Here is a 71,003-nt window from a genome sequence, read left to right as displayed (position 1 = left end):
GAAAAAGTTTTGCTCATGGTAAATGAGGTAGAAACATGCCCATGTTATCTTCATGAGCAGCCAAATAATGTGGTGGTTGTCAGTACCTACCATACTTAAATATCACAAAATTACACTGAAATCAGTGAATCACTCGCATTCTTCACTCTTCTTTACTGTGAGTTCTGACGACACAAATCGACTACCGAATTACTCAGACGTCGCAGCTACTGTGAAAGGAAAAGAAAATGACAGAGAGAGACAAAGCGAGATCCACCGTGGTGGGTGCAGGTTGCAATTTGGACACTTGTCATACAGTGAGTGATACCAAGTTGCATTCCGACAAACCCTGAGGCTTGTGAAATTTTTGGGTAGACTAATTCTACCACCACGTAGAACGGTCAATTAAATGTAACCAAATCAATAATATTAGTCATATCAGATGAAGAATTAATAGTTTTAATTAACATCAGAAGATTTTTAACTTTAGTTAGCATGAATTATTAAAAAATAATAAAAATTAATGATCCCCACTTACCCACTTACTCTCTCTCTCCCTCTTTTCGTACACACATGCTTTCTCCCTCCTCCAGCCATAACCATCCAACTTCTCCTCCCTATTATTTCATGAACAACTCTACTATATCATGTGAAAAGCAAACCAATTAAAAGTCAACCATCAAGACATCTAAAGCAAACAAGGAATTGTTAATCAATTATTGAAGCACCATCGGTAAGTTTTTTTTCTTATTTATTTGGTCTTGTCTTTTCTTTTTTTTAATTAGAGTAAAACTAGCTACTATTAGTAATTTTTTTTAGTCCAACTTTAAAGCACCATTGATAATATTTTCTATCACATCAACATCATTTATATAATCTTTATCATGTCAACTGTCAATATTGTTCAAGTTACAGTAAACAATAAAACCATAAAAATATATTATTCCTTTGAAATATTCATTATCCTAGCTATTTAAAAAAACTACTACAATTATTAATCATTGATCTTTTTTTGTTTATATCTATATATAATTACTCATGGCTCACTTATCTTAATTTTTTTTTAAATATTACAAAAATGAAAAACTCTGAATCTAAAATTAGAAGTGATGAAGCTGTGTCTCTTAATGATGAAAATGATGATAACAAAGTGGATCAAAAAAAAAAAAGGATACAAAAAAAAAATTATATGTTAAGCCATAAAATTGAAGTGAGGTGTAAATTAGGATAAGTTGTACATAGTGAAAGAGGCATATGAGCTATACCGCAACTATATGCATTCCATGGGATTTAGTGTGAGAAAAAAAAAAAACAAACATATATTGTTGGGATAAAAAAAATTTGTACAAAAGATTATTATTGTTCAAAGGAAAGGTTTAAAGAATGATGAGCGTCCAAGTGAAGCATCTTTTAATAGGTCAGAGACAAGAACTGGATGCAAGGCAATGATCCACTTCACAGTAGATGAACAAAACCAGTGGGAAGTAACTCGATTTATTAAAGAGCATAATCATGATTTTGCAGCAATAGGAGAGAGACATCTTTTAAGATCAGTACGATCAATTTCTTTAGGTAAGGCCCATGTATTAAATTCAATGGCTAGCGTTGGAATACCAACAATAAATGCATATTCTTATATGGTTGAGGAATGCGGTGGTGTTGAAAATTTGAAATTTATAGAAAATGATGCTTACAATTATATTTATACATAAAAATGCAATCGATTGAGGTAAGAGATTCACAAAGTTTGGTTAATTATTTTAAGTGAAAAACCAATGAAGCAGGTGGAATGTTTTATTGGGATGTTCAATTGGATCAAAGAGGAAAAATGATAAATTTTTTTTGGCGAGATGGTAGGTCTATGAGAGGAGGAGGAGAACAGGCTCTTCGATATTTCAATTTAGTTTGTATTTCACATGGTACAGTAGAGTTGTTCATGGAGTAATAGAGAGGAGAAAATGGATGTGTGTGTGTACAGAAAGACAAGGGGAGAGAGAGTGAGTAGATAAGTGGGGGCTTTTTTAATAACCCATATTAACTAGAGTCAAGAAATTTCTGATATTAACTAAGACTATTAATGCTTCAACTGACATGACTAACTTTATTGATGTGGTTACATTTAATTGGTTGTTCTATAGTACAGGATGGTAGAATGATTCTATCCAAGAATTTCTCTCGAGGCTCGGCCTTTCTATACCCAACCAGCCAATCGCACCCCAAAACGTGTGGACTCCCCATGGGTCCATGTCATCGACTTCCTCATGCAATGTGTCCTATGTGGCATTTTAAAAGTTGGAGGACTATATCTGTCACTTTTTCTTATGGGAAAAAATATACCTTTCATTTGGTTATCACACTTGGGCCTTTAGCACAACTTTGCTGGCCTAAACCCCTAGGTTGGTACCCTCCAACCTTTCATGACCATGTATCCAATATCCATCCAAAGCTCATGTAAACTAATAAAGAAGATAAGAGAGAGAGAGAGAGAGAGATGAACAGGCCAAATTGGAGCTGGGATAAATAAGAAAGGAGGGATAGCTTCTCAAGCTCCGTAGCTGCTTGGTGGTCTGGAGCATTGGAAGGTGGGTTGTGCAGGATGGAGAAGCAGGGCACGTGCATTACTATTTAACACCTCTCTTTCAACAAGTTGAAAGAGTTATCTAGTTCTTCATGTGCCCATCTTCTCCACCATGCCCAACCTACCTAATTTTCTGCTAACAGTTGATATTGAAGACTAGCAAGACTAGATTGTTCGCCGACATCAGCAGTAACCAGGATTTGGTAAGCGTGCATCAAGCTTGTGATCTGAAAAAGCAGTCCATCATGAGGGTAAATTAGCAGTTCATTACCATGAGAAGACCACAATCCGCAGAATTCATTTCCTTCATGATTCTTTACAGAATTTTGACTGCTAATAGCTTATTAAATTGCATTATGTAGTTCTCCACTTTTTATTTGTTGATGTATTTCTGTAGAGGATATTTTTCTGGTATTATATATGCATAGAGTAGCTTAAATTGAAGACATCATGATATTGTTTTTTTGTTTGAAGAAGACATCATGATATTGTTATGCTTTGATTCTTTTCTTGTTTCTTTCTTTTTCTTTTGAGCAGATAAATGGAAGATCCCTTCTTTTGCTTCATGGAAGGTGAAAATTAACAGATCAGCAGAAGATTCAATGTGTTTCACAAGGAAAATTATATTTTGAAGAACAACTAGCATCATCCTATGAATTCAAGTTATTTAGTTATTTCATATCCATAAACTGGTTGATAAGTCTTTGTTTTAAGCTTTGAATCGAGAAAAACTTATGAACTCATTCAGGTAGGTGTTTTTTTTTTTTTTTTTTTTTACATCTTTTGCTTATTTATGTAGAACTACTACCATGTTAAGATCTTATATCATATGCAGAAATGGGTCTTGCACTGTTGTCTTCTACTACTGTCACTTGGCAATATTTGTTAGCAAAACCAAAGCTTGCACTTGTAGTACTGTATGCTCATATTTGCATTTAGAGAATATATCAAGAACTTTTACTTTCTATTTTTTTCTTCAAAAAGAAAAAAAGAAATGAAGAATTATAATTTGATGCATGACAGATAGCTCAGATCTACAGAGTGAAAAAGTTTCTATTTTTACAAGGACTAAAACCCTGTGGCCTATCTGAAAATGGGCCCTCTGAAGAAAATGATTTTGTACCATAGACCTGCCACGCCCTCCTTCCTCAACCAATATCTCAGTCTCCTTTTATGATTCTTGTCTGGCATTTGGTGGCCAACCATTTTATGATTCATTACCCCAGCCCAGCTAGACTCCACTAATACCTTTCAGGCCAATTCTTACAATCTGGTGCCACTATGAACTTCCTTCGTTTTCTGAATGCAGAAGTTCATTTTGGCACAGAAGTGCTCAGAAATGGACGAGTACAAGAAGTTCATCCTTGGCACCAAATTGCTTATTTGTAGAAACTGGAACTAGTCCATTTTTTTTTATTAACACCTAGGCTGCTAAAATTTTTTGGCTTGTGCTTCAAGTTTCTAAAGACCTCGCAATTTATGAGGATCTGATCCTCTACATAACTTCAATGTTTGAACTGAGATCCATTATGATTACAAATGGTTTATCTATAGAGCTAGTTTAAGACTGGTTTAAACAAATGAAAAGTTGTTTTCTGATTTGGAAAGCAATTTACTGGCCAAGTACATGGAGCAACTGCAGAATTTGATGAAGACGAAGTTGATAGAGAACTGCTATATCATTAATATAATGTTTCCATAAGAAACTACAATAATTTTAATTCAGTTCTTAACCTTGTTGACAAGATTACAGTTTTAAAAAACTGATGACACATGGTCCATTGTTGCCAAAAGTGCTCCTCTGCACTGGCAGGAACCCTTGCAACCTTTTTCGTGCCTCTCCTTTTCCTGATTTATGTATAGGTGGGCGCACTTCTGAACGCATGCATTAATTCGTGCATGCTCCTGATTTACTAATGGATGCCATCTAGTACAATATTTAGCTTCTAAAAGTCTTGAAATATTGGTGCAAAACTGTAGATGAAGTTTGTTTGGGTAAACTATAGTACTTTAAAATATGGAGGGCTTTTTTGGATGTATTAAAATTAGTAAGAGAATTTGAGACTTTAGTCAGATATTAAAAATGAATATTATGATTTCATCAAAATCAAGTGCTTAAATGTGCTTTGAGAATTATCTTTGCACTGAAGTTCTTTATAATATACATATATATATAACAGTGCTAAGATTAGTGACAATCCATCACAAGTAATCCTATTTTCATAAATATTCTCCAAGAAGTTTGTCAGGAAAAGGTAGCTAGCTTCATTTCTGGAGAAAGTTGACTTAAAGAGCAGTTCATCTTCAAATAGTTAATAGAGTAGGAGAGATGATTATGTAGTAACACAAAGCTGATAAGAAAAATAGAACAGCTGATGTGTAATTGTTTAATGTGGCTGGATATTTTTGATTCTAAGATAAAGAGGAAAAAAAGGCCAATTTGCATGCTTGGCATATTTTCTAGTTATCGGCAACTGTCTCCCTTTCCATGATGTTAAATTTTAATCTGCAAGCCTCCATACTGAAAATGTGAAGCATCAAATTTCAGCCAAGGAAGAATGGGATACAGGTTCTAGCCATCAATGCATGATCGATGAAATATTTAGTCAGGTTTGAATTTTACTGAAGTGTTCATCCTCCAAACTGGAAAATGACTATTCAGATGGCGGCATGGCATAGAAGCAGAAAAACTATCTTAAGTAAATGGATTGTTTATGTACCAAAAAAAATGGGATTGTTTATTTTGAGAAAATTAGATAGAAGGCTTATTTGTTTAGCTGGATTCTACAAATAAATTTTAGAAGCAGGATCTCTGCTATAATTTCAGAATCCTTTTTCAAATCATACACTCTTCTCTAGCCTTCCCTTTCTGATGCAAAGGTGCACTGTGAAAAACATAGACTACTTATTGACTTTGATGCACTACTAATTTCCTATAAATAATAAACAAAAATAATGAAAAAAAAATGATTCTTGAAGTTGTACGAGATTATATGTAAAGCAGTTGACAAAAAAAAATGTTATTCTTCCAACACAAAAACTTCAGTTGCTAAATTTTTAAAATTGATCTAAAGTTATCTCCATGTCCAAACTACCCTTTACCTGCAAGCCTGAAGCCTGCGACTTAAAATCCTGGACATAATGTAACTTTGCAGATCCAATAGTTTTCATCTTATGGTTAGATGTTGAATGCAAACAGTATGCAATCTTCTAGTATGATCAGGTGATGAATCTTTAGGTCACAAGATTAGTTGATGAACTTTGATAATGATTAAGAAATATTTTTCCTTCTTTTAGACTGAAATATCATTTGGTTGAAATACAAATACCACAATGCTTAGCCCAAATACTACAAAGCCAAACTAATTATTATTATTATTGTTGTTGTTGTTATTTTGCTGATGAAAAAGAGAGGATGACCCATCTGCATTTTATTGTAAAATAGATTTAATATTTACAAATGGCTCATTTTTTGTCCCAACATTAATAACGATGAGGGCCCATCAGCGTTCAGCAAAACCTTTGGCCCTAAATGTTGGTGTAGCAACTGATGTTGCATGGTTACAAGGGCAAGGGATTTCACAAATTATTATTAAACACCACATTCTCATAAGTAACTAGGCTTTATATATATATATATATATATATATATATATATATAGGCTGGGTCACTTTTAAACCTTGTGAACTTGGTCTTTTCTGTTCGCCTTCCTCCTCTAGCTTGGCTAAGGATTCAAGGAGGTGTCTTTTATATTCTGATTTTGACTTTGCACCAGCAAGCTTAGCGCTGGTTGTAGATTTTTGTTGAAGAAATCTTGTTGTGATTGGATCGATCGCAGCCGGTGCTTGAAGGAAACTGCGGAAGATCATGACTTTTGATTTGGTGGTTTTTTCAGGATTGAATTTCTGTCACTATTTAACTTTATATTTCCTAGCAAGAGGGTAGGAAAGAGGTGGATTTTGAATAAATATGTACTCTCAACTAGGAATTCAAGACAGTGCGAATTGGAAAAAAAGAAATTGAGAAGAATAGGAAACTTTTGCCGTCTTGGTGGGAGTATGGATTTTTCTTGGAAGGTTTCAAAACCTTCCAAAGTAACTGGTGGGAGGATTTCTGTCACAGGGCCAAAGTATTCCCACCAATGGCTAAACCAATAGGGGAATTGGAAAATAGCATCAATTTTGAAGTAAAAGAACCAAGAGTGTTTATGTGCTTGGTTTTGGAAATGGAATGCCAAATACCCTTGCCACAGAATCTGTGTGTGGTCTAATAGGATTTAGTTCTCATCGCTTCACTCTAATAGGATTTAGGCAATTTGGTATGAAAGAATATACACCAATTCCTTTTACAAATAGTTTGATTTGTTCTCTCAACAACTCTATTACGTTGAAGTATTTTAGGAATAGTTTTCTTAAGTCTAATGCCATAATCTCTGCAATATTTTTTAAATAGATATATGTATTCACCATATATCAAAAAGTGCATATCCAAATCTATAAGATTTCTATCCGAATCAAGTTAGATACTAGATATAAATAGAGATTCTGCCAACTTACTTTCGGTCCTAATTTGCAACAAAATATAACAAATATTTTTATTTTGTCACATGTTCCTTGTTATTTTTTGAGTTATTTATTGATAAGTTTTCAATCTTTTATGACCTCAAAAATCATCACAAATATTGGTCTTTAATGATCATTTCAATTTCATTACTAATTGTATCACGACGGTCATTAATTTCTTATCAAATCATCTTTAATAATTTTTTTTTGCTATAAATAAAATTTTCACTAATGTTTACCTTCAATGATCTTCTGCAACTCATCATCAAGTATAGTAATTTTTTTGACAACTTTATTTTTAATCACTAAAACTTTTAACTATGATATCTTTAGTGGCTATCTGTGATGAAATATGTTTAGCCACTTAAAATTTTTAATAGCAAAAATAAATATTCTGTGACTAAATTTTTCATCTCTAAAATTCTAAATTTTTGCAGTGCATAGAAAGTTCGGACTGTGATTATTGTGCTTCCCGGTTCTGTTTGCAAAGTCTACAAAATGAATGAAGTACTGTTTATTCTTTGTTGTTTTTCTTGGAGACAACACTTGCTGCTGTCCTGAGACAGTTCTTGCTGCTGTCCTAATCTATAATTTTTTCATCTTCCTAATAAAATTTGGGGGAACTCTTGTTTCCTCCTCCTTGCACTCAAGAAAAAAGAAAGAGAATCCCAAAGATGGCCGACATAATACGAGACATCAAAAAATAACAACAATCAGAATTAAGAAGCCGATCTTAACTTCTTCCCAGGAGGAATAAAAGAAAAAAATATAACCTTCAGCAACCTTTTTTGCTATAGAGGAGTTTATTTCATATCCTTGAGAGTGGAAGACCCAAGGGCTTGTGGCACCATGCATGCCAGCGCCTTGCCCTGGGCCACCATTTACCTACCCTTTCGATAGCTCACTATCAGAACCCTTTGGACAGCTAGCTCACTATCAGAAAAATGGAGAGAAGTGGCTTTCATCCTTGATCAGAAATTGCTTGCTTTGACACGCTTCTAATTGATCAGGAATCCCATGTTGAAAGTGATATTTTTTTTAAAAAAAATAGCTTCAGCATCGATAATAATATCTATATTTAATGATTTAAATATACCTATACACATGTATGCATAGCACCATTCATGAGAACCATCAATTCTTGCTTTCTTGTGACAAACAGTAAAGGATCACCTGTCAATTGACAGATATAAGAAGACCTAATAAAGATGTAATGTGACGAATACGTACTCTCATTTATTGTCCACTTGGTACCAAATTGATTAGACCAGAAAGAACTCAACCTTGGATGCCTGCTACATGACAATTTGCAAAAAAGATTGGTTATTGTAAACTAGAGTTTGTCCCAGTGATCACACTCTCATATTTAACATTCAGTGGTTCAGGAATTGATTCTTGGATGATATATTCCTTATAATTAAGACTTAGGTAATTATAGCGCGGGCGGCCTTCCTTTCTCTGTCTAGAAAAGAAAAATGATTTGTTCTCTCAGACAAGACGTCCAGATACCAATAGCTATTACTGGAGCCAGGCCCCTCTTATCATTTTCTTTCTCTGGGGGTGGAAATACATCAGATCAGATCAGACTTTAGCTTAAATAAGCCAAATCTATATCGTAAAATACTAATTTGAGCCTGAACAGTTTAAATAGGTCAGATCTATATTACAAAATACTAATCTGAGTCTGACATATTGGATTGATTCAGACTTAGAATGAAACTTAATTTGATCTATTTTATAAAATAAAAAAATTAGACCTAATCTGAAAGTCTATTTAAAGACCTATAAACATTAAGACCTAGGCCAACAGACCTAAGCCTTCGAGGCCTCAACACAAATCTAAAAGTCTATCAAATATAATAATTTTCTGTCTCTAAAAAATCTCAAATTACAGAAAATATAACTTGAACCAATTGAAAAGCAGAAAATAGTGTCTCAATAATTAATTAATTATACATATTAATAAAATTATAATTTTTTATTAAATTATATATATATATATAGTAAATTTTTACAGACCGGCCTGCAGGTTTTCAGGTCAAGCTTTGAAATTATAGACCTGACCTATTTATTTAAATAATTTTTTTTAAAAGTCTATGCCTAGCTTATTTAGATAAACATTTTAGATCAAACCAGGCCGACTGGCCTATTTCCACCCCTACCTTCCTCTCCTTGGAGATTTAGACCCAAAGGAAACTTAGATGTTTGACATCATCACCCCTGCCTAACAAGTCATCCAACAATTTTTTTTTTGTTTTCTCAACTAAAAAAAAATCTCAAAATTGCGTCCATCAATTGCATGATATTTCATCGCCAGTCTACAGAAGGAAAGGCCTACTTTAATTTTTTTATTTTTTTTGGTATAGACAGACGGTCACACCAATCTAGTACGAAAGCAGTCCAAAAGATCAAGATATACAAAATTCTGTAAAACCAACGAGCAGTCATCACCCTGTATCTAAACCCAGTCACCGATATGATATGTAATAAAAGCCGCCACCTAATCTGCCGCAGTGTTCGCCTCTTGATAATCATGCCAAATACAAATTGTATGAGCTCGACAGAAGAAGATCGAGATATTTCGAATAAGCAGATGAACCTCAAGCTGCTCTCCATCAAGGCCCACTTTACTTTGCCGGCCATCATATGTTAAGGGCCAAGTCAGGGTGTCAAAATCCACGCTGAGATCACTACGCTCAGCCTCCAAAGGTATTTTCTCAAAAAATCTGCTAATTATGTACTCTAAATATGATCAGTAAAAAACAATAATGTAAGCTAAATTCTAAGCTTTCAATCATGGAAACAACTATTTGATCACATGACATTACTAGAATCTAATCCTTTTCCGGATACATCTTGGTAACCTTGGCCTTTTCCTTTGAAGATCATGATCAACTGGGATCCTCTACGATATGCACGTGACACCATAAAGAGTGGTGCAACCCTGAATGCCCACCATCAGAGGATGGACAATCATCAAACAATGCATACTGTTTATGGCACGGCCAATCTCGTGGACATCTTGTTTGATGGCTGTTCGTCCATCGATGGCGGCCATCTACGGCTGCATCACACTATGTGACGCCGCATGTGCAACACAGAAGATCCATGCTCAAAAATCATTAGCTATTGGTACTCCATAGAGCTTTGGTCATCATTGCTTGAACCAAGTGTGTGCGGTGCAAGAGTTACAAACCTATCACATGCTCCAAGGGATTGTGGTGTGCCGGCTCACTCTTTTAGAATTCGTTTGGTTCGTAAGAAGTAGACGGGGGAAGAGATAATTTTTGAGATGCGAAGCAGAATTTTTTTATTTAATTAAATTAAAAAAAAAATTTCATTAAAAAATATTTTTATATTTCATAAAATATGAAAATTCATAGAAGAGATATATTTTAAAATTTTTTATGAGATAAAAATTGATGGTATTCTTTTTTCTAAAAATATCTTTTTAAGATCTATGATTAAAATTTTGTAAAATATCAATAAACGGTTAAGATAAAATATTAAACAATAATATTATATTAATATTATCTTAATATTTATATGAATATTATATTAATATTAATATTATAATATTTATTATATTTTCATATTATTTTAATATTTATACTAATATTATATTTAATATTATATTTATATCTATTTTAATAAATTTATTATATTAAAATATCAATATTATATTAATATAATATTATAATATATTAGTATTATATTAATATAATAAATTATTATGATCTAATGTATATTATAATATATTAATATTATATTTATGTTGATATAAATATAATAATATTATTTATATGAGATTTAGAAATAAAAAAATATGTGATCTTATATCTATTAAAGAAATAATAGGTATTCTACGTAGTTTTCTTAGGAAAATGGATGCTTAATCAAACAGAAGCCATTCCATAATAAGTCACTTTTTTATGGTTAATCAAATATACCAAAATCCTATTTTCAAAAAATAACTTTCTACAAAATAACTTTCTACAAAATAACTTTTTAGAAAATTGCTTCATGGAAAGAAAAGTTCTTCCAAGCCCTTAAGGTTGCATTTGGTAGATGGTAATTTATCCAAATTGCCAGTAACTTAAAGTGGGCCTACTGAATTACTGTGTTTGGTATGCCTTTTAGGTGGCAATTCAAATTGCCTTGGCAATCTATATTGCTTCTCATAAAACAATCTAGATAATCTTGAAGAGGGATGGCTATCCAGATTACTATTTTTTTAATAATATTGTAAAAAAAAATTGAACAAAATTACCCTTCAAAAAATCATAGAGCACCGGTGCTAGTGCTCTTCTTTCTCCCTCTGCCCATGACTTCTCTGCCCCCAACCCTCCCTCGTCATCCCCTCCCCCAGTGCCACCTGCGGCTCCTCCCCCCCCATCCATCCTCGCCCCCCAGCCTGTCTATGGCTCCTTCACCCTCGTCCCCATCCCCTATCTATAGCTCCTCCATACTTGTCCCCACCACCCCCTTGGCTTTTCTGTGCATGCTCGCCTCCTCCCCCCCAGCTCACGACCTGCGGCTCCTCTGCTCTCGTCCCCCACCACCCCCCCAATGGCTCCTTGTGCTCATCCCCACCAACCCCATGGCTCCTCCGCACGTGCCCCCCCTCAGTCTCCCCCTCGCGATCCGTGGCTCCTTCACCCCCTGTGACTCCTCCGCATTCATCCCCACTACCCCTACAGTTTCTCTATGCATGCCCATCCCCTCCCCCCTGACCCACGACTCCTCCACCCCCCTGTTTGTCTGTGGCTCCTCCACCCTTGTCCCCTACCACCCCCCCCTTCGTGGCTCCTCCACGCTCCTCCCCACCACCCCAATGGCTCTTCTATGCCTGCCCGCCCGCCCCTCCCTCTTCGTGCTCATGATTCCTTGTACCCCCAGTCCGTCGCTTCTCCGTGCCACCACCACACTTACACCACCAAGGAGAAAGAAGAGCACCGGACAAAAATGGATTTTGGGAATTTTGATTTCATATTACCAATAATTTAATTGTTATATAAAATATGTCAATTAAGAGTTTTTATGATTTTACTATGATATTATCTGCATATACCAAATACAATAATCATTATTACTATAATTTAATTGGTGATAATCTATCTTAAAGGTAATGTGAATTATCTTCTAAGATTGTCCGATGATGCACCAAACACAACCAAGAGGTAATGACAAAACCATGCCATGCTCAAAGAATGCAACTAATGCTTTTGTTTGGTGCTAATAAAGTGCCTAGTACTCCTCCAACAAAGCATTCATATTGAGATTTGATGCCTCGAAATTTGGTTCATAAAAAATTCACAGTGAGGTCCAGGATGACGAATGGAGTCCAACGAGCCCAAGAACAATCCGAATGGAGTTTAGACAGAGAAGATACGTGCAAGAGAAACTCGAAAATAGGTGGCACAGTCCATAGGACGGCGGAGGCTGGCGGCGGTGCAGCCAGGCCCGGCAGTGCAGCTCAACGCATGGACATGCAGGCATGGCACTGGCCCAAGCATGTGCGAATCGGCACATGCGCAAGCCAGCCCAACGAGTGCGTGGGCGCACGACCCGCAGCACGCGATGTACCATGATCCACTGCGGACCGTGGTCCATGGAGAGGCGCATGGACTGTGCACCCATTTTTCTAGCATTTCATGCTGTCCATGGTGGATCGGTGGCATGCCAGAGGGCATTTCTTGTGGTCTTTGGAGGTTTTCATGGATTGCGTGACCATATGTGCGATCGGACAGTGGCTGCTTGCGGGTGCGATCCGACGATTCAAGAGGTTTTGGGGTGCTACCAGGAGTCCTGTTACGTCTTGAACCCAGGATTGAATATGGATTTTGGTCTTTAAGAAGCCTATGATGAAATAGAGAGTACCTGTGGCCTGTGGTGAGTTCGGTGGAGATCTATGTGGAGCAGCCAAGAGACAGAGAGTCAGGCAGCAAACCCTGAAAAGGCACCAAATGAGAGCAGGAGCAAGGAGCTTCATGCAGATTGTCAGGCTGTGGACCATGATCGTTTCAGAGGTTCAGGGGATCTTCTTCAGAGAGAGAGAGCTTTTATGAGGGAGAGCTTCTTGTGAGAGAGAGATTGAGTTACGAAGGTTAAAGGTGTGATCTCCTCTTGTAATTTTTTTTCATAGTGAAGCTTGCATGCCCCATAGAGATGACCCTTTTGGTTGATCCATATATTTGATTGTATTTTCTGTTTTTATTTCTTCTTTCTTCCTACTGCACCAAGCATTATCGAAAAGATTCTATGGTGGTGGTATCATGACCAGACATCTCTAATAAGTGGTATCAGAGTGAGGTGGTACCAGGGCACAGATTACGATGGTGGTGACCAAGATTGAGAATGAAAAAGATAGGCTCAATCAAAGTGGAGATCAACAGATGTCATAGAAAGAGTAATTTCTCCTCGTGGCAAGCGAGGGTGAAGCACATACTCATCGGGTTGATCGACGCTCTCTTGTACGAGAAGAAGTCAGACACCATGAAAAAAAAATCTGGGAGCGGCTACAGATGCAGATGGTGAGTACCATCCACATGTACTTGACAGATGAGGTGGTAATATATGTACTTGGCGAGACTTTCCTGACGATGCTGTGGTCGAAGCTCGAGGAGTTGTACATGATGAAGTCTCTCATCAATACTCTCTTTCTCTGAAGGTAGTTCTACTAGCTATGGATGACTGAGGGATAGAGCATGCAAGAGCATCTCAGCCGCTTCCGAAAGATCCTCACCGATCTCCTCAGCGTTGATGAAAAAAGTTGAGGATAAGAACAGGATGTTGGTCCTGCTAGCATCGTTTCTCTTTTCGTAAGAGTCCTTGGTGAATGCTCTTCTAGTGAAAAAGAGCACATCAAGATAGACGAGGTCACCATGGCAATTCTTCAGAATGAGATTCTTAGATGGGAGAACCCGACTTCAAACTCCAGCAGCAGCTTAGCTTTGGCAGTTTTTGGAGGAGTAGGAAGTGACAGACGAAGTGACAGAAAATCACGATGAGGGTGGTCCAAGTCCAAGATGAGAGATTTGAGTAAGATCAGATGTTACCGATGTGACGAGTTGGAGCATCTAGTCAGAGATTGTCCTCAACTCAGGAATCGGATGAGGGCCACTGCAGCGACGGCCAGTAGCGAGTTAGAGGATAATGTCTTAGAGACATCTGATGAGGTATCTACTTCTTCCTAGCAATGGATTTTAGATTCTGCATGCATCTATCATGTATGTTGCAGAGAGAAGCAGTTTGACTCCTTGGAGAGCAGTAAGGGCACTGTTCATGTATCGGATGGATCGAGCTGTGTGATTAGAGGCATCGGGATGGTCAGCTAGAGGACATGTGATGATGCAATGAGGAGATTGGGGGAGGTCCGATATATATTCGATTTCAAGTAGAATTTTATTTCACTGAGTAGACTGAATTCGAGAGGCTACAAAACGGTAGCTGCTAGAGAAATCTTGAAGATTTTGTGCAGTGATAGGATGATATTGGAGAGGAAGAAGAGGACGAGAGGACATTACTACCTGACGGAGAGCTCAGTGCGAGGTGAAACTTTAGGAGCCAAGAGGAGTCTAGAGCGAGGTGGAGCTCCAGATGGAGGTGAATCGGGCATGAGATGTGAGACTCGAAAGGATGAGAGACAATTTCACAGGGTGAGATTCCTATTGCCGTAGGAGGATATTCCGAGTAGATCTCATGTCAGGAGGAGCACAGCATACGATAGAGATGTGATTGAGCGGTCTGGCTCGACTCCCATATTTGCCCATCCATAATCAGCAAGCGATCACCCCAGGGCATGGGGGTAAGGAGATCCAGAAGCTCTCATAGTTAAGAGGAGATCGAATGTCGAGTCGATATGGAGATTATTAAAATCTGATGTCTCGAGATTCAACCCATAAGAAATCCACAGCAAGGTCCAAGATGATGAACGGAGTCCAAGAACAACCCAAATGAAGTTCAGATGGAGGAAATACGCACGAGAGAAGCTCGAAAATAGGTGGTATGATCCATGAGGCGGTGGAGGTCGACGGTGGTGCAACTAGACCTGGTACGGCCTAGCACACGAACGTGCGGGCGCGGCCCGGGCCCAGGCGTGTGTGCATGCGGGCTAGCCCAGCGAATGCACAGGCGTCCGGCCCGCAGCACGCGACAGCGCGTAGTGTTCCACTGTCCACCACGAACCGCAGTCCGTGGAGAGGTATGTGGACTGCGCACTCATTTCCCCAGTGTTTCGCATGGTCCACGGTGGCCAGCTGCATTTCAGAGGGCATTTCTCGTGGTCTTTGGGGATCTTTGTGGACTGGGTGACCAAACGCGCGATCGAACAACGGCTGGGGACTTATGGGTGTGATCCGATGGTTCAGGAGGTTTTGGAGTGCTACCAAGAGTCCTGTTACACTTTGAACTTGGGATTGAACATGGATTTTGGCCTTTAAGAGGCTTGTGGCGAAATAGAGAGCACCTGTGGCCTGTGGTGAGTTCAATGGAGACTTATGTGCAGTAGCCAAGAGACAAGAGTCAGGCAGCAGATCCTGAAAAGGCGCCGATAGAGAATAGGAGCAAAGAACTTTAGGCAGACTGTCAGGCAACGGACAGCGATCGTTTTAGGCGTTCAAAGAGTCTCCTTGAGAGAGTGAGCTTTTGTAAAAGAGAGTTTCTTGTGAGAGAAAGATTGGGTGTAAGAGGATTAAGGGTGTGATTTTCTCTTGTAATTTTTTTTTTCAGAGTGAAGCTTACATGCCCTGTGGAGATGAGTATTTTGACTGATCCATATATTTGATTGTGTTTCTATTTTTTTTTTTTTTTTACTGCATTAAGTGGTATCAAAAAGATCTTATAATGATGATGTTCTAAGCAGACATCCCAACATTCACTTACCCTTTTTACCCATCCATTTAGGCATGAACAGGCGACGCAAAGCTTGTTCCAGCCAAAGGCTTCAAATGCCACGGATAATGTCATAATGCTCTGAAAATTTATCGGTCCGGTGAACCGAGGCCAGATCTCCTTTGCTATAACTTTGCCCGGACCATCTCTAGCCCGGACCATCTCTGGCCACAAAAAAAAGCCCATATTAATGTTTTCTGGAAACTCAAATCCATGATCAAATCATCAAGCTTGGTTTTTTCAAAGAAATCTCTCAGACTAACTTGATAGCAACGTGTTCTAAATGCGCAATTTTATGCCGTGCACTCAAGATGTTTGATGAAATGGCTGATAAGAATCTTATCTTGGAGACTTCCATGATCTCTGGATTGGTTCAAAGCAATGAATACCAAATGGGTCTAGAGCTGTATATGGAGGTGATAAGGTCCTAATTTTATGTCAATGAATTCACCGTCACCAATGTCTTGAGTGCATGCGTATGGATCCGGGCCATTAAATTGGTCATTGCGTTCACTCAGTTGCTTTTTACTTTGGTTTGAGGAAACGATTTTGTTGATGATTCACTTCTATTGATGCGTGCCAGGTTTTGGAAAACATTGAAGCTGCAGAGCTTGTGTTTGAGTGTATAGACTATAGAGGTTTGGCTTGTTTTAATGCAATGGCAGAGGGGCATGCACTAAATGGTTGTGGCTATGTTGCAATGAGAACTATAATTATCATGCACCATCAAGGATTAATTGCAGACTCGTTCACGTTAGTGCTCTGAAAAGGTGTTTGACGATGGTAAGTTTTGGGTGACAAAATATGCTTCTTGATCATTCAGAATGAGTTTGAATCGAATACTTGAGTGATGAATTATCTTGCTGATATGTATTTTTGGATAGTTATGCAGGAGTCTGCAGTGAAGGCCTTCAGTAAAACACCAGAAAAGGATACAGTATCACGGAATACTGTTATAGGGGGCTTTGCAAATTCATTTTCTAATATATTATGAACTAGTTTGAAGCCAAACCAAGTTATCTTCTTTGTTATATTCATATTATGTGGTGTTAAAGATGATCTTTCACTAGGACTTCAGTTGTTTTGCTTTGCTTATCTCGGATACTTGAACGATATCCTTGTCATCACTCGCTTATAGATATGTTCTCTAAGTGTGCTGTGGTGGCTAATGTATATTTCTTGTTCGGTAACACCTTGCTGCTAGAAATCTCATCACATGGAAATGAGATGATTCAAGGTTATAACCTTAATGGGTATGGCTTGGTGGCATTACAACTTTTCCATAGTGTGGTTGAGTTGGGCATTGAAGCAGATGAATTCACATATGTAAATGTCCTGGATCCTTGTCAAGGAATTCAAGATCAGAAAAGTGGTGAACAGATCCATGACCAAGTCATCAAGTCTGGCTTTGATTCTTTCATCTTTGTTTGCAATTCATTAAAAAAGCTCACGCAAGTTTTTGACTGGTTGAAAATTCTTTTAAAATTCTCCAAGAAATCAGGACTCTGGAGTTGGTGTCTTGGGGGCTTTTATTTCAAGACAAGGCTTTCACAATGAAGCCCTTTCACTTCTAAATAGCTCGAGAGAAACAGGTGAGAAGCCTGATGAGTTCAGCTTAGGCAGTGCCATGAATGCATGTACTAATGTTGCTCTGATTGACCAAAGTAAATGTATCCATTCACATGTAATCGATACAGGATATGAAAAGCATTTCAGTGTAGCAAGTGCTGTTAAAGATGGCAGTGCTAACGGTGGAGAAAGCAGTAGCTCTAAGCAGGCTTTTGATAGTGTTTCAAGAGATGATGATGCCAGTTCTCTTTAATACCATGATAACAGCTTGTTCACATCATGGCCTAATCACACAGGCTGTTGAGCTCTTTGGGAAGATGGTGTGCTAGCTTATGTCCTACTCGTGCGACACACGTGGCTGTTATATCAGCTTGTAGTCATCTAGATCTAGTGGAGTGAGGGCAATATTTCATCGACTCAATAAGCTCAGTTTACGGGATGCATGCTTCCAAGGATAATTTGCTTGGTTCATTGATCTTCTTGCACTTATTGAGAAGGCCAAAGATGTGATTACAAACATGATATCTGAAACTTGGCCTGCAATTGGAGATCTTTATTAAATGGTTGTTGGATTTATGGGAATAGAGAGAGATGTACTGGCTGCTTAGCAGACCCTTAAGTTGATGCCGAAGAATGATGATCCCTATGTGCTGTTGTCTAATGTTTATGCTGAAGTTGCAAGACCGGAGGACGAAGAGAACATGAGGATGAAAATGGAAGAAAAGGAAGTTTAGAAGGCATGCAGACACAGTAAATGGCAAAATAAAAGTCAGGCCTGCAAAATGTTGGTAGATGAAAATGCAAAATCAAACTATTATAAGAAACTAAAGAATGAAGGCTTCCAATATTCTGGAGATGAAGGTACTTCAAGTCCCATCCTTTTCCCCTTCCTCAACCAACAAAGAACAAAACCAAAGGATGCTTGGGAGCTGTTGCTACAATTATGTAATTATGGGTTGCAGCAAATCAAGAATACTTCGTTTTGCGCATCTACTGCCACCACTGTGCTGCTTAAGAAGGCTAATTTTAAACAAAACATATCGGTGTTTAAACCTCGGTGTACCATTTGGAGATCAACCATTTTGCAAGCGTGTGATTTGCTGAAGCAAACATGTCAGAATTGGCTGTCTGCTGGATAGCTGAATAGCTTAATGCCATCAGACTGGGGGGAAATGAGGATGGATATGGAAGAACCGTGTAGAAGGTATGGGCTTTCAGATTCTTTAGGTTAAAATATAGGATGAGCCCTAAAACTTTCTTTCTGAAAGCCCCATTATACTACTAGCTGGACTCTAGGATGTAAATGAAGATGCCCAGAGGATGATAATATGTAACCAACCAGTGTTTTCTTAGACCCTCAAGGAGAGAAGATTCTTATCAAATAATGGAGATCAGCAGGAAATCGGGAATCTTTCTATGGTCAGAATTTGCATGTACAAGTTTGGATCCAGATTTTTATAACCTTTTTTTTCCTTTTTCCTTTTCTACAGAAGGGTTGTAGGTGCCGAGGTTTGGAAAGAAAGGATTTGTATGATGATCATCACTGTGAACATACTTCTGCTGGCACCAATGTTTGCTTTGCATGTAGAACGTAGGAATTCCACCATATTGGTTAATCTTATGAATCTTTTGCCAACTGAGATCTGTAACTTTTTCTTTTTCGTTTTCCAAAATCAGCCTCTAGAATCAAAACAAGGCCAAATGTACTTCTCAGTGGCTAATGAAGCGCTGAAAAGCATGAAGTTATTCATATTTCATGTATGAGCTTGTAGTGGAGGATCTAATGTCAGAGCATTGATAACAATCAATATAATACAAAAGCAACCAATCTGAAGGTTCATCTTTTTCATGATTCATGAGATGCCAACATTTTTTTTTCTTTTCAAATCTTTCTTCTGAGCTATACAGCTACAAAAATAGTCTTCCTAATGACATTTAAAACCAACAAGCACTATTATTTTAGTTCAAATCCAATACATTGGAATATCTATTGATTGGTCAATTCAGATTGAAACACAGTTACATACATAATTAAAATATACATACCAAGCCATTCACCTAATTTTCAGACTGAAGCAGAAATAACCACTGGACTGAACAGGTTCTGGGTCTAGAAGGAATGTTTTCCTTTCATTCACATGACAAGGAATGCCCGACAGACCTAATTCTTCTCTCAAATCACAGAATTGTCTCATTATTGTCCGCATAATACCAGAGTTCTGATCTTCGATGCTATAATATGGACCAAATTACAAGAAGATTAGATGTCAATCTGCCACAATCAATTCACAAGCACAAGAAATCAACCAGCACAGAAGATTGCACCCCAATGTATCTGAACTATATACAGATGGCAGTACAAACTACTGTCAGTCAAGCAAATATCAAGCCATAGCATAATCTGGCCCACATAACCTTCTATTTCATCTTTCTAAAAATAATCACTGGATATTGTTAAAAATAATACTGAAGCATCTTCAAAGACAGATTCAGTTTACACAGTTTGTTAGCAGTTGGATTTTAAAAGTGATGATCAGAAACCCCATCCTAGCCTTGAATATCAAAGACTGGCTTGCCATTCCACTGTACATGAAAAGAATTCTCCCATGCGTCAAATGCATTATTTATGAAGAGAATTTCTGATTTTGTCAAGGTAATTATTTTTAATGTCCATCAGAATATTGCACCACCCCATACATCTAAACATTGAAATGCTGAAGGGGATTAGAAGCCTATGATAATTGCTGATAAATTATTCAAGATCAGTTTAGGTTTGTACAACTTAATTTGAACCTTTCATGCTCTAGGTCCAAGACAACCAGTTGGCTGGCAGAGTACTTCGTTGAACATCGATGATAGTTACCAAATATGGCTGCCATTATTATGTAATCACAAATAATCACAACCAAAAGAGATTCAGAGGCTTCAGCAAGATGATGGTTCCAAACTGATGTCCTCCAAATCAACTGAAACTTCCGGGCAACTCAACTTGAACCCTACCAGGAGAGCTTCCCATGACCTAGCATCGGGAATTATGGACCGGCTAGTCATTTCTTTGTGCACTTGCATTGCTTCATACAGCAGGTCTTTCTCACATAAGCCACATACCAAAGCATTAAAAGTTGAAGGCCCTGGTGCAAGCCCCTTGCATATCATCTCTGTTGCCAACTGATATGCTTCAGCCACTCCACCTTCATCAAGCAATCCTTCAATTAAAATTGTATGAGTATCTGAGTCCCACTGGTAGCCCTTCTTGAGAATTTCACTCATCAAGTCTCTTGCTTTCCCCATCTTTCCAGCTTTAATGTGTCCAGCCATGAGTGTGTTGAAGGTCTCCAGATCAGGTTTGCATCCTGCTCTTTCCATGCAACTGACCATTTTACAAGCTTGTTCAAGATTGACCTGCTTACAAAGGCCCTTTATATACGTGTTGTAAGTAAAAGCATCAGGGACAAGACCCATCAAAAGCATTTCATCAAACAATTCATCTGCCATGTGAAAATTATTTCCTGAGATAAATCCATCTAGAATACTATTATAGCTGACAATATCTGGCCTTTTGCCCTCTGACTTGATCTGCCTGAAAACATAGTAAGCATCGTCTACTTTCCCTTCCCTAACAAGTACATCAATTACACACTTATATTCAATTGCGGTTGGCAAGAAACCAGCATTTCGCATTTCCTCCAAGAAGTCCATTACCTCCAAAGAACCTGCTTGTTTACAAAGCGAACAAAGCACCAATGAGTAAAAATTTCCATCTGGAGTGCACTCGTGAAGCGGCATCATGTTAAGAAGTTCAACTGCAGAGCGGACTTTTCCATTCCTGCAAAGAGCTCTGATTAGTATGCGAAAGGTGGAGACCTCGAGCCGAAGGTTCATCTCTGGAGTCTTCATCAGGACCTCTCCGACTAAAAGAAGGCCCTCCTTCTTCTTGCACAGAATAGAGAGCAAGGAGTTTAAAGAGATCACAGAAGGAGTGCATCGAAACTTTGGAATTCTAAAGAAGATGTCGACAGCATCCTGAAGCATGTCAACTCTGCCATACTCTCGCATGACATTGACAAAGATTCTCTCAGGAACATCAAATCTTTCAACTTTCTCAAGATGATCAAGAATCAGAGGTACATGCACTAAAAGACGTCTGTTGAATAGATATTTGATGATGAAGGAGTATGCAGAGGGGCTTGGATCGGAGTCATAGCTGCGAAAGCAATCAGTCAGAATGGAGATGAAATTGGTTGGGGTGTTCTTTTCTTCCGATACCTTCTTCTTCAGTGTTTCCATTGCTTGCAGCTCAGTGAAGGTTTGTTGCCACTTGCCTTTGTATGGGGAGAGAGGCCACTTCCAACTTTTCATACTGCTGCTGCTTACAAGACAACTAGGCATTGCCATCTTCCATTCCTAATATATTACAATATTGAAATCAGATTCTCAAAAGACTTATCTATTGTAACATAAAAAGACAATTATGGAAAATGAACTAAATGATCCAAATCCGCCACAGCATTTCTTTCATTATTAAATTCTCTTCCGAAATTTTTCATAGCAGAAAAAGAGAATTATTTGGAACATAATTGCGAATATGTATAGGCTACTGGGATTCAATGCAAGGCTGTTCTATTTCAGCTTAGTTGAAAAAAGGAAGATATAAAGAAAAAGTGCCACTAGATACTAAGGAAAAAGATAATTTAAATCAAAATCTCAGCGAGAGAAGCATTGACAAAACAAGGGGTTACACCTCCAGATTCTACACAAACCATGAAGAGGAATCGACACATTAGAACATAACGGAAATTAACGAAAGTGTACAGGGAACCACGCTTTAGGAAAGGAATTGTTGAGAACCAATCTAAACTCCCAGCGCAAAACCCTAAAATTCGTACCTTCGTAGTCTAGGAAAAGGACACACTCCGTCCGATTCCTCTTCCCAATCTCCGAACACGGCGTTGGGCGGCCCATAGAGGGCCTACGGCGGCCGCTACGGCGGCGTCGTGCGGCGGCGGCGTCGGAGGGCTGGGAGGTGGCGGCCGTGTGGGGGGAAAGCACGCAATAAAAACTCGAGACAGGCGTCTACAGTCCATCGTACTCGCACAGCCTCGTCGAGTGCCACGTCATTGCCTTCGCCAATCTCAAAGCATGCTTGATCGGCGAAGCTAGGGGCCAAAATGAAGTCCCATCAACGGGATCCTATCCGACCCATCATGAAAAAATATATTTTTTAAATTACATAAAAAAATTTATCAAAATTAAAATTTATAATTTATTTTTTGAATTAAAATTTTTATCGATCCAAAATTCAAATTTTTTGATTAAAAAAAAAATAATAAAAAAAAAATCTATATAGCTATCTTTTCTGGACATGATCATTAAAGATCTTCATTTTTTTAAAAAATATTTGATACAGAACGACGCCAAAAATAATCCAATCTCACTCCCCATGCGATCACCATATCGAATCAGTACATCACCCCACACCCTTCAAGCATTAAAATGATCGGATATCATCCTTAAACTCTCTCATTCGTGCATCAGATGAAATCCTCGTTTAATCGACTCTAGCCGTCGCCCAAACCCAAAACTCGAGTTTCACTGGGACTAGAAAAAGAAGACCAGCGGATCGAGTTTATCATCGAGTCACAGTTCGAGTCATTTTCGTCGGACCGAAATTTTTCTCGGTCCACTTCCGTGTCACTAGAATGTGTACCCTAAATCTATAAAAGCCCAAGCTTAAACCCTCCCTACCCTTCACGCTCGTCGCTTCCCCATACTCCTCTTCCTCTCTCTACGACGCTAAGGTTGAATCTTTCTTCGATTGCTGTAAGTTTTAGTGTTTTCTTATTGATGATCTCCTTTTTCTTTCTTCTAATACTATCTTACAAAGATGATATTCGTTGAATGATGGATCGAATAATTTTTTTTTCTTTTCCCAATCGTACGTAAATAACTTTGGAATAAACAGATTTTTAGATTTTGAATATTGAAAAAATTTCATCCTTTTTTTAGAACTCTCGTTAATTTATTTTTGTTTTGGTATTCATCTAGCTTTTCTTGGGAGAAAATACAATGAAGAACGAATCAAGTAACGCTCCAAACGTCCCTGTTCGAAAGGTTTGCTTTATTTAATCTTAAACATTTTCATCCTTTTTTTTTCATATTTTTGTTAAAGGATTAGATTTTATCTCTCTTTCTTTGCATGCTTCCACGTTGTGCAAATGAAATTTGTGTCAAAAATACCACCTCGCAAGCCATCAAATCCTGCCGTAGTCAAAACATCTCTAGCTATCGCAATGCAATTTTTGATGTTGTTTCTAATTTTGGCCCCTCCTTTTCTTTTGATTGAACTTATATATAAACTGCATGTAGGGAACCACCTGAGACCAAGGATGAAGTTATTGATAAGGAGCTTTTGGCGAAGCTTAATCGTGCAAAGATACTTTTAGTTTTGTCATTGTCTTTGTGTAATGGTTTATGAGCACTGGATTATTTTATGGTGGGCTTCCTTAACTAGAGCTATTAATCAGCAGGCTAATGATACTTTTGGGAGGAAAACACCTAAGAACGAGAGGAAAGGTAGAGACCAATCGTTCACACTATGTTATTACAAATCAGTCAATTATGTCCTTGCATAAGATTATGTCATATATCATATTGCTTGTCTTATTATCATTCTTGTCAGTAACGTTTTATGTGTAAAAGCAAGTCTGTGGGTATAGATTTTTTTTTTCCACCCTGATTTTGTTGCCTAAAAGGTAGACATGTGTCTGGAATCCATACAAAAATCATCGATAGAAGATCTATTTTGATTCCTCTGTGAAAAGATATTTAGTTTTTTAGCATAGAAATTGTCGTTAAAGGATTAACCTAGTTGATGCTATGGTGCAAGCAAGGATGGTAATTTTCAAATTGATATTAGATTTCTTTGACAAATATTATACTTATTAATAATTTTCATAGTTTTTCCCCAATACATATATTGTAATTTTAAACTCAAAATGTATGTCATCTTTTGAGGATATCCAAGCATTTATGAAACTTAAAATACTCAAACTGTGAGTGTTCCTCATTTCTTGTATCTCAATATTTGCATCGGTCATCCAAAAAAGTAGTTTCTCTATGAGGAAGAAGAAGGAGCACATGCACAATGACATTAATATTATAGGGTTCCAATCTTGAATACAGTGCATCTACTTGTTTAACATTGAGAAGACATCTTCAAAATTAAAGATAAGTTCTTTCCCTCATATTTGCCACATTCTAATGAAGGCTATTTCATGATTACATTCTAACTTTTGTGAGTTTAGTTTTTTAAAGAACTGATATCATGGAAGAACTCTCCAAAAGTCTTTGGAGTTGTGATTCTCTGCATTAACCAGATTCTTGTGCCCTTCTCCCATTTTTCTTGGTTAGTGGTCTTGGATTCTTCCCCTTTCTTGTACAATATATGCATTATGTTCAGGTTGGGATTGGGGGTTGGTGAATGGAGGGAAAGTGTGGTGAAATGCAAGTTACTTGCTATGGTAATTATGATGGTTATTGTCTTGGTTTTTGGATATATGAGATATCTTTTAGAAGAAAGGCACACTATTGGATTTGGGTTGAATTGTGATGGTAAAAGACTACTTGAAATGAAAGGAAAAATTGAATAAGTTAGTTGGGCTATCAAGAGGATATGTCAGAAGATAGAAAGCTAATTATGGAATGGTCGAATTGTTTATATTTGTATGATTGTGGTTACGAAACCTTATCACATTGCTTTCTGAGTAGATGACTGCTGTATTGATGGAAGAAAGTGGGAATATGAGTGTTTTGGATGTTGTAGGGGCAGTAAAGGTGGTGGCATTTGGGACCGATAATAAGTTTCTTTAGCTTAATGATTCTATGAGGTTTTCAAAGTGCTCTTATGTGATAAGCTTACACTAAGGTTTCAAGTGTCATGTACTGGTACCATGCTGTTCGGCACTGGCAAGCATCATACTAGTGCTTGACATGAACTAGAGCATGGGCACAATAAGGAAACATGCACTGAAATGGAGCTGTGTCCTTTGCTGATAAGGTACCGGCATCACTTATGTTGCTCTATGTCGACTGGCATGAATAACACTTTAGACTACATGCCAAATAATGTTAGGCCATAGTGTGAAGTTGGGAAGGAGTTGGGTCAAAGCTTGATGGGTGGAGATTAGGTGGCTAGTGAGTGAGTTTGCTGAACATCTACACCAAATAAATTTAGATATTTTCATATTTACAGAAGACTTCGAAAGTAGATTTTCACTCTTTTTTTTTTTTGGAGATGCAACTTGGACCAAATTTGAGCTTCATGGCTCCACTTGGCAATCTAACTCAGACAGTTTATTGAGTGATGCAAGAAGGTTAGAAAGTTCCCACCCACTAATATGCATGATATGGGTCTCTATTGATCCGTATCAGTTTATGCAGATATATGTCAACCACCAATGTGCACGACAAATCAGTTGGTTTTTGTGTACCTACCATGCTTGTACCTGACCAAGGTGGTATAGACCAATATGTATCAGCACCTAAATTTTTGTTTTTGGTGTCTTAAGTTTTGTCAATATTTTTAAGGAATTAAAATGAAATAGGATATTTTTTTAGAAAAATATGGAGTGTCTGCTCAGGGGCTATTCAAAGAGGATGTGAGACTCTTCTGAGGATCTATCTATTGTCAAATCTTTATTTTAATTTTCTTTTTAAGATATCATGGTCTTGAATTGGGAAAATAGATGGTTACTAAAGAATAGGAGTTGGCCAACATTAACATTGAATCAATATGCATCTTGCAAGCTAACTTCTTTAATGTTTTCAAGATATAGTGATGATTTATCTTCTTTTTCTGTAGATTTGCTTGGAATATTTAGATTATTTTTTTATCAAGATTTTGATATCTTTTTGGTAACATTTATATATCAGTTCTGCTGGTGACTGATTGGCATTTCATGTCATGGTCATGAGAAGGTGGAGTTTTTTTTTTTTTTTTTTGTAAATATTTTACAGCATTGCAATGCTTAGGATCTTGCAGAAAATCAACTCTGTATACTGCCATATTTTGTGGGATTTAGAAGGAATACTAGGATATACGTGCTGAGCAAAAATTTATGACTTTTCTTTTGACATTCCTTACAGAATGACTTGACATTCTTTCAACTACTCTATGTGGAAGCTATGTTGTTTGAGTCAAGTAGAGTTTGCACCCCTGCCCCCTCATCATCATCATCATCTTCTTCTTCTTCTCTTCCTCCTTGCCTTATTTGGTTAGATTATAAGGGACACTAGGAGATATGTGCTGAGAAAAATTTTTAGTTGTTCTAAGTGAAGGCTGTGCTGTTTGGGTCTGATTAGAGTATGCCCTGCACCAGTACTTTTTCTTCTTTTTCTTGCCTTATTTTGTTAGATTAGAAGGGATACTAGGAGATATGTGCTGAGCAAAAATGTGTGACTTTTCTTTTGACATTCCTTGCAAAATGACTTGACATTCTTTTAGTTGTTCTATTTGGAGGCTATGCATGGTCAAGTAGAATTTGCTAACCACACCGGTCCCCACCGCCCACCCCACCTCAAGTCTTGCATTTTTTTTCTAGGTAGGATGATAGCTTCAGTTTGTCATATTTCATCATGTTCTAACTGTTGTGGTTGGGCTTCGAGTAGTGGTAATGATGCCATTATCCTTTTGTTTGTTACATTAAATAACTCTCTTCAGTTCTGAAATGCTGATTTTTCTTTTTTCTTTTTGAAACCGGGGTACATCCAACTATTTTATGCTCTTTTTCTTCCTTTTGCCTAGACATGTTCTTTTGTTTACACATTAAATAAATTTCTCTTCTAGTTTGAGGGGGGAGTGGATGGACGAAATCCAACGTGATGTGATGATGGCCAGTTATGTTATACTAAACTGCTATGATGTAAGCAAATAACATTTTTAGTTTATGCACTGTTCAGTAGGTATTTAGAAATTTAGATTCTTCAAGATCTCAATCCTCTGTGGTCAGGTTATTTTATAACAGAACTATTGGCCTATATTTCTAGTGAGTTCACAGTATTGGAACTTCTGGTAGCCAAGATAGCAGTAAGTGCAGGGTTTTCTAAAATTTAACAACTGGTTTTCCTGCAACTAGACCCTCTATCAGTCTATCCTGCAAGTCTTAAAGAATAACCCCTGAAGGATCACATGTAGCAGCCAAAGGATTGACCAGGTGAAGTCATGGTGTAGAATTTAATCTGCCACCAGTTAAGGATTTGTAAGAGGACAAAGCTGAAAGGATAGAATCTGGATTCTTGCTTGTCTGTAAGCAATGCTAAAACCCTTGCTGGAGACTAGCAAGTTGCATAGAGTTGCCTTCGTGGCTGGTTATATTTTTCTGCAGAAGATAGATACATTAACTCTCCACAATGGTCATGTCAATTGTAAGTTAGTTGATTCCTTATATTTATCTCATCATTGCAAGTGCTTCATCAAAAATCGCATTTGGAAGTGGAAGTTCCTCACTAGCACGGTCATTTCTCAGAGGTCCTTTTTCTGGAAACCAATATCAGGGTCTCATTTTCAACTACCATCTTCTATTCTCATTCTCTTTCCAAACCTGGAACTTTGGGCAGCATAAACGGTCTGACCCTTTTTGATTTTTTTTTATTAACTATAATAGATGGTTTTGAAGCATCAGCCCCGAAGATAGAAAAAGAATATGCTGAACCTTGGGTGAGTGATCGGAGCACCATTTCCACTTCTCTTTCCTTGGTATCCCCTCTGACATTTTTCATCTCTCTGGTTCTGATTGCAAGATTACAGTCACTCGTATTATCCCGTTGCTCTTCCTCTCAGGAGGCCCTACTCCAGAAACCCAGGTAAAATTTGATTCAATGGTGCTTATATTAGAATGCTCTATCATTCTCACTTTAATGCCACCTATTTCATTTCAGAAATTCTTGATGAAGAGGAATTTGGAGAGGCTTCTGCAAGCTCAAGTCTAGATGAAGCTTAGATCAATCCAGCTGAGGAGCTTGGACTGCTGGTTTGTATTTCTGAACCTGATAGCATCTATTATATTTGTTGCTTGCACTTTTTCACACTAGAGCAATGGCAGAAAAAGAGCAAAAAACCACAAATGCTCTTTTTCTAAATGCCTTCAACTCTTCCAATGATGAAGCAGCCTGCTGCAGAAGCAGACACCAAAAATAATATTCGTAAAGTTGACCGTGTATTGAAGGGATACAAATTAGAAGAGCTTCCAGGAGGCTATATGGGAAAACTAATGGTGTACAAGAGTGAAAAAATTAAGATGAAGATAGGAGATGCACTGTTTGATGTGAGTTTGCAGGAGTCCATTATTTATCAAGCTTGTTTCTCTTTCACTCTGTTTTTCAACGGCATTCTGTAGGATTGAATCTTTATTTTTCTCAGGTTTCTCCTGGCATGAAATGTGTATTTGCCCAAGATGCTGTAGCGATTAACACTAAAGAGAAACACTGCTGCATCCTAGGTGAGATTAACCAGCATGCTGTGGTAACCCCAGATGTGGATGCTCTGTTAGATCAGATAAATGATGTGGGCTCATCATAGAGGTTTGTTTCAGTTTAAATAATTTCAATCAATATTTAATTAAATTTTAAAATAAACTAGACAATATTTGGGTATCAATGATGGCAAAAAAGCTTTGCAATAAGTGAATGTTCTATGATGGAGTACTGCTATGTAGCCCAAGTTTTTATAATGATGATGCTAGTGTTTCCAAAACAAACGCTGGTATAGAAAAGTTATATTTGTTTTCATTAAAACATTCTGAAGTTTAACATAGGGAAAAAGTAAAGACATTTTAAGAACCTTTCATGCTTGAGTTGAAACCAAGATCAAATATTGTATTGTCTAATGACCTCATTTGTTGAACGTCTGAGTTGCTAAATTACTTTTTTAGGTGAGATGGGTTCTTTTATCAAGCTAATTTTATAAAAATGCTTCACATTTTATGTTGGAGTTGTCAATTAGTGCCTCAAAAGATTGAGTAGCAAAGCAGCTTGCCTTTTCGTTCTTTTTCCTATTCTTCTTTTTTTTGCTTTTGATAGCCATTTTGCTGTCCTCTGAAATTTATTTAGAGTTTACTGACTTTAACTGAGAAAAATATAACGTGGTATTGATTTAGCTATTGTTATACTTGAATATGCCATGCTCCAGTTTAGCTTTTTTTGTAGGGAAGAATATTCAGTTATTATTTTAGCTTATTAGCGAGATGGCTATAATAGCAAATGTAAAACATGTTGTTCCTATGTTTCAGTTGAACAAAATCAATATCCATTGGTTGAATATCCTTTAAAACATACTTAAGAAAACTAACCATATCGACCGCTATTTCACAGGATGCAGTATTGTTATAATGAAGAATGATTAAATCTGAAAGGATATTCCTCTACAAATTCGAGGGCACATGAATATGGAAGAAAATAACTCGATGATAAAATGTTATATATACTGCATTGTTGGATGGATGTCTGGCCAGGACACCACCTCCCAAGATCCTTTCAGTACCACGCGATGCAGCAGGAAGAAAGAAGAAACAAAACAAAAGGAAAAACAATCAAAATACGTGGATCAGCCACAAAAGGGCTCGCCTCCACGGGGCATGCAAACTTCACTATGAAAAAGAAATTTTACAAGAGGAGACCTCACCCTCAACCCTTGTACACCCAATTCTCTCTCACATAAAGTTCCCCTCACAAAAGCTCTCTCTCTCTTGGAGACCCCCCTGAACCCCTGAAGAGCCTGGCGATCGCTGTCCAGGAGCCTCCTGCTCTTTCTCTCATAGCACGCCCACCTCTCTCTCTTCAATCGGACTCGTACGGACTTCGTACGGCGCAAAAAACCGAATCCACACCCTCTCTGTTTCATCACAGGGTTTTATAGACCTTAATCACGACTTAGATCGTGATTAGAACTCCTTAATCAATCCAAATCACGTCTCAGACCGTCTGATCAAGACCGGGAGCCTCCTGGGCCGTTGGATCGCGCTCCGGTCCACAGAATAGTGCCGTGGATCGCGAGAAACGCGTGGGAAACGCCCACGTGGTCCACAGGCCGCGCCGTGGACCACCCGGTCCACGGTGGACCGGGGCAAGGGGCCAGCAGGCCTGGGTCGCGCGTCCCGCGCGGGCCTGGGCCTGGGTCGCGCATCCCGCGCGGGCCTGGGTCGCGCGTCCCGCGCGGGCCTGGGTCCCACGTCCCGCGCGGGCCTGGGTCCCGCATCCCGCGCGGGCCTGGGACGCGCGCCGCCGCCTGCGGCCGCGCCGCTGCCGCCCGCCGTCGGTCGCCGGCGGTCCTCCGCCGCCTCGATTCTCGTGCCAACTTCAAAAGCTCGTATCTCCTCCATCCGAGCTCCGATTCAGGTGATCTTGGTCTCGTTGGACTCCATTTTTTGCCGCGAACCTCGCTGTGGGCTCAATATGGGCTGAATCTCGAGGCGTCAAATCCTAACAATCTCCACCTCGACTCGATATTCGGCCTCCTCCAAACTCCGAGAGCTTCTGGATCTCCTCGCCCCCATGCCCTGGGGCAATCGCCTGCCCATCATAGATGGGCAAACATGGGAGTCGAGCCAGGCTGCTCGATCCCATCTCCGTCGTATGCTGTGCTCCTCCTGACCTGAGACCTGCTCGGGGCATCATCCTGCGACAATAGGAATCTCACCTTGCGACGTCGCCTCTCGTCCTCCCGAGTCTCCTGTCTCGTGCCCGATCCGCCTCCTGGAGCTCCACCTCGCTCTGGGCTCCACCTGGCTCCCGATGCTCCACCTCGCACTGGGCTCCCTGTCAGGTAATAATGTCCTCTGCTCCCCTTCTTCCCCTCCAGCACAATCCTATCGCCGCGTAGCACCCTCAGGATTCCTCCACCAGCTACCATCCTGTAGCCTCTCGAATCCAATCTGCTAAGTGAGATAAGATTCTGCCTGAAATTGGGTATGTATCGGACCTCCCCCAATCTCTTCACTGCACCGTCATGTATCCTCCAGCTGACCGTCCCAATGCCTCTGATCGCACAGCTCGATCCATCCGGCAGATATACAGTGCCCTCACTGTTCTCCAGGGAGTCAAACTGCTCCTCTCTGCAACACACATGATAGGGGCATGCAGAATCTAATATCCACTGCTGGGAAGAAGTAGATACCTCGTCAGATATCTCCAGGACATCTCCATCTGAATCGCTGCCGGCCGTCGCTACAGCAGCCACCGTCCGATTTTTCAGTTGAGGACAATCTCTGGCTAGATGCCCCAACTCCTCACACCGGTAACACCTGGTTTTGCTCAAGTCCCTCCTGGACTTAGACCGCCCTCGTTGCGATCTCCTGTCGCTCCGTCTACCGCCTCCTGTACCTCCAGAAGCCACCAAAGCTGAGCTATCGCCACCTGAGCTCGAAGCTGGGTTCTCCCTCCTGAGAACCTCGTTCTGGAGTATCGCCGCGGTGACCTCGTCCATCTTGATAGTGCTCTTCCCCACTAGAAGAGCAGTCACCAAGGACTCGTACGAAGAAGGAAGCGACGCCAGCAAAACCAGCGCCCTGGTCTTCTCCTCAACGTTCTCACCAACGCTGAGAAGGTCGGTGAAGATCTTCTGGAAGTAGCTCAAATGCTCCTGCACGCTCTGTCCCTCAGTCATCCGCAGTTGGTAAAACTGCCTCCAGAGAAAAAGAGTGTTGGTGAGAGACTTCACCATGTACAACTCCTCGAGCTTCGACCACAGCACCGTCGGGGAAGTCTCGCTCAGCACATGGATCACCACCTCATTCGCCAGGTACATGCGGATGGTACTCACCGCCTACATCTGTAGCCGTTTCCAATCCCGCACCTCCATGGTGGTCGGCTTCTCATCGCACAAGAGAGCATCGATCAACCCCTGTTGGATGAGCACATCTTTCACCCTTGCCTGCCACAAGGAGAAATTGCTCTTACCATCGAACTTGTTGATCTCCATCTTGATTGTTCCTGTTTTCTCCATCTTCAGTCTTGCTCACCACCACTGCAATCTGCGTCTTTGTACCGCTTTGCTCTGATACCACTTGTTGGGTGGATGTCTGGCCAGGACACCACCTCCCAAGATCCTTTCAGTACCATGCGATGCAGCAGGAAGAAAGAAGAAACAAAACAAAAGGAAAAACAATCAAAATACGTGGATCAGCCACAAAAGGGCTCGCCTCCACGGGGCATGCAAACTTCACTATGAAAAAAAAATTTTACAAGAGGAGACCTCACCCTCAACCCTTGTACACCCAATTCTCTCTCACATAAAGTTCCCCTCACAAAAGCTCTCTCTCTCTTGGAGACCCCCCTGAACCCCTGAAGAGCCTGGCGACCGCTGTCCAGGAGCCTCCTGCTCCTTCTCTCATAGCACGCCCGCCTCTCTCTCTTCAATCGGACTCGTACGGACTTCGTACGGCACAAAAAACCGAATCCACACCCTCTCTGTTTCATCACAGGGTTTTATAGATCTTAATCACGACTTAGATCGTAATTAGAACTCCTTAATCAACCCAAATCACGTCCCAGACCGTCCGATCAAGATCGGGAGCCTCCTGGGCCGTTGGATCGCGCTCCGGTCCACAGAATAGTGCCGTGGACCGTGAGAAATGCGTGGGAAACGCCCACGCGATCCACAGGCCGCGCCGTGGACCACCCGGTCCACGGTGGACCGGGGCAAGGGGCCAGCAGGCCTGGGTCGCGCGTCCCGTGCGGGCCTGGGCCTGGGTCGCGCATCCCGCGCGGGCCTGGGTCCCGCATCCCGCGCGGGCCTGGGACGCGCGTCCCGCGCGCCGCCACCTGCGGCCGCGCCGCTGCCGTCCGCCGCCGATCGCCGGCGGTCCTCCGCCGCCTCGATTCTCGTGCCAACTTTAAAAGCTCGTATCTCCTCCATCCGAGCTCCGATTCAGGTGATCTTGGTCTCATTGGACTCCGTTTTTCGCCGCGAACCTCGCTGTGGGTTCAATGTGGGCTGAATCTCGAGGCGTCAAATCCTAACATGCATTGACACCAAAAGATCAATGAGAATTAGATACAATCTGTGTTGCTATATTTCGTGAATTGTATCTCCATGTGAACTGAGATTGCTGAGATATGTCACCTAAAATTTGGCTAATTTTAGAAGAAAATGTATCTATTGTTGGAGTTGACACTGCATCCATCCTTGAATAATTATTGTATGTATGGGCAAGCAATGAGATTCAAGAAGATTTATAGTATAGTTTCTTATTTGATTGATGGATGCTCGCAAAGGGTCATGCATTTCGAGGAAAAGTTGAGCCTAGTCTGTTCCCCTCTCATTGAGATAATGAAGGGACAAGTATCAGTCTACGCTGCTAAGAAAAGTTAGGAGACTCAGAATACAAAGAGAGAGTGAAAAGAAAGACGATGACTCCACCAAGATTCTCATAATTTGATTGTATATTTTCCAGTGGTCATCTTCATCAATTAATGAGCCATATTAATCGCATCTCAACCCCAGAGCCAAGCCAACCTCTTCAAATACAACAACGAGCCCCACAACCCCATCAAATAGGATTTATGGTGACTTCTTTTGGTATACAAAAAAAAAAAAAAAAAAAGTTTGCGGTACCAAAATACGTTGCATATGTCCATCTAATATGGCCCCGTGAGTTCCTCTCATTCCACCATTTGCCATGCACGAGAAACAGAGCTGTGGCACGTGTTGTACACAGCGTCTAAACCGGTTTTTTTTCAGGCATGTTGTTTTGCGGTTGGAAGGAGTTTGCCATCTTTTCCTCTCTTTCCTCCTTTTTCCGGCCTTCAATCCGCCGTTCGAAGTTTAACGCGCTAAGGTTAGAATCATGGCCGTCTACCAGCCTCCCGCACCGAGCTACGCACAGTTAAACAGCCCCGTGGTGGTGGTGAGCCCGCAGTTCTGCGTGCAGTACCCCGTGGATTTCACGGTGGTAGAGAAGGCCCTCCACATAACGGATGGCAACTTCGCCATAACGGACGTGAACGGCGACGTGGCGTTCAAGGTGAAGGGCAAAATGCTTAGCCTCCGGGACCGGCGAATCCTCCTCGACAACGCCGGCAATCCCATTCTTTCCATGCAACAAAAGGTCAGGTTGCTTTTCTTTTCTTTTCTTTTCCTTTTTTTCAAATAGTAGTAATGCAGACATGCATTTTCGTATATGCATATCGTCTAATTTCTCACATTTTGCAAGAAGATAATAGATAAAGAATTTTTTTTGGATTAAGAAGTTCAAGATAATCTTTTTGACTTGTTGTCATTTTTCCTTTGTTTTCAGAAGAATGTCTAAATTAGAATATTGGTAAAAAATTAGCGGGCAGAATTTTGAGCATCTCAAACAGTTATCTAGGGATCGCAAAAATAATATCTCAAATAACATTGGCATCGTAATTAGTAATATAAGAAGCAATCCAATCAGCTGCACTATTCTCATTGAAGTATTTCAGAGGTTAACAATATTGAAGTAACTTTTCATAAATCTACAAGAAGAGGATAAGTCATGTCCGCATAGCCAACCAGATTGTTTATCTAATGAATGAGAGGTCTGAAGTCACCATGATCCAATTTGCCTCTAAGATAATGAGGGCATCAACAATACCATCTCACTGTCTCATGCACCTCTCAATCCAAATAGAGGAATTGTGGTTTCATAAAAGTTGAACACCTCTGGCTGCCACCAAAATTGTAACTGAAATTGCAAATAATGAAAACCAGTCCACTATTTGCTCCACCATGCATCCAGCATACTTCTTGATCTAGAAAAAATTTAGGAGTGGGGAGTCCTAGGTAAGCTAGGTCATAATGGGCATCATCTTTTATTAAGCACCTTATTTTAACTTATAATTGGTATTAAAACCTTGGTGGGGGCAACCCGAAGGTTTTTCTTAAAAATTCTTTGAATTGATCTTTTCCATGTAAATAATAAAGGCCTTATAAAGCAATCTCAAGACATCTAGCTGTTGCGGCCAATCCCCCATCGTCCGATCGTCAGCGTCGTGCACCTGCAAAAAAAATCCTCACAGATCGGAGATGCCTCCGGCGGGGACCCTCCGACGGTCAAGTCAAAGAGGAGACTAGGCAACAGCGAAAAATCAGGGGCTCAGCGAGAGAGAGAAAGAGCTCAAGAGCTTTTTAGGCGCTTCTCCCAACTTGGGACTTAGAACTCTCTAATACTGTTGCCTTATCCCGTTTTTATAGTGGAATACGGTATGGTCCCATCATTAATGGTGCAGACAACTGAAGAGTTGTCAAATCGTCGTGGGCCGTCAAATCATTGAGATCAATCTATGTCCTTGGCAGGACAATACCTCAGGGCGGCCATGCCGCATGTCCTTGACAGGACAACTGTCCATAGCGGTCGTACGGCATCTGGGTGGGCTGGCCGATTATATGTCGGTATCCAACTGTGACAACTGCCCGGAGACACCGTTGGCTGGTCTGGTGCCTAGTGAAAGTCGGACGTCGGCTGCCACCCCCGACAGTGAGTCGGTGATTTGGTCTCGGCCACTTGGTCGGTCGAAAACGGTATGGGCCTGTTCGACCGACACACCTTCACAGGACACTGTCGGTAGCCATTGTCGGCATCCATCATCGGAGTCGTCGGTCGGCAAAGTCGGGCGTCGATCGAACAGGTCCAAGGGTAAGTCAGCGGAGAGGGGTCAGTCGGTATATCCCAACAGTTGCCCCCCCACTCCTGAGTCGGATGTCGTGTTGGCCAGTGTTTCCACGTGGACGACAGTTTCGGACGAAAGGAATGGTTATCCATCACGTCATGCTCTGACTCTGACGACTGTACCAGCAAACGATCCGGTGTCAGGTGTCCCATTGGGAACGTGAACGGCCGTCTCCTTGGGAACATGAACCGCCATCTCCTTGGGAACATGAATCGCCGTCTCCTTGGGAATATGAACCGCCGTCTCCATGGGGAACATGAACTGCCGTCGGTTAGCGAATTTCGAGATGCGATTTTTTCCACCACGTGTCAGTGTGCTATTAGGCTGGGATTGTTCACGCGGATGGAGGCGACGTGGCTTGATCTGGAGGCAAGTGCGTCGAACCATCGGATCGAGGAAGGGCCCAGGCGCTGCCACGTGTCGACATCTGGGAAACCCTCATTCGACGCACTTTCATCTCGACCGTCAAAGGGCCCTATATATATGCGGCCACTTGCATCCAAAACTTCACTTTCTGCTGCAAATCTTTTCCTGGCGCTGAGGCTCTGTCGAGTTGTCCTTCAGTTCTAGGTAGTTGTCTTCGTGCTCTCCCCCTGAAAGCTCTTCTTAAAGTTTTGCCTATCCTTATCTTCTTGTGCCTTTTCTCCTCTATCATTTTCTTTTTGTTCTCCTTTCTGGGACTAGCGTTATGGCTAGAACTTCTCCTCGAGAGAGTCAGTCGGGTTCTCCGACTGACAACTCCAGGTCGACCCCGAAGGTGGAGGTTTCTTCACTTTCGGGGGCAAATGTCGAACGGCTCAGGGAGCAGTACAGTATCTCAGAGCAGTTCGAGCTCTTCGCCCTTGGGGCTGAGGGTCGGGTTAACAACCCGCCTCCGGGCTAAGTGGCCTTCTATGTTAAGCACCTTCGGGCAGGTATTCGTTTTTCGATTCCGGAGTTCGTCCGGAACATCTTGGATTACTATGGGCTTTGTCTGACGCAACTGGCACCGAACTCAGTCCGGCTGATAATCAGCTTCGCCTTGCTGTGTCGGCTTTTGCCGACCTATCATCATATTTTTTTCTTCCGGATGTTCTTCGTCCTCCGACCCCACCCAAAAGCCCGAGGGTGGTGGTTCTTTAGTCCCCGGAAGGGTCTTTCGTTCATCACCGGTCTTCCATTATCGATCCATGGATGGAAGAATCAATTTTTCTTTGCTTCCTCTTCGCTACCTTGGGGGTTCCCTTTCCGCTGGGGCGACCCTCGGACTCAGCCAAATGAAAACAGTCGATGGAGGCTGGAGACCAAGAGGATTTTCACCGACTGAAGGATGTGTCGGTACCGAAGTAGAGGGAGCTCGTCATCGAGCAAGCTCTGTACGACGTCAGCCTGAGTTCGGTTCTTCGTTTAGATACTATTTGGTCGGTCGGTCATTTTTGTCTTCTTTATCCGTCTTTGGACTTGTACTGATCCTTTGTTGAAATTGCAGGCATGCCGCTGAGGGTGAGGTTGACAGATGTCGATATTCGGCAATATGCGGTGAGAAAGAGGCTGGCGCCCGGGGTCGGACCTTCGCTGCCTCCCAAGAGGCCTCAGATAGCATCCTCGATCGACATCGCGACGGCGGCAGCACAGTCCGACACCGAACGAGCGTCGGGCTATGAGCCGGTCATAGCCCTGTCGGTGCCGGTGATGCCACCCGAAGCATCGTCCGAGGAAGGGGCGGCTGAGGGGGCGGTCGAAGGAGTGTCGGCTCCCCCACCCACAGAAGAGGTTCGGGCCGAAGCACGTGAGCTCAAACGACCTGCGGCGGCGGCCGTCGCGACCTCGGGAGGGACCCAGTCGAGCTCGAGCTTCCCATCTCTTTCTGACTTTCGGGCCTGGGCAACTGAACGAGGGAAGGCTCTGATGGCGCCGGGTGACGACACCAGGTCGGCGGGCCACACCGCGTCGTCCGACATTCAGCTACCCGAAGGAGCGTCGTCCCTGGCCAACCATAATTTGGCCAGGATGTTGTGTTAGGCGACCATCCTCCCGACCGACTGGGAGATCATGAAGAGTCAGCAGGTGACCGACATGCTTTCTTCCTTTTACCCGACTATGATCCAGATGAGCTCCTCTTCTTCCTCTTTCATCTTCATTATTGTTTTCTATCAGTTCAGTTTTCTGACAACCCGCCTGTTACTTGCAGCTGATCTACAATATGTCCGAGCTGGAGGCCGGGTATCGGAGGTTTGGTGATCTCCGGGCGGCCTAGAAGAATAGGGCCGAGACCGCCGAAGCTGAGAAGGCGACGTTGGTCGATCAGCTGAAGTTGTCGGTTGACCGTGAGGCTAGGCTCGAGGAGGAGTTCTCCCGACTTACCAACGACCTAGCCGCCTCGGAGGCCGAGCTTCAGTTGGCTCGCGAGCAAGTTCGGTGCAAGACCCGCTCCATTCACCGACTGCAGCGTGAGCAGGACGGCTGCATCAGGGAGCTCGAGGCCGAGCGCGAACAGCTTCGCGTTAGCCTGGAGAACCTTTCTAAGGCCGAGGAGAACTTGTCCTCTGCCCAAGCTGACACCGACATAGCGAAGGCGGAGGCGGAGTCGGCCAAAGAGGCGCTGAGTCGGGCGGTGGAGGACTTCCGTGGCTCGGACGAGTACTGGGAGGAGCTCCTAGAGAGCGGCTTCGCCTCCTATCGGGTGGGCCATGAGGACGCCCGAGATGCGATTCGGAGTCTGCACCCGGAGCTCGACTTGAGCGGCATCGTCCCTCCAGGGGCGGAGGATCAAGCTGCAGAGGAGGCTGAACCTCTGCCGACGGGATAAGTTGCCGAAGGTGAGGCGGCTCCAACCCCCGGTCCCTCCCCGACCCGAGCGGGCATGTCGGTTGCTCCCGAACTCTATCTGGTGCAAGAAGTCGACTCCGACGAATACTCGGAGTGTGTGCTCCATTATCTTTGTATTTTTTGTTTCTGTTTTGTCTTTAATGTTTGTAATCGGGCTTCATCCCAATTTTGTAGTCGGGCTTTGATCCAATTTTATAAGTTATTTCAACTTAACAAAATCAAAGACTTTTCACACTTTCTCGCGTGCGGTTCAAAGTGTTTAATTTGCCGAGCCATCCTCGAGTGTATAGGTCGTAGCTCCGACACACGTCGTTAGGATGTTCGATAGGATGTAGCATAGCCGATCAAAGTGGTTAGTGGCGTGCGCCGTGCCAAAGGCAGTGCGAGCCTCGATCGCAGGCTGGCATCCCGATGGTCGAGTGCCGCACCGATTGTAGGTCGAGCGTCCGCCGCCTGGATTTTGGTCAGGTGTGTCCGTTAGGCCGAGCATCGACCAACCACCGAACGTAGCTCGTCGACACGATCATTCCGTAGAGTCTGGTAGTCGAGTGGTGTCCGACGTATTCAGATAGGATAACGATGATAAGTCGAATATCCATTGTCCGGCCCCTGATTGGGCGTGCACGTTGGGGCATATGATAAACGGTGGCAAGCCGAATATCCTTCGATGGGTCGTGACCAAGTCGGTTCGTCGCAAGTCGAATATTCGTTGTCCAGACCTTGGTCGGACGGGTACGTCATGGCGTATGATAAACGGTGATAAGCCGAATATCCTTCGATCGGTTGTAATCGAGTCGGCATGTCGCGAGCGCGACTGTGGTCGTTCTGACATTTTGCCTTTCTTAGTCGAAGCTAAGCGGGCAAGTTAGCCAGCTGCATTAGTCGAAGCCTTTAGCCTTTAGAGGCGAAGGCCGTTGGTTTGGCGATCGAGTCGTAGATTCGGTGTGGAGTCGTACATTCAGTGATCGAATCGTAGATTCGGGGATCAAGCCATAGATTCGGCGATCGAGTCATAGATTCGGCGATCAAGCCGTAGATTCGACGATCGAGTTGTAGATTCGACATAGAGCCGTAGATTCGGTGAGACGTTGGGCCCAAGTCGGGACGTCGAGGCTCGCACTTCTGGCAAGAGCCGACCTTCGGCAGAGAGCCAAACTTTATAGATTCTGGAGTTTTGAAATTGTATTGTATTCCGAGCAAGAATGGCATACAGAGTTCATTGATAATACAACTTCAGGTTGTCAGCATTCCAAGTCTGGAGAATGGCCGTCCCTTCCAAGGTTTCAAGTCGGTAGGCGCCCGGCCTGCAGGAGTCTGCAATCTTATAGGGTCCTTCCCAGTTTGGGGACAGTTTCTCTTGATCCTGAGGCTTCGAGACTTTTGCCTTCCTCAAAACCAGGTCTCCGGGTCTGAAAGACTTTGGCCTAACTTTAGCGTTGTAGTATCGAACCACTCTTTATCGGTAGGAAGCCATGCGGAGTTGAGCCTCGCATCGAAGCTCGAGCAGGAGGTCCAAGTCGGCCCTCCGACACTCGGAGTTGCCCGGTTCACAGTATTGCTCAGCCCTAGTCGATGGTAGCCCGATCTCCAGTGGGATCATCGCTTCCGTCCCATAGGCCAGGCTGAAAGGAGATTCTACGGTCGGGATCCGGGGTGTCGTTCGGTATGCCCACAGGATCGAGTGCAACTCTTCGACCCAGAGGCCTTTGGCTTCGTTCAGTCGGGTCTTCAACCCATGCAGAATGGTTCTGTTGGTCACTTCGACTTCTCCGTTGGACTGTGGATGGCCGACCGAGGTCAGCTCGTGCGTGATATGAAATCTCGCACAAAATTCTCTGAAATCATTGTTGTCGAACTGTCGTCCGTTGTCGGTGATGATGGTGTACGGCAGTCCGAACCTAAAGATGATGGATTTCTGGACGAAGTCTTCCATCTTGCGCTCGATGATCTGCGCCAGGGGTTCGGCCTCCACCTATTTGGTGAAATAGTCGATGGCGACAACTATAAATTTTTTCTGGCCAGACGTCGGAAGGAAAATGCCGAGTATGTTGATCCTCCATTGGGCGAAGGGCCATGGGGCGACAATGGCAGTCAGTTGGTTGGCGGGTCGGTGTTGTAAGTTAGCGTACTTCTGACATGGCTCCACCTCCATACCAAGTCAGCCGCATCTTTCTTCATGGTGGGCCAGTAGTAACCTTGCCGTAGGATTTTGTAGGCCAAGGATTTGCCCCCCAGGTGACTCCCGCAGATCCCTTCATGCACCTCCCTGAGTGCATAGTCCGCATCCGTCGGTCTCAGGCATCGTAGCAAGGGAAGGGAGAACGACCTTTTGTAGAGTCGTCCGTCCATCATTACATATTGGGAGGCCGTCCACCGAACTCGTCTGGCTTCCGCAGGGTTTTTGGGGCTGGTACCGTCGGTTAGATACTGAATGATCGGATCCATCCAACTTGGCTCGATCGTCAGTTGTAGTACCTCCTCAGCCCTGTCGATGCTCGGTTGCTCGAGACTCTCCACAAGTGTCTGGCCCAAAGCGCCGTAGGCAGATGTTGCAAGCCTGGAGAGTGCGTTGGCCTGAGCATTCTCCGACCTGAAAATGTGGGAGATCTCAAAATACCTAAGGTGTGCCACGAGATCCCTCACCTTCTGAAAATATTTCATCATGGTTGGGTCCCGCGCTTCGAATTCGCCTTTGACTTGCCCCACAATCAGCTGGAAGTCGGAGAAGATTCTGAGGCTGTTGATCTCGAGCTCCTTCACCACTCTCAAGCCGGCGATGAGCGCTTCATACTCAGCTTGATTATTGGAAGCTTTGAAGTTGAATCGGAGGGCGTACTCGATAACTACTCCCTCCGAGTTGGTGAGCAGGAATCCGATCCCGCTCCCTTGGGCGTTGGAAGCTCCATCTATGTGTAACACCCAGGTTGACCCGAGGTCAAATTTAAAGGTTGCAGCTTCTTTGGAGCTCCCATCTCCCGACATTTGGTTGGCTGTCGGGCATTCCACAATAAAGTCGGTCAGGACCTGAGCTTTCAAAGCAAGTCGCGGTCGGTATTGGATGTCAAACTCGCTTAGCCTCACCGCCCACTTCGTCAGTCGTCCTGATGTGTCAGGGCGATGGAGGATCGCCCTCAGGGGTTGGTCGGTGAGAACCACGATGGCGTGTGCCTGAAAATATGGACGGAGTCGCTGCGCGGATACGACCAAGGCAAATATCATCTTCTCCATCCTTGAGTATCGAGTTTCGGTCCCGTGGAGTACTTTGCTGGTATAGTATATGGGCTGGTGGGTTTGGCTCTCGTTCTCCCGAACGAGTACCGAACTAACTGCCTCTAGGACGGTAGCCAGATAAAGGTACAATATTTCTTCGGCCTCCGGCTTCACAAGTAGGGGCGGAGAAGTCAAGTACTTCTTCAGATCTTCGAAGGTTTATCGGCACTCATCCGGTCATGAGAAATCCTTCGTCTGCCTCAGGATTTTGAAGAACGGGAGGCACCTCTCAGCTGACCGAGAGATGAATCGACTGAGCGCGATGATCCTTCCATTAAGCTGCTGCACCTCTTTTTTAGTGTTCGGATGTCGCATGTCGATGATCGCCTTTATCTTCTCAGGGTTGGCCTCGATTGCACGCTGGAAAATGAAGAACCCAAGGAACTTCCCCGAAGCTACCCCGAAGGCGCACTTAGTCGGATTTAGCTTCATCCGATGTCGTCGAAGAGTGCGAAAGGTCTCTTCCAAGTCTTAGACGTGATCCAAGGCTTGTGCACTCTTCATCAGCATGTCGTCCATGTACACCTCCATGTTGCGCCCGATTTGATCTTTGAAGACCTTATTGACGAGACGTTGGTAGGTGGCTCCGGTATTCTTCAGACAAAAGGGCATCACCCTGTAGCAGTAAAGGCCTTGGGCGGTCACGAAGGCCGTGTGCTCTTCGTCCTCGGGTGCCATCCGGATTTGGTTATATCTGGTGAAGGCATCCATGAAGTTGAGCAGTCGATAATCGGACGTCGCATCCACCAGTTGGTCGATCTTCGACAGGAGGAAGCTATCCTTCGGGCAGGCCCGATTCAAGTCGGTGTAGTTGATACAGATCCTCCACTTCCCATTGGCTTTCTTCACCATGACGATATTTGTGAGCCAGTCGGGATATGTGATTTCTCTGATGAAGCTTGCCTCAAGTAGCTTGCCCACTTCCTCGTCGATGGTCTTCTGCCTTTCGAGGGCGAAAGCCCATTTCTTCTGTCTCACCGGTTTCACGCCAGGAGCAATGTTGAGTCGGTGAGTCATTATTTTCGGAGGTATGCCGAACATATCCGCTGTCGACTAAGCGAATATGTCGGCGTTAGCTTTCAACAGCCCTATCAGCCGGTCGTTGCTCCGGGTCGGACAGCTGCGACCCGACCCAGACAACTTATTCAGGATTCTCGATCATCGGGATGGAAATCAGCTGTTCAGCCGGTTCACCCCGCTCTTCCTCTTCCCGTTGGTCCAGCTTGTCTACCGTCAGGGAGCCCTTTGATTCATTGCTTTGAGTAGAGTTTTGGAAGCACTGCCGGGCGAGCTGTTGATCCCCGCATATTTTTTCGGCTCCATTTTTAGTCGAAAATCGAACCAGCAAGTGGTACGTCGAGACTATCGCCCTGAGGGCATTTAGTCCGGGTCTTCCAAGTATGGCGTTGTAAGCCGAAGGTACTTGGACGACCGTGAATGTCATGTGAATGGTACTTTATCGTGGTTCGGTCCCAACTGTCACGGAAAGAGTAATTTCTCCTTCCACCGCGACGGCTTCTCCGGTGAAACCCACTAGGGGCGTAGAGACTCTCCTGAGTCGGTCGGTCGACAGTCGCATTCAAAAAAGATCGAGTAAAACAAAATATTAGTCGAACTTCCATTATCAACAAGAATCCTTTTTACATCATAGTTCGCTATTGTCGTCGAGACAACAACAGCGTCGTCATGGGGAATTTGGATTCTCCGAGCATCCTCATCTGTAAAGACGATTACATCATCCTAGTGCGGCCTCTTTGCCGATTCCCCTTCAGCAGTCGTTCCTCGATTCAGTCGTCTGGAGATCATGTTGATGACCTCGGCAGTAGGCTGATTATTCGCTGCCTTTTCAGTCGGTTGGGGTTGTCGGTCGGAAAGGGGCCGAGCCGGCGGGTTCCTTCGATACTTTTCGAGATACCCTCGTCGTATGAGGGCCTCTATCTCATCCTTGAGTTGGATGCATTGCTCGATAGTGTGACCGTGGCCCCGATGGAATCGGCAGTATCTCCTCCGGTCGAGGCTCTTTGCCTTCAAAGGCGGGGGCCGTCACAGGTATTCCACTCCTTCGATCTCCATCAGGATCTGCACACGAGGAGCGGAGAAAGGGGTGTAGGAGTCATACCTGCGAGGTGTCGGTCTCGGACTCCGACGTCGGGGCGATCTCGGGCTCCGTCGTTGGGGCGAGACCTGTTTGTCGATCGGGGGCCTGCTGGGTTCAGCAGCAGTCTGATTTTTCTTCCGCTTCTCCTTTTGGCCCGCACCTTCGGTCAGGCACCGATCGAAAGCTCCTTCATTCGCGCGCATGTATTTGTACGCGCGCTCCAGCAATTCAGCATACGTCCGAGGGAGGGTTTTGTCTAAGGAATAGGTGAACCGAAACCCCCTTAGTCTCCTCTTCATGGCCGAGATAGCTATGTCTTCGTTAAGGTCCCGGACCTCAAGTGTGGTCGCGTTGAATCGGACCACAAAGTGTCGGAGCGTCTCATTTTCTCCCTGTTTGAGGGAGAAAAGACTGTTCGAGGTTCGTGATGGCTTCCGACTGGTGCTGAAGTGGGCCACGAAAGAATGCTCGAGCTACCCGAAGGAGTGAATACTCTCTGAGCGAAGGCCGGAGTATCAGATCTTGACAGCTTTACGAAGTGTGGCGGGGAAGCCGATGCAAAGGAGGGCATCGGTTGCCCCCTGGATCATCATGAGAGCCTTGTAGCTCTCCAGATGGTCAACTGGGTCGGTAGAGCCGTCATAAGGCTCCACGTTGGGCATCTTGAACCGACTAGGGATCGGCTCGTCGAGGACAAATCGGGAAAGAGGTTGGATGGTCCGGAAGTCGACATCGTTCGAAGACTTCTGACCATCCATCTGGAGTTGGGCAAGCCGACGGTCAATTTCTTCGAACTTACGTTCGTAGTCGTCCAGCTGTCGGTGGTGTGGGACCCTAGGGGTTGAACCTCCCGAGAAACTTGAGAGTGAGGCGGACGGTGTCCGCGGCTGCTTCTCCCTCCTCGCCCTCTCCAACTGGGAAGGAGAAGGACACCGAGATCGGTGGGTGTCGCACTGTGGCCGCCTCACCCCTTCTCGATGGGAGTGCTGAGACGGTTGCTCTTGAGGAGGAGACGGAAGCTGACACGGACGTCGGTGGCTGCTTCTGGACGGCAGAGGGTGCGCCGTCGGTTGTTCCGCCGGTGGTTGCGGCAACTAAGTTGGTTGCTATTGGAGGTTTTTGACCGCGTCCATCAGAACGGTCATTTGTCGCACGATCGCCGTGATTTGCACCTCCGTAGTTATCACCGGATGCGGAGAGCTGGGCTCCGCCATGGAAGGTGAAGGAGGGGCCTCTTTCCGACGGGAAGAATGCCTCGCCGACCCGGTAACTCTCGATCGCTGAGCTTTGAATTTCATCATTTCGAGAGGTTTTTCAAGCTCTGTGGAGCTCGCTGGCTTACCTCTGTCGAGTGCCCCTACCTGGTGCGTCGAATCTGTTGCGGCCAATTCCTCCGTCGCTCGATCGCTGGCGTCGCGCACCTGCAAGAAAAGTCCTCACAGACCGAAGATGCCTCCGGTGGGGACCCTCCTACGATCAAGTCAGAGAGGAGACTAGGCAACACCGGAAAATCAGGGGCTCAGCGAGAGAGAGAGAAAGAGCTCAAGAGCTTTTTAGGTGCTTCTCCCAACTTGGGACTTAGAACTCTCTAATACTGTTGCCTTACCCCATTTTTATAGTGGAATGCGGTATGGTTCCTTCATTAATGGTGCAGACAACTGAGGAGTTGTCAAATCACTGTGGGCCATCAAATCGTCGGAGGCTGTCAAATCACCGTGGGCCGTCAAATCACTGGGATCAATCTATGTCCTTGGAAGGATAATGCCCCAGGGCGGCCATGCCACATGTCTTTGACAGGACAACTGCCCATAGCGGTCGTACGGCGTCTGGATGGGCTAGCTGACTATATGTCGGTATCCAGCTGTCGGATGATGACCCGGAGACACCGTCGGCTGGTCTGATGCCTAGCGAAAGTCGGACGTCGGCTGCCACCCCCGACAGTGAGTTGGTGATTTGGGCTCGGCCGCTTGGCCGGTCGGAAACGGTATGGGCCTGTTCGACCGACACACCTTCGGTCGGACACTATCGGTAGCCATTGTTGGCATCTATCGTCGGAGTCGTTGGTCGGCAGAGTCGGACGTCGGTCGGACAGGTCCAAGGATAAATCGGTGGAGAGGGGTCAGTCGGTATATCCCAACACTAGCCATTGAGAAAAAGCACAGTTTGTGAAAGTAATCAAGTTGCCTATCAATTTTCTAATAAGCAAAATAACTTTTGAAGAAAAAATCAGCAAAAAGCTCGCTGGATGGAAGGGAAGAATCTTAACAATGGCCGGAAGATTGGCATTGATGAATTTGATCCTGAGTGCAACTCCTACTTATTGGATGTCATCTTTTTTATTACCTGTAGAAGTGAAAAAGAGGATCGAGAGAAAAAGAAGAGCATTCTTATGGAGAGAAGACAATCCATGCAGAGGAGGATATTGCCTGGTTAATTGGTCAAGAATTTGCCGTCCAAAGCATCTGGGAGGAATTGGAATTATTAACCTAAAACTGTTCAACAGGTGTCTACTCATAAAGTGGCAGTGGAGATATTTTAAAAAACATCAAAGGCCATGGAGGAAACTGATACATCAAAACTATTTTGTCTCTAAAACACTAAGCCAAACCTCCCAATTTACCTTCAAAAGAGCTTCGCTAACCTGGAAAAGCATACTCGCAGTTCAATAATGGTTCTTTACAAATAGCAAATTCAAGCTGGGCAAAGGGCATGAGATTGCCTTTTGGGATGATCAATGGTTTCTGGAAGAAACACTTAAAGAGATCTTCCCAACCCTCTATGCTTTAACCTTAAGACCCAATGCAACTGCTGCAGAAGCTCTTGGCTCCTCAGAGATTCAACTAGGCCTCACTATAATCCCAAACCAAAAAGGACTGGAAGAACTACAATACCTTATAGAGCTCTTAAAAGAAGAAAAAAATCTCAAAGAAGAGGACGATGGAATTAAATGAAAATGAGGGAGTAGTAGAGACCTCACTGTTAGAAATGTCTATAGATTTTATAGTCATGATGGCATCATATCAAGCTTTGCATCACTAAACTAGAGGATGCCACTCTCAGAGAAAGTCAAACTTTTAAACTGGTTGGTATTCAGCAATAAACTGTTGACGACTGAGAATATAAAAAAGAGAAAATAGAGAACTCTGGAAGCCTGCATATTATGTAAGGAAGCTAAGGAGATAGTAGATCATCTTCTATTGATATGTGAGTTCACAAAGATAGTTTGACAGCATATTCTTTGAAAGCAATCCATACCCTCCTTATCAGAAACTGTGGAAGCCCTTTAGACTTTGTAGAGAAGTGCAAGGTTAAAAGAAAAATCAACAACTACATGAGATTGCATAGTGCCGATTACTTGCTAGTGTATATGGAACAAAAGAAAAATCAGAATCTTCAAACATGAAGCAATCTCTCTGTGGCAGATGATCAACAAAGTAGTCTCTTTAATACAAAATTGGACATCCAAATACAATGGAAAACTAAAGCCAAGCATCATCATATTGATCCAGAATTTGTCAATAGAGAGAGAAATAGGACTAGCGTATTAGAGTGAAAAAATGAAAGAGCAAATAAATCGACAGTTCAAAAGCTTTGAACACTGCTCTAATTAATCCACATATACATACAACTCGTGTAGAGATCAAAATGAAATCATTGTATATAAACTCTTCTTCATAACACCATTAATAAAAATTGGATGGTACTCACCTCCCACATTAAATCAAATATATACTCAAAGACATGGATCCATCAGGATCCGGCTTTTTCTTTATTATAAAAAATAAAAATAAATAATAATTTTAAAAAAATTTGTCACGCACTAGCTTACGAGAACTCCTACGTCCATAAGGAAGTAGTTTTAAATTAAAAAAAAAAATAGAGAAAGAGAAGTTTGATCTGTTTCATTAAGCAAATGAAGCAGAATAAGGGTGCCAGTGAGGCTAGAAAGGATGCCAAAAGGCCCCAAAAAAAATAGAAGATTACATTCGAAAATCCATGCGAGATTTGCGCAAAAACACCCTGATACTACGCTCATTCCAGATGGTCCAGGATCAAGATGAGGAAGTCTTCCAAAATTCACATCCAAGGGCAGTTGAGGATTATATGATCAATAGTTTGAGAAGGTCCTTAGCAAAAGAGAGAAGTAAAAACTTGGTTTCATCTCTTTCTGTTGGGAAACTTCCCAATGTTAAACTTGTTCTTCTGAGTCAGCCATTCAAAGAATTCAACAATGAAGACAAGTCTTCCATAGATTCAGGGTGATGAACAAAATATTCTACCATCGCTGACAAACTCATGCAACGATCTAACGAAGAAGATATTGTTACTAGAGCATTCTCGGCACATCTCTACTGCGACAAGGTTGCATGAAGCTGAGCAGTTCAAATAGAGAAGAAAGTTGGGCAGCGGACAAGGCTAAAGGACATGCACAGTAGGATAGAAATGTGATTACGTAGACTCAGAACTTCCTAGAAGAGCTTACTCTTATAGTCCTTTTATGTCTTTTTATGAAAAGAAAAAAAATATCAAATAGCTAGTGTTAGTGTTTCTAATTACACTATCACAAAAAACATGTACTAGTCCTTGTTTTCCAAAGAAAAAAAGGGGAAAAAAGAAGGCAACCTTTCTTCATCCTCGCTATCAATTTTTAGGTGTTTACCGTACACAGAAGATGGGAAGCGTATAGAGGAGACAGCACAGATTCAAAAGACCTGCTATTCAGCACCAAGAAGTCTTCACTCATCCAATTCAAAACCGAGCTCAATGTGTATTTGGCTGCTAACACCAGTGAACAAGCTTGTGATTTCAAGGTTAAAGGGAGCTATGGAGAGAGGGCATGCACCATTTACCTTGGGGAGTCTGACACAATCGTGGCCCAAGTAAGAAAGGCTTTTCTGCCATGCTTTAAAATTTTTATTTTGCTTTGTTTATATTATTTTTTAGATTTCTATAATATCTTCATATTTTACTTAGTGCTTCACCTAGTTGATGGCAAACAGCTGTACTCTAACCCACTGGTTGCAGCTGTCCTCATTTGAAGAAGCTTAGTTTAAAATTTAGAAGGTTTTTCCTCGGAGATAATTCTCATGTCATGTTTTATTTAAAAAAAAAAATTAACGATTCCTTATTGTCGCATATTAAAATAATTTGTTCAATTGATAATTGTTGATGGTGCAGATGAGGCGTCAACACAAGCTTAAGAATACAATATTTGGACAGGACATGTTTGGGGTGACCATCTATCCAAATATCGACTACGCCTTCATTGTAGCCCTAATCGTTATTCTTGATGAGATTAATCATGATAGAAATGATTAATTCAATTGGTGTGCTTGCTTAACATAGACTTGCATCTCCAGAAATTTTTTCTACGGTGGTCATAAATTTTTAGATTGCAGTGCCATACAAAAACATGTTGCATATATTCATATGATTAAGAGATTTTATTATGTTGTTTAAGATTTAAATGTTGGCTTGTTAGTATGGACAACTATTGCAAGCAAGCTCCATGAATTGAATAATTGTACTTAGTATGCATTTATTTTCTTTCTTTTTTTTTCTCTTTAAAATGTTGTGCGGCTTCCATTGGGGGCACATACAAAGTTCTCTTTACCACGAGACCACAGGGGATTAGAGCAACTTTAAAGTTGGTGCCATAGGTGGGACATACCTCCATCCTGAGTTGACCAGCCGGCTTTAGTCAACTGATATTACATTTCATGCGCAAAAAACTATCACCTCTAAAGTGTTGTTTATTTTTTATTAATAATGTAATGTTCTTTTTCATAAAGTACATAAATTCCTATATTACAATTTTTGATTGTCTCACATTTAATTTGGAGTCCCTGACTACAAACACATTCATCTTAGATGTGCTTTTTGTAAGTAAAACATTGCGCTATCTTGTTATGTCAATATTGCAATTCATACGGCAATCATATAGCATGGTGCTATCTTTGCATGATTTTTATGGCGATGGCAATATAAATGCACTGCCATTTTAATTTTCTACCACATGCACCAAATCAACCATTTCATGTGTCTAACCTAGAAGACCTGCAAGGATAAAATTTGCACCCTTTGAGAACAAATCATTAGCTGGAGGCTCATTGGATTCTTTAGTGTGCAACTAAATGATGGAAATGTGTTGAATAAATGACTAGCGATGCGTACAAACATAAACATCCATTGCGTTTGGCTAGACATACTTGCCTACATCTCACGTTAGCTACAAATAAAAAACACGCCTACATGAAATACAAACAATTAAATTATCTTTGTGGACAAGTGTTAAGATTGTGATTTTAGGGTTGCTCTAATGGTTATACCTCTTTGCTGGTAATCAAATATTTTGTGTTTGATTCTTGGATGGTCCTCAAAATTTGGATTAAAATAATTGCAAGTATTTGTCTCCTTCTCTTCCTCCAATGCAGAAATAGAAAGGAAAAAATAAACTTTCGATTTGTTCTATGCTTGTAATAGGCCAACCTAGTTAGGATTATTGAAAGCACTCTATCCTTAACTTTATGTTAGATTTTGTATTTGGATAATTATACGGATTGGTCTCCAAATAAAAAAAATAAAAAAGAAAGGGCTTTCTATTGTTTTATGCTTGCAATTAGGCCAAGCTAGTTAGGATTATTGAAAGTACGATCTATCCTTAGCTTTTTGCGGTGATTTTTGTATTTTGAAAGGAAGGAATTCTACTGCATGTTTCATCTTTGGAACAAAATACATACATAAAACAAAGGGGAAGGTTCTCTCTTTAAAAATAAGGCAAGTAACATAGAATTAAAAGTCTAATTTGATTCCCTTGTACAAGCTTGGGCATCTTTTGTGAGTACTTTATGTTTCTTTTAGTTTAATGAGCACAATTTGTCCATTATTAAAGGATCTTTTTAAGGTTTATTGGCTTGAAGATCTCTAAATCAAAGGATCATTTATCAGTGAATTTTTCTGTTTCTTTAATTCTACATTGCATATTAACATGCTGAAAGCTCCATACCCAACCTTTGCAAAGCTCTGCCTTATTTTAATTTGCATTAAAAGCCCCATCTTAACCTTCTATTCTATACGCCGCGAGGTTAAGTTGTTCACTACAAAAAAGTGGCTCATAAAACATACATGTTCTAGTATGTGAACTCTGGTAGCCAAACTTATTCCAGCCTTGTTAGGTTAGATCTAACTATATTTGGAATCAGACTCTACCCTGACATAGTGAGCTTAAGGACATATCTGATCCAAAGGACTATATATGCATTACAACTCCTAGCCATACAGAACAAGAAAATTTATATGCCTGCACCCTCAAAAAATAAAAAATTGATGCAAGATATTCTCATTATGTGAGGGCAAAATGAATTATCATTTTTTTTTTACTCGGATAAAAGTGGAGGAACATATTAAAACCCATAAAAATTTTGCTAGACAATTTTTCACAACAAAAAGTATGGATGACTGTAACTACATGAATTCTTTTTGACCTAATTTGATAAATATACTCCTATATTTTAGCCTGTGTTATCCTTTTGTTTCAGCACAAAATTATATACTAATTGAGATAGAAGTAGACATATCCAATGATATTCAAAGATAAATGTAAATATAAAATTTTAGATTATAATATATGAATTTTAAAAAATAATAACAAAAATATAATAATTTTTGTTAAATCAAATGATATATAAAATGGATTCTTAAGATGAACAATTAAGAGAGAGATTTTAATAGTAGATTAAAAATATAACTATGTTAGAGTGGTGTATATATATTCTAAATAAATATGGCTATTAATCATTAACTAATTTACTACTCTGATTTGATATGGCAATTGGGAATTGACATGTTATATGGTTGGATAGCTGATGTCAATTGACTCTATGCGCCACTCAACCCTCCATATACGATCAATAATTGATAAATGATATCATAATTAATATTTAATATTTTTTATTTTAAATTCATAAATAAAAAAAATTTAGGTAGGCAAAATATAGAATCGTAAAAAAAAAATATGAATGAGCCAAATTCCTAGTTTGGGAAGGCACATAAATCCAAAACTGTCATTTTTATTTTAAAAAAAAATTATTTTACAATATACTATAAATAATTTATATATAATATTTATAAATAAACATCTGGCAGGAGTTCAATGAGAATAGATGCGGTTCTGTTTGCTTTATAAGAGTAGAGAAGAGAGAGACAAAGTTCGACCTTGGATTTCGTGTGACGGTGGTATATATAGAGATGAAACTTAATAGAATCGGAGAGACCTTCAGAGGATGACCAGGTCTTTTAGTAATTCCAAGTTACGTTCCGCCGTTGACATCGCCGTTAGGATCATGGCGGCGGTAGTGTGGAACATGGCGCCGTTTGGCCGCCGGGTGGCGGTGGTGAGCTGGAAGTTTTGCGCGCCGTACCGGGTGGACCTCACCGTCAGGCAGAAGGCCCTGACGAACGGCGACTCCACCGTCAAGGACATGAATCGAACTGTGGTGTTCAAGGTGAAGGGCTTCTTTCCGTACCGCCGTGTCCTCCTCGAGTCCCCCGGCAATTCCCTCGTCTCCATGCAAAAGAAGGTCGGTTTTCCCTTTCTTCGTTTTTTTTTTTTTTTTTTTTGGTTGATATCTTAAGAGAGAGGACTTTTCTTTTGATTGTTATTGTTTATTGTTTTGTGTCCCTACCTCCAACTTTTCCTTTTTTTTTTTTTTTTTTTTTTTTTTGATGTTTGAGTTTATGATCTTAAGGAATTCTGACGGTTAATTTTTATTTTTCATCATCATTTTCGTCGAAAAAATATAGGTTTTTTCATTTCTGAAGTGCTTGCTGAACTCCATGATTTTTCTTTTTCTGATATTTTGGCAGAAAATGGCCTGGGATTTGGGATCTTTCAAGAGGTTAATTAGTGTTGTGGGCTTCCGGAGAGTTCTAGAAATGGCACTCGACTAAGCGGAAACATAAAATAGCCCCAGTGGAACATGTTTTTACCGTGGGGTTTGGGTTGTATGAAAGAATGGTTGGTCTTTTCTTTCACGTTAGCTATTGGGTAGCATTTTGTGGGGCTTTCAAAGCATAATATAAGCTTCATGACCCACGTTATAGGTAGAAGAAAAGATTTATTATTATTGCGGCCAATCTCCTCATCGTCTGATCATCGGAAACGAGCACCTACAAGAGAAGTCCACACTGACCGGAGATGCCTCCGGCGGGGACCCTCCGACGGTCAAGTCAGAAAGGAGACTAGGCAACAGTAGAAAAGAATCAGGAAGACTCAGCGGGAGAGAGAGAGAGTGAGTCCAGGGGCTTCGAAAAAACCTCCTAACACTGTTGCCTTCCCCGTTTTATAGTAGGGCGCGACGTAGTCCTATCATTAATAGCGCGAATAATTGGAGAGTTATCAAATCGTCGGAGGCTGTCAGAATCACCGCGGATTGTCAAGTCACCGTGGGCTGTCAGATCACTGGGGTTGACCCCTGTCCAGGGCGGCCTCGCCGCATGTCCTTGTCAGGACAGCAGCCCATAGCAGTCGTACGGCATTTGAGAGAGCCGACCGACCATACGTCGGTATTCGGCTGCGAGATGTCGGGTGAAGACCCGGGGACACCGTCGACCGATTTGGCGTGTTGCGGGAGTCGGGCATCGGCTGCCACCCTCGCCCGACGGTGAGTCGGTAATCTAGGCTCCGCCGCTCGGCTAGTCGGGAACAGAATGGGTCTGCCTGATCGGGACTCCTTTAGTCGGATAATGTCGGCAGCTACTGTCGGCAGTCGTCGGTCGGTGCGGTCGGTAGAGTCGGACGTCGGTCGGATAGACCCGAGGATGAGCCAGCATAAAAGGGATCGATCGGTATGCCCCAACAGTTGCCCCCCCACTCCTGAGTCGGATGTCGTGCTGGCCAGCGTCTCCGCATGGACGACGGCTTCGGGCGAAAGGAGTGGATACCCATCGCATCATACTCCAACTCTGACGACCGTACCAATGAGCGATCCAGCATCAGACGTCCTATCGATGTCAGACGTCCCATTGGGAACAAGAATCATCGTTTCTGCCGTCTCCTCGGGAATGCGAACCGCCGTCGGTTAGTGAATCCTGAGATGCGGTTATTTTGCCACGTGGAAGGGAGCCATTGGGCTGAACCCGTTCAGGCGGATGGAGGCGACGTGGTTTGATCTGGGGCGGGTGCGTCGAATCGTCGAACCGAGGGAAGGCCCAGATGCGGCCACGTGTTAAGATCCGGGAGATCTTCGTCGGGTGTGCTCTCATCCCAACCGTCGAGGGACACTATATATACAGGGTCACCTGCATCCAAAACTCCACTTTTCATAGCTCTGTCGTCGAGACTCTGGTCGAGTGGTCCCTTTGTCTCAGATAGTTGTCCCTGCCTTCCTCCTAGAAAAGTTTTCTCGAAGCCTTTGTCTTCTTGTTTTTCACTCCCTTGGAATTTTCTTCTTTCTTCATCTTCATCCTTCTTTGGGACTAGCATCATGGCTAGGACCTCTCCTTGTGGGAGTCTGTCAGGGAACTCGACCGACGATTCTCGGTCGACCTCGGAGGTGGAGGTTTCTTCACTTTTGGGGCCGAACGTCGATCGACTCAGGGAGCAGTACTGCATCCCGAAGCAGTTTCGGCTGTTCACCCTTGGAGCCGATGGCCGGGTTAACAATCTACCTTCGGACCAGGTGGCTTTCTATGTCGAGGACCTCCGGGTCGGTTTTCATTTTTTGGTTCTGGAGTTTGTCCGGAACATACTGGACTATTACGGACTTTGTCCGGCGCAACTGGTGCCGAACTCAGTTCGGCTGATAGTCAGTTTTGCTTTGTTGTGTCGGCTTTTGCCGACCAATCCTCGTATCTCCCTCTTTCGAGCATTTTTTGTTCTCCGACCCCACCCTAAAGCCCGAGGGTGGTGGTTTTTCAACCCTCAAAAGGGTCTTTCCTTCATCACTGATCTTCCATCGTCAATCCATGGATGGAAGAACCAGTTCTTCTTTGCTTCTTCTCCGCTTCCTTGGGGGTTTTCTTCCCACTGGGGGGACCCCCGGACTCAGCCGAATGAGAACAGTCGGGTGGAGGACGGGGACCGAGAGGATTTTCACCATTTAAAGGACATCTCGGTGCCGAAGCAGAGGGAGCTCATCACCGAGCAAGCTCTGTACGATGTCGGTCTGAGCTCGGTTCCTCATTTAGGTACATCTCGGACTGTCATTTTTTTTTTCATTGGGCTAGTGCTGATCCTCTGTTGAAATTGCAAGCATGCCGCCGAGGGTGAGGCTGACGGATGCCGACGTTCAGCAACATGCGGCGCGGAAGAGACCGGCGCACGGAGCCGAACCATCGCGGCCTCCCAAGAGGCCTCAAGTAGCTTATCGAGCGACCCTGCGGCGATGGGAGCACAGCCCGGCTCCGACCGTGCGTCGGGCCCTGAGCCGATTATTGCACTGTCGGTGCCGATGGTGCCTCCCGAGGCTCCACCCAAGGGAAGGGCGGCCGAGGGAGCAGCCGAAGGTGTGCCGGCTGCACAGCCGGCGGAAGAAGTTCGAGTGGAGACACGCAAGCCCGAACGGCCTGCGTCGGCGGCCGTCGCAGCCTCGGGAGGGACCCAGTCAAGCTCGAGCCTCCCATCTTTCTTCGATTTCAGGGCCTAGGTGTCCGAACGAGGGAAAGCCCCGATGGCGCCAGGCGACGACAGAAGGTCGACCGGTCGTGCCACATCATCCGACGTCCAGCTTCCCGAAGGAGCGTCGGCCCTGGCCAACCATGATTTGGCCAGGAGGTTATGTTAGGCGACAATCCTCCCGGCCGACCAGGAGATTATGAAGAATCAGCGGGTGTCCGACATGCTTTCTTCCTTCTACCCGACCATGATCCGGATGAGTTTCTCTCCTTCACTTCTTATTTCCATCGTTGTTTTCTATCAGTTCGGTCTTCTAACGATCGGCTTGTTATTTGCAGCTGATTTACAACATATCCGAGTTGGAGGTCGGATATCGGAGGTTCGATGATCTCCGGGCAGCCTGGAAAGATAGGGCCACGGCCGTCGAGACCGAGAAGGCAATAATGGTCGAGCAGCTGAAACAGTCGGTCGACCGTGAGGCCCGGCTCGAGGAGGAGATCTCCCGCCTTACCGATGCCCTGGCTGTCTCGGGGGTCGAACTACAGTCGGCTCGCGAGGAAGCCAAACGAAAGTCCTGTACCGCTCGCCGGCTGCGTCGTGAGCGGGATGGTTACGTTAGTGAACTCAAAGCCGAGCGCGAGCAACTTCGGATGAGTCTGGGGAATCTCGTCAAGGCCGAGGAGAATTTATCCACCGCTCAAGCCGATGCAGACATAGCGAGGGCGGAGGCAGAATCGGCGAAGGAGGCAATGAGTCGGGCTGTGGAAGACTTTCGCAGCTCTGATGAATATCGGAAGGAGCTCTTGGAGAGTGGTTTCATCTCGTACCGAGTGGGGTGCGAGGACACCTGGGAAGCGGTCCAGGGCCTGTATCCGGAGCTCGATCTCAGCAGCGTCGTCCCCCCAGGGTCGGAGGGCCAAGCCGCGAGAGAGGTGGCCGACCCGTCGTCGGGAGATCATACTGCCGCGGAGGAAGCCATCCCGGAGCAGGTCACCGAAGGTGAGGCGGCTCCGAACCCCGATGCTACTCCGGCCCGAGCGGCCACGCCGATCGCCTCCGAACTTCTCCCGATCGAAGAAGCTGACTCCGACGAGTAGTCGGAGCATCTTTTGTTTTTATTTTTGTTCTTACTTGGTGTACTTGTAGTCGGGCTTCGGCCCAATTTTGTAAATTCGGTTCATACTTGAATGAAATTGAAAATTTTTTAGTTTTTTTTTTTCTTTTTTTTTTTTATGCATCCTGAAATGTGTCTTGAAATGTATGTTTCGCTGAGACGCCCCTGAGCATATAAGTCGTAGGCCCGACGTACCTCGTTAGGACATTCGGTAAGATCCCCGGGTAGTTAGCCGAGACAGTCGGTAGCGCGCGCCATGGTAAAGGCAGAGTGAGCTTCAATTTTAGATCGGCATCTCGACTGTCGTACGACCCGACAGTCGAGAGTTTAAGTCGAGCGCCAGTTGCCCGGACCTGAGTCGGGCGTGTATGCGAGTCAGGTGTTGACCGATCTTCTGACGTAGCTCTTTGACCCGATTGTCCCACAGAGTCTGATAGTCAAATAGTGCCCGACGCGTTTGGTTGATGACAAGTCGGTCATCCATTGCCCGATTCTTTGTCGGGCGTATGCGTCGCGACGTGTGATAAATGGTGGTAAGCCGAATACCTTTCGACCGGCCGTGACCTGGTCGGTACGTTGTGAATGCGATGTTAGTCGCATTGGCATTTTGCCTTTCTTGGCCGGAGCCAAGTCGGCAAGTTAGCTAGTCGCCTTGCTCAAGAGTCGACTGTAGAAGGAGCGTGGTTTCAACTTAGGGGGGTTTCATCGTCATCGCCGGCCTTCCACCAATGTAGATATACCGGTCATCGTAAGAGTTCGATGCATCGTCGGCGATTGGGCCGCAGATTCCCAATGGAATGTTGGGCCTAAGTCAGGGCGTCGGGGCTCGTACTACTAGCGAGCACCGATGCACAATTGGAGAGCTGAGATTCTAGACTCCGAAGTTTTGAAGCTGAGTTTGTATTCTGAATAAGGGCACACAGAGTTTACTGGTAATACAATCTCAGGTTGTCAGCATTCCAAGTTCGGGGAATGGCCATTCTTTCTAGAATCTCCAGTCGGTAGGCTCCCGGTCCGTAGGTGTCCGCTATCTTGTAGGGCCCTTCCTAGTTCGGGGACAACTTCCCTTGATCCAAAGGCTTTGAAACTTTCGCTTTCCTCAAGACCAGGTATCCGGGTCTGAAAAATCTTGGCTTGACTTTAGCATTGTAGCATCGGGTCACTCTTTGTCGGTAAAAAGTCATGCAGAGTTGAGTTTCGTGTCGGAGTTCTGGTAGGAGGTCCAAGTCGGCTCTCCGACACTCTGAGTTGTCCGATTCGCAGTACTGCTCAACTCTAGTCGATGGTAGCTCGATCTCGAGTGGGATCATCGCCTCCGTCCCATAGGTCAGGCTGAAAGAAGATTTTTCGGTCGGAACACGGGGTGTCGTTCGGTATGCCCACAGGACGGAATTCAATTCCTCAACCCAGAGGCCTTTGGCTTCATTTAGTCGGGTCTTCAGTCCATGCAAAATGGTTCGGTTGGTTACTTCGACCTCACTGTTGGACTACGGATGTCCGACCGAGGTCAGTCTGTGCGCGATATGAAATCTCGCACAGAACTCCCGGAAGTCTCGGTTGTCGAATTGTCGTCCATTGTCGGTGATAATGGTGTGCGGTAGTCTGAATCTGAAGATGATGGACTTTTGGACGAAGTCTTCCATCTTCCGCTCGGTGATCTATGCTAGAGGTTCGGCTTCCACCCACTTAGTGAAGTAGTCGATTGTGATGACTATAAACTTCCTTTGGCCAGACACCGAAGGAAAAGGACCAAGTATGTCGATTCCCCACTGGGCGAAGGGCCATGGAGCGATTATGGGAGTGATCTGGTTGGTGGGGCGGTGTTGTATGTTAGCGTACCTCTGACATGGTTCAAACCTCCGAACCAACTCAGCCGCATCCTTTCTCATAGTGGGCCAGTAGTAACCCTGCCGTAGGATCTTATAGGCCAAGGATTTGCCCCCCAAGTGATTTTCGCAGATCCGTTCGTGCACCTCTCTGAGTGCGTAGTCCGCGTCAGTCGGTCCCAGGCACCTCAGCAGGGGAAGGGAGAACGATCTTTTGTAAAATCGATCGTCCATCATTACATATTGGGAGGCCGCCCATCGGAGTTGCTTGGCTTCCGTGAGGTCTTCAGGGCTGGTTCCGTCGGTCAGATACTGAATGATCGGATCCATCCAGCTTGGCTCGGTCGTCAGTTGCAGTACCTCCTCGACCCTATCGATGCTCGATTGCTCGAGACTCTCCACAAGTGTCCGACCTAAAGTATCGTAGGCTGATGTCGCAAGCCTGGAGAGTGAGTTGGCCCGAGCATTCTCCGATCTGAAAATGTGGGAGATCTCAAAATACTCGAGGTGTGCCACGAGATCTCTCACCTTTTGGTGATATTTTGCCATGGTCGGATCCCGCACCTCGAATTCGTCTTTGACTTGTCCCACGATCAGCTGATAGTCGGAGAAGACTCTGAGGCTGTTGATCCCAAGCTCCTTTACCACTCTCAAGCCAGCGAGGAGCGCTTCATATTCGGCTTGATTATTGGAGGCTTTGAAGTCGAATCGGAGGGCGTACTGTTGAAAAATGTGTCCCAAAAAGTCAATCGTCAAGCTGTTGACGGTTGAGCAACCAAGTATTGTAATTGATTTGTTAATAAATAAAATATATTTGACATCTTCATCATAAGCTTTCATCTTCTAATGAACTCTGTTGTTATGATGAAGTCCTTAGGACTATTTAAGTTCGATAAAGAGAGGATTTATCGATTAGTCCTTAAAACTGTTCACGACCAAATGATAGGCTGTTAATAAGGACGACAGCTTCTATCGAGCATAGGTCGCTGTAGGCCATATGGGTTGGTTGTCCTCTTAACCAAGGAGTGTGGAGACACTGGTATGGCATACAGGTGAGATGTAAGGGTACATCATCATTGAACGTGACCAACTCCAGAGTATTCTACTGTCGAGAATATCTCTGATGGGATATAGGTATAAGTATCCCTTAGACCTGAGATCGCCTCAGTGACTTGCAAGCAACTCACTGTGCTTTGGTACTGGACTAACTGAATTTCTAATTCAGGGACGGAAGGCTTCTGGGCACAGTCAAGTACTTGCGAAGTCAGAGTGTGATCGAGATGGGATTGACCACTCCAAGAGTTGGAGAAGAATGAGTCGCTGTATTTCAATTTAGCAAAACCTTGGCCAGGGTAATCCATCAGATGGATTTGATATTTTGAAATACAATGTGGACAACCTGATCAGAGTTGACAGTTGAGCTCTGGGGTGTCCTATGATCATTTTGGTCAAGGGGATGAATTATATGAAAACTATATCCGCATGGGTTCTAAGGATGTTGTTCTACACATTCGACCTATCCGGTCGTCGGGTACCATTGCTAGATGGTCACTTCGATTGGTATAGAAATTTGTTCCTATGCTGCCGGCTTAGGTTCGGACCTATGAGGTCACACACATTAGAGTTCATGATCCGATCAGATGGTTGATCAACGATTAAGAATCATTCTAGGGTTAAATGATCAATACGATTGACATTTAACCCAGTGCAAGTGTTGCAGGAGGATCTATTAGCAATTCGATTGCTGATTGGCTTAATTTGATTAAGCCAATGGGCTGAGATTAAGTCTAATTAAATATGATTTAATTAGATTTGGTTTGAGCTTGATTGGATCAAGTCCAATTGGTTTATTGGATAAGCCAAGTGCAAGGAAAAACTAGTCCTAGTTCAACTAGGACTTGGGTCAATCTAATTTCTAATTTGATTAGAAAATTAAATCAGATTTAAATCTAATTTAATCTGATTAAATTAGGTTCTTAATTGGGTTAAGACCTATTTTAATTGGGTTAATCCAATTTTGATTTGATTTGGTTTGAGAAACCAAATTAAAACAAGTCATAAGACAGAATCCTAGTAAGACTAGGATTCCACCTTGCGCCACATAAGCCTTCTCCACGCCCTCTCTCTTATTCAACGCCAATCTCCACTTATTTGGTGCGACAAAAGCCCTCTCTCAGATCTCTCCCATGTTCACAAAAGGTCTCCTCTCTTCTTTCTTACATGGAATGTGGTTTGGATCAAATCTAAAAGGAATAAGTTTGGATTTCGAATTCTATGAGATAGAGTTTTAGAAATCCAAAACTCTTTCAATTTTGCACCGAATTTATCCAAATTTTTTTTGAAATTTTCATGGCTATATTGTGCACCCTTTTCTGTGAATCCATACATAAAAATATGAAAGAGGTGCTCAATAGTTGGGCGTCCCTTAACTTGCCATGTTTGGATAAGCCTTGACTAGGTGTTTGACCTAGACAAGGACTCTATCATATCTCTCTATATAAGAGGAGTTTCTTCGTGAAATTTTAGGATAAATTAGAGATTTGAGAGACCTTTGTGCCATCCAAAAATCAGAGAGAAATACTTTGGGTCGTGGAGATATAAAAGACGCAAGTTTGGATGTCTAGAGAGAAAAACGTGAAGAAGAAGAGGGTCTTCTTCTTGGGTTTTTGTTTTCACATCTTTCCTCCCTCCATCTTGAGTTTTCTGAGAGTGTCTCAGATCTGAAACTCCTCCTTCTACTTTTCATCTTTGGAAGAGTCCAAATCAAGAAGAAGGAGGCACCTGATCAACCATCAAAGAAGGATCAGCGCAGTACTAGCATACTGTGCTGATTTCCTGAAGCAGAACTTCTGATCGAGATTCGTGGGCTCGTGTGGACGACTCCTAGAGGCCGGACGCATGTGCGGCTTGCAACATCATCCTCAAGCCCAGATCATCAAGGTTAGAATGTCTAACTTGCAAGGTAATAGATCTGATCTATTGTTTAATACATACATTAGATGTAGTATAGAAATATGTTGATATGATCAACATGTAGTTCATGCTATATTTATATATTTTAATTTCTAATTTAACGTCATGTAATAATCATGTAATAGGATCTTAGATCTAGGGATTTTTTAATCTTAGAAAATAAATTTTGATTTATTTTAGTCTTCCGCTGTATGATCTTGAAAAAGTTTCAAGATCTAACCCTCTTTTTCAAGATCTAACCCTGAAACCCTAGATCTGGTTCCTTCACGTACTCGGTGACCACTCTCTCCGAGTTGGTGAGCAGGAATCCGGCCTCGCTCCCGCGAGCATTGGAAGCTCCGTCGATGTACAACACCCAAGTAGCCCCGGGGTCACATTCAGAGGTTGCAGCTCCTTTGGAGCGCTCGGCTTTCGATTCTTGGTCGGTTGTCGGGCATTCTGCAATAAAGTCAGTCAAAACCTGAGCTTTCAAGGTAGGTCGTGGTTGGTACTAAATGTCGAACTCACTCAGCTTCATCGTCCATTTCGCCAGTCGTCCTGATGTGTCGGGACGACGCAAGATCGTCCTCAGGGATTGGTCGGTGAGGACCACGATAGCGTGCGCTTGAAAATACGGATGGAGTCGTTGTGCAGACATGATCAAGTTGAATATCATTTTCTCCATCTTTGAGTACCGAGCTTCAGCTTTGTAGAGCACTTTGCTGGTGTGGTATATGGGTTGGTGAATTCGGCTCTCGTTCTCCCGGACGAGCACTGAACTAACCGCCTCTGGGGAGGTTACCAAGTAGAGGTACAGCATTTCTCCGACTTCTGGCTTTACAAGCAGTGGCGGGGAGGCCAGATATCTCTTCAGATCCTCGAAGGCCTGCTGGTACTCATCCGGCCAAGAGAAACCCTTCGCCTGCCTCAGGATTTTGAAGAACGGGAGGCATCTCTCAGCCGACCGAGAGATGAATCGACTGAGCGCGATGATCCTTCCATTAAGCTGCTGTACCTCTTTTTTGGTGTTCGGATGCCGCATGTTGATGATCGCATTTATCTTCTCAGGGTTAGCCTTGATTCCTCGTTGAGAAACGAGGAACCCGAGAAACTTTTCCAAAGTTATCTCGAAGGCGCACTTAGTCAGATTCAACCTCATCTGATATCATCGAAGAGTGCGAAAAGTTTCTTCAAGATCATGCACATGATCTGATGTCTGCGCGCTCTTCACCAGCATGTCATCCACGTACACCTCCATGTTGCGCCCGATTTGATCTTTGAAGACCTTATTGACGAGTCGCTGGTAGGTGGCTCCGGCATTTTTCAGTCCGAAGGACATTACTCTGTAGCAGTAAAGGCCCTTAGCGGTCACGAAGGCTGTGTGCTTTTCGTCTTTGGGTGCCATCCAGATCTGATTGTATCCGACAAAGGTGTCCATGAAGCTGAGCAGTCGATGGCCGGACGTCGCGTCTTCCAGTTGGTCGATTTTCGAAAGTAGGAAGCTATCCTTCGGACAGGCACGATTTAGGTCGGTGTAGTCGATGCAGATCCTCCACCCTCCATTAGCTTTTTTTCACCATAACAACATTGGCGAGCCAGTCGGGGTATGTGGTTTCTCTGATGAAGCCCACCTCGAGTAGCTTGTCCACCTCCTCGTCGATGGCCTTCTGTCTTTCGGGAGCGAAAGACCGCTTCTTCTGCCTCACCGGCCTCACTCTAGGTCGATGTTGAGCTGGTGAGTCATCGTCTCCGGGGGGATGTCGGACATATCCACGGCCGACCAAGCGAATACGTCGGCATTGGCCTTCAACAGCTCTACTAGCTGCCGTTGCTCAGGGTCGGGTAATTGGGATCCGACCCAAACCACTCATTCGGGATTCTCCACTATTGGGACGGAAACCAACCGTTCGGTCGGTTCGCCTCGTTCTTCCTCTCTCCGTTGGTCCAACTTGTCGACCGTCAGGGAGTCCTTCGATTCGTTGCTTTGAGCAGAGATTTGGAAGCATCGCCGAGCGAGCTATCGATCCCCGTGCATCTCCCCGACTCCATTTTTTATCGGGCATCGAACCAGCAGATGGTACGTCGAGACTATCGCTCTGAGGGCGTTTAGTCCGGGCCTTCCAAGTATGGCGTTGTAGGCCGAAGGTACTTGGACGACCGCAAAGGTTAAGTGGACTATGCTTTGTCATGGTTCGGCTCCAGCTGTCACGGAAAGAGTAATTTCTCCTTCCACCATGATAGCATCTCCAGCAAAACCTATTAGGGGTGTAGAGATTCTCTTGAGCCGATCAGCCGACAGTCGCATTCGGGAGAAGGTTAAGTAGAACAAAATATTAGTCGAACTTCCATTATCAACAAGGATCCTTCTTACATCATAATTTGCTATTATTGTCGAGACAACAACAGCATCGTCATGGGAAGTTTGGATTCTCCGAGCATCTTTATCTGTAAAAGTAATTACATCATCTTGGCGCAGCTTCTTCGCCGACTCCCCTCCAGCAGTCGTCCCCCGGTCCAGTCGTTTGGAGATCATATTGATGACCCCGGTCGTGGGCTGGTTGTTCGCTGCCTCTTCAGTCGGTTGGGGTCATCGGTTGGGGACGGGTTGAGTCGGCGGGCTCCTTCGAAATTTCTCGAGATACCCTCGATGTATGAGGGCCTCGATTTCATCATTGAGTTGGATGCACTGTTCGATGTTGTGGCCGTGGCTCCGATGAAATCGATAGTATTTTCGTCAGTCGAGGCCCTTTGCCTTCAAAGGCGGAGGTCGTCGCAGATATTCCTCTCCTTCGATCTCCATCAAAATCTATGCACGAGGAGCAGAGAGAGGAGTATAGGAGTCATACCTGCGATGCACCGGCCTCGGACTCCGTCGCCGGGGCGATCTCGAGCTCCGTCGTCGGGGTGAGACCTGTTTGTCAGTCGGAGGCCTGCTAGGCTCGGTAGGAGCCCGACCTTTTCTTCGCTTCTCCTTTGGGCCCCTGGTCTCGGTCAGGCATCGGTCGGAGTCTCCTTCGTCTGCGTGCATGTATTTATACGCGCGCTCCAGCAGTTCGGCATATGTCCGGGAGAGGGTCTTGTCCAAGGAGTATGTAAATCGGAACCCCCTTAGCCCCCTCTTCATGGCTGAGATAGCCATATCTTCGTTGAGGTCCCGAATCTCAAGTGTGGCCACGTTGAATCGCGTCACGAAGTATCGGAGCGTCTCATTTTCTCCCTGCTTGAGAGAGAAAAGGTTGTCCGAGGTTCGTGGCGGCTTCCGGCTGGTGCTGAAATAGACTACGAAAGCATGCTCGAGCTACCTGAAAGAGTGGATGCTTCCTGAGCGGAGGCTGGAGTAACAGGCCCTGGCAACTTTGCGAAGTGTGGTAGGGAAGCCGATGCAGAGAAGGGCGTCGGTTGCCCCTTGGATCGTCATGAGAGCCTTGTAGCTCTCCAGATGGTCAACTGGGTCGGTGGAGCCGTCGTAGGGCTCCACATGAGGTATCTTGAACCGACTAGGAATCGGCTCGTCGAGGATGAGTCAGGAGAGAGGTTGGACGGTCTGAAAGTCGACGTCGTTCGAAGACTTCTGTCCATCCACCTGGAGCTGGGCAAGCCGGCAGTCGATTTCTTCAAACCTACGTTCGTAGTCGTCGGTCCGTCGGTGCTGGGAGACTCCAGGGGTCGAGTCTCCCGACGAATCTGAGAGGGAGGCGGACGGTGTCTGCGGTCGCTTCTCCTTCCTCGCTCGTTCCAGCTGGGAAGGGAAGGGTCGTCGAGACCGGTGGGTATCATGCCGTGGCCGCCTCTCCCTTTCTCGGTGGGAGTGCTGCGACGGCTGCTCCTGAGGAGGAGATGGAGACCAACACGGGCGTCGGCGGCTGCTCCTAGACGGCATCGGGTGCGCCGTCGATTGCCCCGTCGGTGAGTGCAGCAATCGGGTTGGTTGTTGTTGAAGGCTCTTGACTGCATCCGTCAGCACAGTCATCTGCCGCACGATCGCCGTGATCTGTGCCTCCGTGGTCACCACAGGATGCGGAGAGCTGGGTTCCGCCATGAAGGGTGGAGGAGAGGCCTCTTCCCGGTGGGAAGAGTGCCTCGTCGATTCGGTGGCTCTCGATCGCTGAGCCCTGGTTCTTATCATCTCGAAAGGATTTTTTGAGCTCTGTGGAGGTCGTGATCTCCCCCCTACCTGGCGCGCCAAACCTGTTGCGGCCAGTTCCCTCGTCGCCTGATCATCGAAAACGAGTACCTGCAAGAGAAGTCCACACTGACCGGAGATGCCTCCGGCGGGGATCCTCCGACGGTCAAGTCAGAGAGGAGACTAGGCAACAGTAGGAAAGAATCAGGGGGACTCAGCGGGAGAGAGAGAGAGTGAGTCCAGGGGCTTCAAAAGAACCTCCTAACACTGTTGCCTTCTCCATTTTATAGTAGGACGCGGCGTGGTCCTGTCATTAATGACGCGGACAATTGGAGAGTTGTCAAATCGTCGGAGGCTGTCAGAATCGTCGTGGGTTGTCAAGTCATCGTGGGCTGTCAGATCACTGGGGTTGACCCCTGCCCAGGGCAGGACGATGTCCCCAGGGCGGCCACGCCGCATGTCCTTGTCAGGACAGCAGCTTATAGCAGTCGTACGGCGTTTGGGAGAGCCGACCGACCATACGTCGGTATTCGACTGTGAGATGTCGGGTGAAGATCCGGGGACACCATCGATCGATCTGGCGTGTTACGGGAGTCGGGCATCGGCTGCCACCCTCGCCCAATGGTGAGTCGGTAATCTGGGCTCCGCCGCTCGGCTAGTCGGGAACAGAATGGGTCTGCTCGATCGAAACTCCTTTAGTCGGATAATGTCGGCAGCTACTGTCGGCAGTCGTCGGTCGGTGCGGTCGGTAGAGTTGGACGTCGGTCGGACAGACCCGAGGGTGAGCCAGCATAAAAGGGATCGATCGGTATGCCCTAACAATTATACTTTGAGAACTATATAAAATACAGTCCAATAATTGACATTGCAAAAGAAGATCAATTATTATTTCGAAAGATATAACCCAAACCTTTCACCGTGGTGGTTTTATGAAACCTGTTCCAAGTTGCAATGAAAAAAGAATGAATAAAAAATAAAGAAAGCATCTTTTTCATTTTTTTTCATTGTATTTTAGAAAAACCTTCTACTTGATCTCCTTCTGAATTTTTTAAAAGAATTGATCTACTTGATCTTGTCAACTAGCTGAATCAATTAACTAAAATTAGCTAGAACCCTCAAAAACACAGCATATTTGACAATTTGGAGAAACCACAGCAACTCTATTTTTTCTGTTCATCGAAATCAAACTTTAGGATGTTGAGTGTAATAAAGAAAATAAATAAGCAACAATTTTATTGAGTACACAATATTTGGTAAGGTAGCAAGCCAAATCTCACGCTTCAACTTTGTATATTATGGTGTCAGTAATTGTTAGTGTAACCTCATGTATTCCTGGCTATAAATTTATAGATGATGAGTGTAAACAGTAGGTGGCGGGTCTATAGGGGAGATAGCTCCAACTCAAAAGATCTATTATTCAGCGTCAAGAAGTCCTCACCCATGCAATTCAAGACTGAGCTCCATGTGTTTTTGGCTGCCAACACCAATGAGAAAGCTTGTGACTTCAAGATCAAAGGAAGCTATTTTGCCAGGTCATGCACCATATATTTTGGAGAGTCTAAAACCATCATAGCTCAAGTAAGAAGCATGTTATTCGAACGTTTGTTATGCTTTTTCTTTTTGTGTTTTCTATAATTTTCTCAATTTTTAATTGTGCACTTTTGACACGTTCAATTGGTTGTTGATGGTGGTGCAGATGAGTCGGCAGGACAAGGTAAGGGTGACTGTCCATCCAAATGTGGACTATGCCTTTGTCGTGGCTCTCATTGTCATTTTTGATGAGATTAATAGAGAATAAAGGCAGAGATGGCCGAGATTGATGTCGTTTTAAATTTTGTGGAATTTGTACCGTAATAATAATTGTTTGGACTTTGTGGAGTACTGCACCCCATCATATATAACTCTGGAAGAAAATATTGTAATCTGAGCTTCCATAAATAAAAGTAGCCACATGAGAAATTATTAGAGTGTATTTTATTAATTTGCATCTCACCTTTTCTTTTTTTTTTTTTTTGACTTTTGTTTTCTTTTTTGGTGCTTGGTTAAGATATTTTTTTACAAAGGGATAAGATATTTTGCTCCAATGCCTCGATTTGATTTGTATATTGTTACTGATCCTTCCAAACATATCCTTGACCTTTGATTGGTTCTCACTACGTATCAGTGGGGTCTGGATTGTTTACTCCTTATCTTTAACTAAGATGCTTGAGTTTAGAAACAAAGCGAGAAAAAGAAGACGATGGGCAACTTGTTTTGTCGTAGGTTGTCTGAGGGATGAATATGAGCAGGTTAAATGCTACAGAGAAAAACGTAATAAAGATGCACATAAATAAGCATTGTGTCATCAATTTTTATATATATAAAAAAAGCATTATATCATCAATTTGGGGTTTGACTACATGGATCTTGCTTCATATTATGCCTGCATTCAAGATCATAACTTTCGTCCAATAATATTTAATATTATAAACCTAAACCTTCAAGAGTTTAAGGGTCAACGATGATTCTCAGGAAATTCTGGGTGACATAACCCGTTCGAACACTTGATTGATAAATTCTAGATTCCATGAACAAAGCAATAACTCGGTCGGCCGCTCCTCCTAAACCCATTATTTATTTTTTTTGGAAAGAATTTCAGGCCCACGGTGGAAATTGAAACATAGATCATGGTCAAATTGTCCTGGTGACGAGCAATTTTCTATCAACTATCATTCATGTTTCGCATGACATGCAACTAATTGACCGGTAGACCCTGTTCAACTATATGGACAATTCTCTATCAAATTGTTATGTTGGAAATTGAAACACATCAAAGGATCAAATTGTCGTGGTGATGAGTCATACAGGATGATAGTTTATCTTGATCACGTCCGATGTTATCCCTACGTCAGTTGGATGCCGATGTAGTCAGCTCAAGCCATATCGAGTCGAGGTAAGAGTTTGAGATTTGTGGTGGTGGTTGTATAATAAGTAGTTGCTTTATGTACTCTATATTTTAGAAATGTTCCAAATCGACTGCATAACAGCTTACTTTGCACAGATAAGATCAAAGCGATGTAATTTTCTCCACCACTCATGTCCTTCCTTCCAGAACTAGCCAGCCACTCCATTTATAAATGGAGGAATAGGAGACCTCCAGGGAAGCCCTCAATTAGCTCCACTCTTTCCTTCCTTTCCATCGTTCTTAGTAATTAAAACTTGAGCATCGGAGGGTCTCTATTGAAAATAATTTTTGATAAGAGACTTAATTTGTAGGTTCTCTTCCATCTGAGATCGTGTTAAACTCGATCCACTACAGATTTGAGGTGGTGTTAAACTTGATCCACTACAAATCCATCCGTTCTAACACAAGGTTGACCACCAACATCAGTAATGGGCAATACCCTATCAAATTGTTATGGTGAAAACTGAAAAGGATTCCTCTATCTACCATGATCCATGTGTCGTAAGACATGCTCCCCATTGACTAGTACATCCTACCCAATTATGTGGACAATTCCTTATCAAATTGTCATGGTGGAAATCTGAGCCACTTATCCTTTATTGAAAAAAGTAATATATCGACGGTGGAGATTACGAAGGATCTAAAACAGTAGTTACACCATATCTAAAAAATCAAAGAAAATAAGTGAAAGTCAATTCATCGTAAAAGTCTCATCCACTCAAACATTCGGATAATTTTGTAAGTCTATTCCAGATCTTTGAGAATTTCTTGATCATTTGAAATTGCAACGTATGAATCCAAAAAAAAAAAAATGCAAAACTTGCTCGAGAACTGCAACAATGAATATGCACTTGTTGAGAAACATCCGAGAGTTTCTTTCTCTTCAACAAGTCCAAGTAACGACATCAATTAGCATTAACCCAACTTTCTAAGTAATTTTAGAAAAATTTTTCTTCCTCCATTCTAGACATAAATTTTCAAATGAGTTATGTGACTTTAAGACTCTAAGCAAACGACATATTGAGTTTCTGATGGTGGAGAAAAAGACACAATCAATAAAAAGATGATCCACTAATTCGCAAGGGTGTTGATAAAGCACACGACCTCCAAGGTTCTTGCCGAATTTTCTTCTAATGATATCTCTAGTGTCAAACCTTTTTCTCTAACAAAACCAAAGAAAGCACTTTATCTTTAATGGGATTGTAAGCTTTCACAAAGATGATGCGAATTTGCACTTCATACCTCTTGACGTCAAGAAACAATAATAATAAGTGAAGATTTCATTGCTATATTCTTTCCAAACAAACTTATCCTACTCTGAATTTAGAGTTACTATGGAGAGCTTGGAGAGCATAAGCTGATGTTGTTGCTAAATCTCAACCGATTGAGTTCAGATACTCCTAAACTTCCATGATCTTAAGCTTAATTATGTCGAACAAGTTTGAACTTCCATTTTTTCTCTCACTGCTAACATAAAGATTAGGTAGCATCTCTTGTACTAGAGCATTATATAAGCAGCAATCTTTCCAGAAGGATGTATCTTTGTCATTTCCAATATGTCGATGAATTTTGTTCCAAAATGTCAAAAGGGCCATAGTGACATCCTTCCAAAAGTTTGAGCATCTTTTCAAAGGTTTTCAACATTTAGAAAATTTAACCTTCCTATGGTATGCAAACCCAATTTGTTTCCTCCAAATACCTAGGTCCTTGGTAGGGTATCTCCAAGCCCATTGAAGGATCAAATTGTCTTGGTGATGAGCAATTCTCTATTAACCATCGTCCAAGTTCCACAGGACATGCTGTAGATTGACTACTAGATCTTATTCAATTATATATGGACCATTCCGCAATGCACGGCTTACAGATGAATTAAAAGAACACGACTTCTTCAGTTCAACCCAGGCTGGAAAGATTCAAACTCAACGGATTCTGAACAAAAATTTGCATCTTTTGTGAACAAAATTTTCTTGAAGAGGAAAGGTACCGCTT

The 71,003-nt window shown here is 43.3% G+C and overlaps 4 protein-coding genes, 1 long non-coding RNA gene and 1 pseudogene across 6 annotated transcripts; 5 read left to right on the top strand and 1 right to left on the bottom strand.

Moving 5' to 3' along the window:
* The first annotated feature begins 2,328 nt into the window (after nucleotides 1-2,328).
* On the top strand, nucleotides 2,329-3,156 carry LOC105045924 (uncharacterized). Of its 2 annotated transcripts, none has more exons than XR_832162.3 (2): nucleotides 2,329-2,760; nucleotides 3,095-3,156. It is a non-coding gene; the product is annotated as an uncharacterized lncRNA (long non-coding RNA). The 2 variants fall into 2 exon arrangements; XR_002164681.2 differs by having other exon boundaries at nucleotides 2,329-2,808.
* A 13,050-nt stretch (nucleotides 3,157-16,206) lies between these two features.
* Nucleotides 16,207-16,790, top strand: LOC105046192 (pentatricopeptide repeat-containing protein At4g18520, chloroplastic-like; annotated as a pseudogene).
* Nucleotides 16,791-17,152: 362 nt separating this feature from the next.
* LOC114914226 (pentatricopeptide repeat-containing protein At2g34400-like) lies at nucleotides 17,153-17,834 on the top strand. The gene is made up of 2 exons (XM_029264930.1): nucleotides 17,153-17,412; nucleotides 17,507-17,834. The coding sequence occupies exons 1-2, from the start codon at nucleotides 17,153-17,155 to the stop codon at nucleotides 17,832-17,834; spliced, it is 588 nt and encodes a 195-aa protein (XP_029120763.1).
* A 2,066-nt stretch (nucleotides 17,835-19,900) lies between these two features.
* On the bottom strand, nucleotides 19,901-22,632 carry LOC105045925 (uncharacterized). Its single transcript, XM_010924367.4, has 2 exons — nucleotides 22,468-22,632; nucleotides 19,901-21,985 (listed from the first exon to the last, which is right to left on the bottom strand). Exon 2 carries the CDS (start codon nucleotides 21,974-21,976, stop codon nucleotides 20,507-20,509), a length of 1,470 nt encoding a protein of 489 aa, XP_010922669.1. The 5' UTR covers nucleotides 21,977-21,985; nucleotides 22,468-22,632; the 3' UTR covers nucleotides 19,901-20,506.
* Nucleotides 22,633-29,020: 6,388 nt separating this feature from the next.
* Nucleotides 29,021-50,002, top strand: LOC105045927 (protein LURP-one-related 15). Its single transcript, XM_073258441.1, has 4 exons — nucleotides 29,021-29,158; nucleotides 34,314-34,680; nucleotides 49,094-49,321; nucleotides 49,620-50,002. The coding sequence occupies exons 2-4, from the start codon at nucleotides 34,420-34,422 to the stop codon at nucleotides 49,758-49,760; spliced, it is 630 nt and encodes a 209-aa protein (XP_073114542.1). The 5' UTR covers nucleotides 29,021-29,158; nucleotides 34,314-34,419; the 3' UTR covers nucleotides 49,761-50,002.
* Nucleotides 50,003-52,618: 2,616 nt separating this feature from the next.
* On the top strand, nucleotides 52,619-68,030 carry LOC105046194 (protein LURP-one-related 15). Its single transcript, XM_010924715.4, has 3 exons — nucleotides 52,619-53,020; nucleotides 67,421-67,648; nucleotides 67,767-68,030. The coding sequence occupies exons 1-3, from the start codon at nucleotides 52,724-52,726 to the stop codon at nucleotides 67,866-67,868; spliced, it is 627 nt and encodes a 208-aa protein (XP_010923017.2). The 5' UTR covers nucleotides 52,619-52,723; the 3' UTR covers nucleotides 67,869-68,030.
* The last annotated feature ends 2,973 nt before the right edge of the window (nucleotides 68,031-71,003 follow it).

The sequence above is a fragment of the Elaeis guineensis genome, chromosome 5, assembly GCF_000442705.2.
Source record: "Elaeis guineensis isolate ETL-2024a chromosome 5, EG11, whole genome shotgun sequence".
Taxonomy (NCBI): Eukaryota; Viridiplantae; Streptophyta; class Magnoliopsida; order Arecales; family Arecaceae; genus Elaeis; species Elaeis guineensis.
Note: the sequence above shows the minus strand (reverse complement) of the source record. Positions and strands in the feature narration are given on the sequence as shown.

Coding starts and splice junctions, on each gene's coding strand:
- LOC114914226 (XM_029264930.1), top strand. CDS start 17,153: ATGTTCTCTAAGTGTGCTGTGGTGGCTAATGTATATTTCTTGTTCGGT. Junction 17,413..17,506: donor ATCCATGACCAAGTCATCAA/GTCTGGCTTTGA, acceptor AAATTCTCCAAG/AAATCAGGACTCTGGAGTTG.
- LOC105045925 (XM_010924367.4), bottom strand. CDS start 21,976: ATGGCAATGCCTAGTTGTCTTGTAAGCAGCAGCAGTATGAAAAGTTGG.
- LOC105045927 (XM_073258441.1), top strand. CDS start 34,420: ATGGCCGTCTACCAGCCTCCCGCACCGAGCTACGCACAGTTAAACAGC. Junction 34,681..49,093: donor TTCTTTCCATGCAACAAAAG/GTCAGGTTGCTT, acceptor ATCAATTTTTAG/GTGTTTACCGTACACAGAAG. Junction 49,322..49,619: donor CTGACACAATCGTGGCCCAA/GTAAGAAAGGCT, acceptor TTGATGGTGCAG/ATGAGGCGTCAACACAAGCT.
- LOC105046194 (XM_010924715.4), top strand. CDS start 52,724: ATGACCAGGTCTTTTAGTAATTCCAAGTTACGTTCCGCCGTTGACATC. Junction 53,021..67,420: donor TCGTCTCCATGCAAAAGAAG/GTCGGTTTTCCC, acceptor ATAAATTTATAG/ATGATGAGTGTAAACAGTAG. Junction 67,649..67,766: donor CTAAAACCATCATAGCTCAA/GTAAGAAGCATG, acceptor ATGGTGGTGCAG/ATGAGTCGGCAGGACAAGGT.